A 72089-nucleotide genomic window follows, 5' to 3' on the forward strand; every position below is an offset into this window, starting at 1 on the left:
CATAGGGACAATCAATATTAAATACATTCTGACAATGCAAATGGTGAATCACACAATCACCAGTGTAGTTTCCATGATGACCGATTTTTACATCTCACTCTTGATATCTGAGTAAATACTAATTAGACAGAACAGTCGGCTACTCTTTATGTTCCCTGAAATGATCAGAGATTAGATTTTAAGTGCATCCAAATGTAATATATTGAAGCTTACAAGTCCTTATAGGTGGTGGATGTATTGATTTTTTTCTTGCAGGTTTATTTATCTTATATTCACCTAGCAATCCTGCTACTAACACACTTCCTGTCCTACGGTGACAACACTCACTCACCATTTTATATTCATGTTGCTGCAGCTCTGTCAGCCTAGGACAGGAAGTTTATTAACCACTTTCTCAACCTCACGATGTACCCATACATTGTCTGGTTGAAGGGGTTATACCAGGATGACAAAGGATTTTAATGTAAAAGAGATCCTAGTGGCTAATTAGTTGCTGGATCATGTTTACAGGAGGTGAAAGGGGGTACCTTACCCTCCCGCTGCCTGTCGAGGCTCTCCTGTCCCACCGAGGTCTAGAACGTCCCCAAACATCTCTATTGTCTAAGAAACCTGAAGCTACAGGTATTTTCTGACTTCTGGTTTTGGTTTAATGTAAACAGGCAGTTAGTGCCTGTTGAAAGCATCAGATCAAACCAAGATCGGTTTGATCTGATGCTTTTAAGGGAAAAGGAGAAATCAGGCATCTAATAGACTCCAGATCTCTCATTAAAAAGTACCTGTCACTGCCAATGCTATCACAAGGAAAGTGGTTCATCCCTTGTGATTAGGGATGAGCCGAACACCCCCCGGTTCGGTTCGCACCAGAACTTGCGAACGGCCCCCACGTTCGTTACGAACGTTAGAACCCCATTGAAGTCTATGGGACTCGAACGTTCGAAATGGAAAGTGCTAATTTTAACGGCTAATATGCAAGATACTGTCCTAAAAAGGGTTTGGGGACCTGACTCCTGCCTCAGGGGACATGGGTCAATGCAAAAAAAAGTTTTAAAAACGGCCGTTTTGGCGGGAGCATTGATTTTAATGACGATTAAAGTGAAAAAAAAAAGTGAAATATTACTTTAAATATGGTGCCTGGGGGGTGTCTGTAGTATGCCTGTGAAGTGCCACGTGTTTCCCGTGTTTAGAACAGTCCCTGCACAAAATTATATTTAACGGAAATAACACCATTTAAAACTGCTTGCGGTTTTAATGTTATATCTGGTTCCTGCAATATGGTTGAAAATCATTGAGAAAAATGGCATGGGTAGCCCTCCCTGCCCATTACCAGCCTATTTGGGTCTTGTACGCATATTAAGGGGAACCCTGTACCCATATTAAAAAAAGGAAATGCGTGTGGCCCCCAGGCCCTATATACTCAGAACAGCAGTATACAGGCGGTGCAAACAAGACAGGGACTGTGTAGGTTTGTTGTGTTAAGTTGAATCTGTTTGTAATTTTCAACTGGTACATTTTTAAAGTGTAGCTCCAGTCAAAAAAATGGAAAATTCCTATCAAAATACTTACCGTAATTTTCCTTTCCTGATGGACTCCATGGCAGCAACGTGTGGGTTAAGTCCCGCCTCCACTACCCATAGGACACTACTCCCATAAATCTTTGCTCCCTGCCCCTGGCCGTGTTCGGTAACTAGCCTACTCCAGCCATTTGGGAGGGAACTCCTGCTGCCATGGAGTCCATCAGGAAAGGAAAATTACGGTAAGTATTTTGATAGGAATTTTCCATTTTCCTGACAGACTCCATGGCAGCAACGTGTGGGAAATAACTCGCCAAACACACCCGGGTGGGCAAAAATGCTGAACAAAAGATTTATTTAACACTGTCGGCCGACAGGACTTTCAAACCAAAATCAACAGAGGATAAGGAAGCTGGCTCAACACAATAGTGAGACATGAAAGTATGAATAGAAGACCAGGAGGCCGCTCTGCAGATTACATCAGGTGCAACGTGGCGCGAAGCCGCCCGTGAGGTTGAGAGACTTCTGGTAGAGTGAGCTGTAACCGCCTCAGGAGGAGCCAAGCCCTTCTCTCTATAAGCCCATTGAATTGCCTGAACCACCCAAGCAGCGATGGATCTAACGGAGGCCTTGGCGCCTCTACATTTCCCGTTGAATAGTACGAAGAGGAAGTCAGATTGACGAAAAGAAGCTGTAATATCCAGATATTGTTTTAGAGTAACTCCCAGATCGAGTGGATGTGGATCTTGACTTCCAGCAGAATTGAAGGTAGGAAGAGTGATTTCCTGGTTTTCATGGAAAACAGAGGTCACCTTGGGATTTGTCCCCAACATCGGAATTAGGACCACCCTATCTGGAAAGAAGGTGAGAAAAGGTTCCTTTGTACCTAGAGACTGAATTTCGGAGATTCTCTTCGCCGAAGTTATGGCCACCAGAAAAGAGGTTTTAAGGGTTAATTCTCTGATTGAGAGCGTTCTGTCAAGTTGAGAGAAGAAATCTAGAACCAATGCAAGGTCCCATTTGGGGAATCTAGGCTTCCTTTGTGGCCTAAGCCTGACTGCTCCTTTGAAGAATTGTTGGACCAAGGGATGATTGGCCCATGCGACTCCAGAAAAAGCTGAAATTGCTGAAACCTGGACCCGGAGAGAACTAACCGAAAGGGAGATATCCAATCCTGATTGCAAGAAGCTTAAGACGTCCCGGACTGTCAGGGTATTACAGGAACTGGACCTTGAAGACAAGTGATCTGCAAACTTCGCCCAAATTCTCTCATATACCCGGTTAGTACTGCTTCTTCGAGCACTAAGAAGAGTGGGAATGACTTCTTCAGGACAGCCTAAAGCCTTCAACCGTCCCCTTTCAAAAACCAAGCCTTTAGGCGCAGGTGATCCGGGCAAGGATGTAATCTCGACCCTTGAGACAGAAGGTCTGGCCTGGATGGTAAAGGAATTGGATCCCTGACACTGAGGAGCATCAGAAGCGGAAACCAGGGTCTGTTGGGCCAATAGGGAATTATGGCTATCACTTCTGCTGTCTCTGACCTGAGTCTCCTCAGGAACTGATGAATAATAGGAGTTGGGGGAAAGGCATAGGCCTTGTGGAACCACCATTTCTCTGTCAAGGCATCCACCCCGTAGGCTTGAGGATCCCTGTACCTTGAATAATACTTCTCTAGTTTTTTGTTGCAAGGGGAGGCAAACAGGTCGACTTCTGGGGAGAGCCCCATTGTCAGGATCCAGTTGAACACTTCCTCGTGGAAAGACCACTCGTTGTTGTCCAGAAGTATCCGGGAAAGAAAGTCTGCCTGAACGTTCTGAATCCCTGGGACATAAGATGCTGTCAGATCCTTCAGGTTCCTCTGAGCCCAGGTCATGATCGGTTCCACCTCCTGGAGAAGGGATAGACTTTGGGTACCCCCTTGCCTTCTTATGTACGCCACTGCTGTGGTATTGTCTAGCCTGAGTGAGACCGAGGCTCCTGAAATCAGATGCCGAAAGGCTAGCAGAGCTTGAAAGGCTGCCCTTAACTCCAGGATGTTCGACACCGTCCCTCTGGAGGGGAGAATCCAGGTGCCCTGAGCCACTTCCGCCAGACAGTGGACGCCCCAACCCCTGTTGCTGGCATCTGTTGTTATGGTGACCCATGAGATGGGGAGAATGGAATGGCAGTTGCAGAGATTTTCCCGTTGGAGCCACCACAGAAGGGAATTCCTCATGGATAAGGTGATCCGAATCAGCTGGGTTTTGCTGCCTGACCATTGATGAAGGAAACCCTTCTGAAAGGGCCTCATCCTCCACTGTGACCACCTCACCATCGGGATTGTCGCTACCATAGTGCCTATAATTTTCAGGCACTGGAGAGCCTGGAGATGAGAGGCAGAGAGGGCTGGACGGATTCTGTCCCTGACCACTGACAACTTCTCTTCTGGTAATGAGATGGTGCCTCTGACAGTGTTGAATAGGGCCCCTAAGAACACCAGCCGCTGAGATGGGACCAGCTGGCTCTTCTCCAAGTTCAAGATCCACCCGAATTCCTGTAGGGTGGAGATGACCTGCTCTCTGTGTACCAGAAGTTGATCCTTGTCTTGAGCCAACAACAGAAGGTCGTCTAGGTAGTGATGTAGACGAATCCCTTTGGTTCTCAGAAGAGCTACCACTGCCAACAATACTTTTGAAAATACACAAGGAGAAGTTGATAGCCCGAAGGGAAGGCAAGTAAATTGAAAATGGCTTTCGCCCACGGAGAAGCGGAGATACTGCTGGTAATTTACTGCAACTGGGACATGAAAATAGGCGTCCTTGAGGTCTATGGAGACCATCCAATCCCCTGCTTGGACAGATTGTTGAATTGTGGATAAAGACTCCATCTTGAATTTTTCTTTTTTGATAAAACTGTTCAAGTGGGTTAGATCTATGACCGGCCTCCAGGCCCCGCTCTTTTTCCGGACCATAAACAAAGGAGAGTAGATTCCCATGCCTCGCTGAATGACTGGAACATGGATAATGGCGCCTTGAGCCAACAAAGATTCCACGTAGGCTAGAAGAATTAGCCTTTTTTCGTCTGAGGCCGGGAGAGAGGTGGGGACCCATCTGAGTCTGGGAGATTCATTGAAGGTCCAAACATGACCTGAGGAGATGGTCTTGACGGTCCAGAAGTCTTGGATCGAGGCCGCCCAGACATGGCGAAAGTGGAAAAGACGAGCCCCCACCTGCCCTGTCTGAGCGGGCCCAACCTCAAAAGGATTTAGTTGGTTCCCTCTCTCCCTTCAAATCACTTTTTGTAGATTTTTTGAAAGAGGATTGTCTTGATTTCCAGGACCTGGAAAATTCACGGCCTGGTCTGTAACTGCGAGCTTCCCTGGCTCGTTCCTGGTACTGTCTCTTTGGAAAAGACCTTCTCTGGGCTTGCAAACGCCGGTCCTGGGGGAGGAACCCCGACTTCCCACCAGTGGCTCGGGTAATAGCCTCATCCAACTTATTGCCGAAAAGGGAGGACCCTTCAAAGGGGATGCGGCACCATACTTGTTTAGAGGCTGGGTCTGCCAGCCAGGGGCGGAGCCAAAGAGCCCGTTTAGCCGTAACAGAAGAAAGCATCACCCGAGCCACCAGGCGTATAATGTCGATAGAGGCCTCCCCAAGAAAGGCGGAGGCCAGCCTAAGCTCTTGGATAGGGGAGCTCTTAGCTGTATCTTCAGAGATATTTCTAAGTGTCTCATCTACACTATCTGTCCATATCTCCATTGCTTTGGACATAGCGGCCAGAGCTAGCGCTGGCTTACAGGCCATTCCTGCTGTGAGATACACTCTCTTCAAATCAGCATCAATTCGTCTGTCCAGAACGTCCTTAAAAGACACGGTATCCTCTAAGGGAAGAGTGACATGTTTCACCAACCTCATGACTGCTGCGTCTACTAATGGCGCTGACTCCAAATGCTTCACCTCTTCTTCATTGAAAGGATAGAGTTTCGAAACCTTTGATAGCATGGAATTTTTCTTCTCCACCTTGCCCCATTCATCTGTGATAATCTCACCTAGCTCAGAGATAAAAGGAAAATTAATCCGTTCCTTCTTTAATTGCTTAAAGAATTTTCTTTGTTTGGAAGGAGCAGCCACAGAATCTTCCCAGTTCAGTGTCTCTCTAACAGCTCTGACCAGAGGAGGCAGTAGAGCGAAATCAAAGCCCACACAGGGATCACTTTTATCAGAGTCACTGTCAGATATGGCAGCTGAGGGGTGGCTATGCGCAGAGGATTCCCAAGTATCCTGCAACTGAGTCTCCCTTCCTGGAGAAAGTGGCGGCTCTGCCGGAGGAACATAGGACTGGCCCTCAATATTTCTGAGGGACTCCTTAACAACTTTTTCCACCAGGGTTTTAAGTTGTTGATCCGCGTCACCCCTTTCATTGGAAGCCTTGGCGTAGCAAGGGTCGCATAAAGATTTTCCTGCCGGTACAAGAGCTCTACACCCCCAACAGGCACTAGCTGAGTGACTAGATTGAGTCCTCGAGGAGTGCGATCTTTCTTCACTACGGTGTCCTGATCTTGAGGAGGAACCATAATGTTTAGATTTGGAAGAGGAGTGCCGGTGATGCGACTTGGAGGAGTCGCTCCCTCTATGAGAGCTGCGATGCTGTTCTGACCTGGAAGGGCTGAAAAAGGAACAAGACAAGAAACCACAAGAGACAAGACATCAGGACAGAGCTAACAGATAAATACCCCTCCCCCACCAGACCTTCAGGTGATCATTAGAAATACCTTTTATGAGAGGGCTGGCCACAAGCAGGCGGTAAGGAATCCATGTCCTCAGCGATATCCATACGCGCTGAAAAGATGACAAGGGATCAGTGCAAGGGACAGGGAAGGGATAGCCTCCCTATCCCAGAATGCCACTTACCAGTGGATGCAACACAGAGGCAGGGGGAAGTCACCGCAACAGCCCGCAAGCATTCCCAAAGCTTGCAGACAAATTCCACATTTAAATAGCCCGCCCCTGTGATGTCACCGCCGTGCCTGTGCGCATGCGCGAAATAGCGGCAATTTGCCGCTATCGCGCATGTGCGAAACCAAGCCTCGATCTCAACCGCGTTCGCGCATGCGCAGTACGGCCGAAAACGCAAACCCAGAAGTAGAACGGCGGCTGGAACGCGGAAGAACCAGCCGCCATGCCTGCGCACACAAACAAACAGAAACAAACGAAGACAGATAATAAGATACAAAAACTGCTGCCATAAAGAACTTTTAGAACCTCTCACCACTCCCACCACGATCGATCACTCGGCCGAAGATAAGGTAAGATGACACCGGACTTTCCAGGGGGCAAAACAGGTCACCTGCTAATAGCTGGCTATCCGACCAATGCGCAGCCTGCCTGCCAGTGGCCAGGACATGGGCTTCTTCACAGCGCCTCTTCCACTGCCCACTCCATACCCTGCTAATAGCTAGGGCTTAGCGGAGTAATGCGACTTTCCAGACCCAGAGTCGCAGACCGGCCGACCTCGATCGTGGGGATGATAAATCTTCAGGTAGGAAGACCACTTCTGGGTCCTTCGGAGGAGGACAAAAAAAGAACACGGCCAGGGGCAGGGAGCAAAGATTTATGGGAGTAGTGTCCTATGGGTAGTGGAGGCGGGACTTAACCCACACGTTGCTGCCATGGAGTCTGTCAGGAAAACTATTTTTAAGCTTTTGGGAAAACATAGGGAAGGGTTATCACCCCTGTATAATTTGTTTTGCCATCCGTCTTTTTTCATCTCACTTGCTGCTGTCTCCTTGCGTTTGCAAGTAGGAGATGTTTGTAAGTTGGATGTTTGAAAGTAGGGGCCTGCCCTATATTATAGCGGTATGTACTGGGTACAGAGCACGCAGACAGCACGCACTATCTCCTAACACTACTGACTGCAAGCTCTATTATTAACCACTTGACCACTGGGCACATAAACACCCTTAATAACCAGACCAATTTTCAGCTTTTGGTGCTCTCACATTTTGAATGACAATTACTCAGTCATGCAACACTGGACCTATATGAAATGTTTGTCCTTTTTTTCACACAAATAGAGCTTTCTTTTGGTGGTATTTAATCACCTCTCAGTTTTTTTTATTTTTTGTGCTATAAAAGAAAAAAGACCGGAAATTCTGCGAAAAAATGAATTTTTCTTTGTTTCTGTTATAAAATTTAGCAGATTAGTAATTTTTTCTTCATAAATTTTTTTTTTACTGGTTACATGTTTTGAGTTGCAGAGGAGGTCTAGGACTAGAATTATTGCTCTCGCTCTAACGTTCTCAGCGATACCTCACATGTGTGGTTTGAACACCGTTTTCATATGTGGGCGGGGCTTACGCATGCGTTCGCTTCTGCATGCGAGCACATGGGGACATGGGCGCTTTAATTTTTTTTTTTTTTTTATTGTTCATTTTACTTTATTTATTTTAGTTTGACATTTTTTTCCCCAAAAATATATTTTTGATCACTTTTATTCCTATTACAAGGAATGTAAACATCCCTTGTAATAGGAATATGGGGTGACAGGTCCTCTTTACAGTGAAATCTGGGGGTCAATATGACCCCACATCTCACCTCTAGGCTGGGAAGCCTGAAATAAAAAATAAAAAAAAGATTCTGGCTTTGATCGTATTGGCGAGTTGGTAGAAGCATCGGAGGGCGGTGAGGGGTGGGGGGCGTCTATGACTAGGTATTTCAGGGTATCACCGAGTATGGCTGGGTATCTCCGAGTATGGCTGGGTATGGCAATTTATGGCAGGGTATTGCAGAGTATTGGCGGGGTATTGGCGGGGTACTACAGAGTAATAGCAGGGTACTGCAGAGTATTGGGGAGTACTACAGAGTAATGGCAGGGTACTGCAGAGTAAAGGCAGGGTACTGCAGAGTAACGGGGGGTACTGCAGAGTAATGGCAGGGTACTGCAGAGTATGCACTGGTATTGCAGAGTATTGGCGGGGTATTGGCGGGGTACTACAGAGTAATAGCAGGATACTGCAGAGTATTGGGGAGTACTACAGAGTAATGGCAGGGTACTGCAGAGTAATGGCAGGGTACTGCAGAGTAATGGCAGGGTACTGCACTGCAGAGTAATGGCGGGGTACTGCAGAGTAATGGCAGGGTACTGCACTGCAGAGTAATGGCGGGGTACTGCAGAGTAATGGCGGGTACTGCAGAGTATTGGGGGGTACTGCAGAGTAATGACAGGGTACTGCAGAGTAATGGGGGTTACTGCAGAGTAATGGGGGGTACTGCAGAGTAAAGGCAGGGTACTGCAGAGTAATGGGGGGTACTGCAGAGTAATGGCAGGGTACTGCAGAGTATGCACTGGTATTGCAGAGTATTGGCAGGGAATTGAGGGGTTAAATTCGGTGAGCAGCGATGTGGGCACTGCAGATGCAGCCCACATTGCTGCTGACACCGATCTCTTTCCCCTCCGCTGTACCGATCGGTACAGAGAGGGGAGGGAGGAACCGGCGTCATAACATGACGCCGGTTTGTTTACAAGTGATCACTCCGTCATTTGACGGAGCGATCACGTGGTAAACGGCCGCGACGAGCGGTCGTTTACCGTGATCCGTGATGCGCCGGGTCCTGTGGACCCGGCGGTCACGGATGCTCTCGAGTGCGCGCCCCAGGGGGCGCACGAGAGCAGAATTCTGGGAGGCCGTTAATTAACGGCCTCTCAGAGTTAAACAACCGCCCTGAAGCCGTTAATCGGCAATGGGCGGTTGTTAAGTGGTTAAAGATAGATCACTAGCTAGCTATATAGGTGAGGTGAATATAGTGTAGTGGTGTATACTGCGGTCAGGGCACACACAATAACCCCTACACAAGAGCAAGATAGGAAATCAGCCAAAAACGATTGGTGTGTAACTGTGTTGAAGGTACACAGAACACCCACTGCTTCAGATGCCAACACACTACACGAGGCCGCCTCAAAGGCGGCCTTATATAGTGTGGGGCGTGCACTACACAGCCTGAGCTATGATTGGCCACAGGCAGGATGCCTGTGGCCAATCATGGCTCTCCTCGCTGCTGGCGCTGCGATTGGCCAAGCATGCGGGGTCACAGTGCATGCTTGGCCAATCATGAGCCAGCAATGCACTGCGCCATCGCAGTGCATTGTGGTCCGCGCGCGCCATACGAATTTTGACGCGAACGGACCAAGAGTTCGGATTTCGCCGAACGCCCGAACAGCCAATGTTCGAGTCGAACGTACGTTCAACTCGAACACGAAGCTCATCCCTACTTGTGATAGCAATAAAGTTGATCAAAAGAGACAGTGTAACAACAACAAAAACATTTTACAGCACCCCCACAACCCTGTGCTACCTGTGCTCATGTGCAAAGGCAAACACAAGCTTTGATTCCGCACACACATACCTAAATGCTGATTGCACCATGCATGTGAGGTATCACCCTGAACGTTAGAGAGAGAGCAATAATTCTAGGACCAGAGCCCCTGTGTAAATCTAAAGTGGTAATCTGCAAAGACTTTTAAAGGTTTTGCGTATGGAAATGTTAATGACTCGTAGTTTGTCGCCATTCCACAGACGTGTGCAATTTTAATTGTTTGGTATCTATTTACTCGGTGTAAAATAATTTTTTATAGTTTACCAAAAAATGAGTTTTTTATTGTGCTTGTGTGCACTAAGATTCATTGTGTATTTTTTACAAAAAACTTGCATTTGAAAAACTGCCACACAAATACTACATGACCAAAAAATTTGCAACACCCATCATTTTATTTTTATTCTCTAGGGCCTCTGCTTAAATATATATATATTTAGATGGAAACCCTAAAACCTGGCATGGGACTGGTTTGCTGGTGGTGAGCCACTGTGTTGTTTTCAATAAATCATAATTATGTCCTTTTTGTGTTTGTTTTTGCTGATGAATGCAGTTTTGTTTATTTGATTTTCAAAACAATAAAGACTGTTTTAATTTTACAAGTGGTTGACTTGTGATCCTTGTCTACTTGTTATACAATATGTAAAAATATTTTACCTACAACATTGTACAACTGATATTAAGTCTGATTATGCATGAAAAGTCAAATTATGGACAGTGTAATTTCTACTATATGCCTGGTAATTGATATTTATATATTTATTGTCAGTTCATATTTATTACAAATAGAATCCAAATGCAAAAAGTGAAGATTTTCTATGTTATGAAGAATATCTAGAAATGTTAATTTTGCCTAAGCACTATCCCTGTAAATTTGCCTTTTGTCTAAAATTCCTCATGAAAAATAGCAGTGTACTTCTTGGCATGTAAAGTTATTTAGAATCTCCAGTGCCTACAGCCTTATAGATGTATATCTGCAGTGTGAAATCTAGAGCACCGCTATCTCCGACTGATTCAGGTTCAGGAGATTTAGAGTCAGAATTGGTGATGTCACTACTGTGCTGCTCACTGTACTCCTTGCTGTAGGCTCAAGCAGGAGAAGGCAATGCTCTGCTTCTACCAAGATGAGTGCCTCTGTACAAACACACATGTGGGAAAATTAAACTGCAGGGATAGCACATGCCATATTTGTGACTAGTCTTTTATCCTCTGCCTGCATTTTTCTGGGTGAAGCTTCTAGAGTATCTCTTTAACTTCAAAGGAAGAAAATGTATAGAATGTTTCCAACATGGTAGAAAGCAAGGGAATATCTAAGGCTGTAGGGGAGCAGTATCCTAATATATACATGTTATACTTATTTAAGTTGTCTGACTTTAAATAGCTGGAAACCATTTGCATATAGAGGCCATGGCTGCTCTCTGAAAAAAAAGATGGGACATAATGAGATAGTAAGAGGATTTTTGTGAAATCCAAGTATCCTAAATTAGTATCTCAGTTTTTCTGTCTTGTCAAAACAGAATCAGACAAAACTTTTGCTTAGAAAACTTATTAGAGCTCAAAATGAAAGGATTAGAACAGGATCAAAATCCTGATATGACCAGACGTTGTACTATATCCAGTTAAATTCACATCTGGTTAAAGCTTAGAACATAAAATATTCATCTGAGTTTTGTTCACACGCTATCATACTGCGATACAGTATAAGCCCCACTCTGAAAACCCAGTGCAAAAGTGTATGCTCACATTGTAGCACAATGTCAAGAGACAACTCAATGATAAATGATGTCAGTGTTCGAATTTCCACTAAACGTTTGTAAATCCATTACCATGACAGATGTACAGTATCGGCGTTGATCTTCTGCATTTGCTGCAACAAACATTGGCTAATTGAAGTGAATCTCTTGCACACTTGCCTTGTATTGTTTTTTCAATTTGACTACTTTTGACATTTTACCTTTCACTTTCACACCTTTCCCTCATTGATTGAAAACGTTCACTGATCATGTGACTGGTATTCCAAGGGATTAGCATCTCTATCTGCCACATCTCTGTCCACATTACTTGCCTTTGAACCCAATTAGCACAAAATGAAATCAAAAACCAAATAATGTTTAATGACATTACATCACTCTGGAGGACCCATGCTGTGCGTATATTTTTGCAGTGCCAGGAATGTGTCATTTATTAGTAGGGAGGGATTGTTGGGTGCAGATCAGCAGATTGGCATGCAGCAAAGCATCCTGAATAGGGATGAGCTGGATGCTTGGGTCGAACATAAGTTTGACTCGAACATCGGGTGTTCGCCGTTCGCAGAACAGTGGACATTATGGGGCGTTCACGGGAAATTCAAGTGCCGCGGATCGCCCCATTCGCAATATCGCAGTGCATTGGTGCATTGCTGTATGATGATTGGCCTGACCTGACCTGCATACTTTGGCCAATCAGAACATACTCTGCTGAGAGAGCCACAATTGGCCAAAGGCAGGGTGCCTTTGGCCAATCATGGCTCAGGGGGACTAAGTCCACGCCCCACACTATATAGGGCTGCTTACAGAGCAACCGTATGTAATGTTGTTGGCGTGGACAGAGAGATATCTTGAGTTAGATTAAGCAGGCAGGTTATTTAGTTAGTGGCAGTGTATTTGAAAACTGACTGCTGGGAAATTGAGTGTTCTGCCTATCACAGACGAAGAGGAGGCGCGGCTTTTGAATACTGGAATGGCCGCCGTATGTTTTTATGACACGCTGATCGGTGGCTGCAGATGGGCACACGGAGGCATGCACAGGACACAAAGGATGAAGATTAGCACAGGTAGGCTGCAATGGACACAGGGAGGTATACACAGGACACAGTGAGGTAGGCAGATCTGCACAGGACACAGGGAGGCATACACAGGACACAGTGAGGTAGGCAGATCTGCACAGGACACAGGGAGGCATACACAGGACACAGTGAGGTAGGCAGATCTGCACAGGACACAGGGAGGTATACACAGGACACAGTGAGGTAGGCAGATCTGCACAGGACACAGGGAGGCATGCAATAGACACAGTGAGACATGAAGCTGCAGATGGGCATTGTTGACCCTCTTTGCCACTTACAGTAGCTGCTGCATTTCCCACCCCCGGCTTATACTCGAGTCAATAAGTTTTCCCAGTTTTTTGTGGTAAATTAGGGGCCTCGGCTTATATTCGGATCGATCTATACTCGAGTATATACGGTATATATATATATATATATATATATATATATATATATCGTGCATCAAGTGTAGCCTATATGTACAGTGCATTCTGTGGTGTACTGTTTCTAATACTCTTCAGTGGTGTACACATTATCTAATACAATGTAGTGTGGTGTTGTAAATCAAAAAATACATCATGTCCGGAAGGCCACCAAGGAGAGACAGAAGCTCACAGGCCACTAAAAGAGGGCAAGCAGCCTCTGTGTCAACAGTGGTGGTCGTAGACATGGCGCATCCTCTGCAGGTGGCCGCGGGACACATTTGTCCTTTTATTCTACTGCTGACGGTGTTATTAAGTCACAACATGCAGAAGAGTTGGTGGAGTGGATAACAAAGCCATGCTCATCCTCCTCATTCTCTGTCACCCAGGCTCAGAGTAGTTTTGCCTTCCAACATAGCTGCCAAAGTGGCCTATTCCACCGGCTCCTTGTCCACAGTGACTCCTCCCATAGACCCACCATCATGCATGGAGCAGTCCCCAGAATTATTCAACCACAGTGTCGGGTAACTGCTGCTGGAGGATGCACAGCGTTTTGAAGGCTCCAATGTTAGTTCCCAGGTTGAGGAAGGGAGTAACATGAGCCTAGAGAGAGGGGATGCCCAAGAAGCACAAGAAACTGTCAGTCATGTTCCCCCATCTACAGCATACTGCCAAGTTTGTTTTAGTGACAAGGAGGGAGGGGATGATGACTGACTGACACTGACTGTACTTAGGTGCCTGAGAGAAGAGAGTAGGAGTGGGCACAACTCCAACGGGCAGGAAATCCTCTATGGGGCAGCTTAAGGGCAGCCACCCTATTGCATCACACCGTAAAGCTCCGCAGGTGCAGGGCGCTGCTGACTCCCTGCATATTTTTGACAAGTGTGCAGCAGATATCATCATTGCTGTTTGCAACCTAGGTCCAAAACGGATCAAGCGTGGCCAGAATAAGCAGCGACTTGAGCACCACATGTTTGACCAGACATATGACGACCTGCCATGCAGTCCATTGGAAACAGCACTTGAACGACCAATATCAAAGAAAAAGGCTGACTTCTCCTTGCTCCTCATCTGGGATCTCCAACCCTACTATACCTCCAGTCCTCTCAAAAACCTGAACTGAGAGCAATGAAGGTATAGCAATAGGTGTCCCAAGTACTTGCAGCCAATCTGCTAGCAGTACACCACCACTTGATTTTAGCAGGCAAATTTCCTTAACCCAGTTGCTGAACCGTAAAAAGATATTCGGTCCCAGCCATCCACATGCTCAGCGTCTAAATGCTAGCTTGGCCAAATTTCTAGCACTGCAACTGCTGCCTTTTCAGCAGTTCCTCTTTAGTGAATTTGTGGAATGTGCTGTACCTCAGTGGCAGCCCCCAAAATGGCATTTAACAGAAGGCCATTCCAGCTCTCTACCGCCATGTAGAAGGCAATGTTTTGGCCTTGTTAGACAGGGCAGTAAGCAGTAAGGTTCATATTATCGCTGACTCATGGTCCAGCAGGCATGGGCAGGGACATTACCTTTCCTTCATGGTGCACTGGGTAAATCTGCTGGCAGCTGGATGCAGGACAGGGTCCAGTGTTGATGGAGCTTGTTCCACCGCCACACCTCCAAAATGCTAGTGGTGATTCTGCCACTGCTCTCTCCTCCACCCCCTCTTCTTCTTCTTCCTCTATGGCCTTTTCTACAAATTTGTCCTCTGAACCAGCGTTGCTCCATAAGCGTTCAAGGGGCTGCGCAAGCAGTCAGGCTAAAAGGTGCCATGCGGTGCTTAAGTTGGTCTACCTAGGGGACAGAACCCACACTGAGGATGAGATGCTGTCAGCTCTGCAGGGACGGGCTCAGGGGTGGTTGACGCCATGTCAGTCTCAGCCAGGAATGGTTGTATGTGACAATGGCACCAACCTTCTCTCTGTCCTCTGACAGGGACACTTGACCCATGTTCCATGTTTGCCACACGTCCTGAATTTGATGGTGCAGTGGTTCTTGAGCAGGTACCCAGGTTTACAGGATCTCCTGAGGAAGGCCAGAAAAGTCTGTGGTCATTTCCACCGGTCATACAATGCCAGTGCTCGGCTGGCTGACATTCAAAGGGAATGCAACCTGCCCACCAACTGCCTCATTTGGGACATGCCCACCAGAGTAGAGTATATAGGGCAAGCTGTATAGTATACATACTACTGTTCAGAGTATATAGTCCCTGGGGGGCCTGGGGGACTCCCACGCCATTTAAAAAAAAATTGAGTGCAGGGGTTCTCCTTAATATCCATACCAGACCTAAAGGGCCTGGTATGGATTTTGGGGGGGGCATCCACACCATTTTTTTGGTACTTTTGGTATTTTTATCTATATTGCCAGGATCCAACAATACATTACAGCCGCAAGCAGTTTTGAAAGAAATTTTTTTCCTTTAGAAATGTCATTTTGCTGTTATATGGGAACAGATGCGCTATTTTACAGGCATACTAAGGACACTCCTCAGGCGCAATATTTAAAGGAATATTTCATTTTTATTGTTTCACTTTAATCATTATTAAAATCCCTGCTCCCGATAAAACTGATGTTTTTAAAACTTTTTTTTGCATTGATATATGTCTCCTGGGGCAGGACCCGGGTCCCCAAACACTTTTCATGGCAATAACTTGCATATAAGCCTTTAAAATTAGCACTTTTGATTTTTCTGATTTTTGTCCCATAGACTTTAACAGTGTTCGCGTATTCGCACAATTTTTTTGCCTGTTTGCATGTTCTGCTGCAAACCGAACAGCTCATCCCTAATTCTGAATAGTGTGGCTTATATAGTTTCTTTTGCAGAACATCGCGATTGTTCCTAGGTTACAATGAAGTAAGTTATTACTGTTTTTATTATATTTGTTTGTTTTTTCATAAAAGACATTGTGAAAGTGTCTGTGTTCTAAATTGAATACCTTCTTGTAACAAGTAATAGGATTTTTTTTTTTAGCTTTTAATACCTTCCCGAGGTGTTTTATAAATATAAGAGCCCCCCCCCCCGTTATTTTAAAGGAAAGGAGTCTTCCAATTTCTGATAAGTATCCCCTGCAAACCCACATTCTTTTCTTTTTCGGGCTACAGGATGAACATGATATGAAGATGAGGTCTTTATTTCTTATACATGGGAACTAGTTGCCTTTCAAGGATGGTCCCTCCAGTGTTGACAGGCAGGTGTCTGTGTTCTACAGGAAGAACACTGTAAACCAGTTGCCCTCCCATTTCTGGCCACCCAGTTTGCATGCATGGATAAGTGTCTGATTTCATTTGTAAGGGGAAAATCATGTAGTATTTTGGATTTTACTAGCACAAGTACATTGTAGTGTTTAGTAAAGATACATGTCGTTTTAAGGTATCTCCAAAGCATACTATTTAAATGATTTATGTTACTTCAGCTATGGACCTTGAAGCTGCATGAAAAGGCTTTCTCCTTGATGAATATTCTAAGTTGGAAATGTGTTGTCTATAAATATTTATCCCTATGGCACTGCTCAGCTCACACTGCCCCTTTGAGTCAATAGCCTGCTTTACAAAAGGTTCCATTCCCGCTGCACGCTCCAAAATGTGAATTGTGTGTAACCCTATGGGCACCAATATGGAGGCACACCTCCAAGGCTTTTGAAAGACTGTGGGGACACAGTATAGATTGTCTTTTATGCTGAAGCTCCAACACTAGGAATTTTCTGACTATCTACCTGGGCATTAACTTTAAAGTACCTATTGCGGAATGTGTCACCTTTCTCTTGTGGTTCTGATAAGTGTAACAAACTACCTCCCTTCTCCATTTACTCCCCATATCCGTGGTCGAACTTACAGCCCAAGGGTGGCGCTCTGTGACCTACCTGTCCATCTGTGTCTCCATACCATCAGTTTTTCTGGCTGTGTTGGAGGGAAATGCATGTACAGCAATAATAATGCATGTGTTATAACCATATTTTTTCACTGTATACACATAGGAAAGGACCTCTATCGGTAGAGGGACATCTATCATAGGGGTAGCTTAGTTGGAACATAATTGGTATGATTAGTGACTCTACCACACTTTGCATAAAATAACAATACAAAACATTATGATAGTGCAACTATGAATAATACAATTATACAGTATAATACATTGTGATATAACAATATACCAAGACCTTTTATGATAAAAAAAAATCCAATTCTACATGATACTATTCAAAAAAAAAGAAGGTTGAATAAAGCCAATTCCATAATAATGAAATGAGAACAGTTTTTAAAAATTAACAAAAAAGAATCCACCACCGTTTAGGAATTCTTGCAGAAGAACTGTCAGCATTCGCACATATTTTCACTGTCCACTTACTTTATTACTATGACCCCCTGCATTACCACCAAGGTCATAAAATGTAGCATTTCCCTTTAAGGGTCAAACTGGATGGCGGCGGTTAAAAGTCCTCACTCTTCCAACTCTCCTGCATTCAGTTCCCTGCCTCAAGGTTCAAGGATGTAAATGTAGACATGAAAATAGAAAAGATCTGATCTAGTGCTCTCTGCTTTAAATATTTATTTTAAAAGTAAAGGAATGCACTGAAAATCTCAGGCACTTTGCCAGTCCCAGGCACAAATAGCATATCAGTTAACAGACAAGTCTAAATAGCCATGCACTGATTCAAGTATTCTACTCCTATACATGTTGGGTCCAAGGGGTGTGGACATCAATAGCGCGTGGCCATCTCTGGCCGTCTGCTAACCGATATATGCTATTTGTGGCTGGCACTGCCAAAGTGCCTGAAATTGTAAGTGCATTCCTTTACTTTTAAAGTGCAGGTAATAGCAATCAGTGAGGGCAGCCATAAAAAAACACCTCCAGCTTTGATGTCATAACCTGACACATGACAAAACGAGTAAACCAAAAATGATGTCACATGCACATAGAACACAGAAATTGTGTTTTTTACTGTGTTTTTAAGGGGCTGTGTCATTTTTTATTCATTGTGAGTATATTTAAATAAAACTCTTTTGATTTTATCATCTTACTGCACAATGGGGATTCTTTAGTCCACTCAGTGGGCGGCACAGTGGTGTAGTGGTTAGCACTCTCACCTAGCAGTAAGAAGGGTTGCTGGTTCAAATCCCAACCACGACACTACCTGCCTGGAGTTTGCATGTTCTCCCTGTGCCTGCATGGGCTTTCTCCAGGTACTCCAGCTTCCTCCCACAATCCAAAGACATGCAGGTAGGCTAATTGGCTTCTGTCCAAAATTGGCCCTAGTATATGAATGGGGACCTTGGATTGTGGGCTCCTTGAGGGTAGGGACTGATGTGAGTGTGCAATGTACAGGGGCAATTGTAGACACTCACTCAGGTTGAACTGGATGGACTGGTGTCTTTATTCAACCTTACTAACAATGAAACTATGATATTGAATCAGAGAGAATTGGATTTAAGAGACTATGATTGGGCTACTGCTATACAGTGCCTTGAAAATTTATTCATACCCCTTGACATGTTCCACATTTTGGAGTGGAGTGTGTAATGGAAGGAAAATGATAAATGGTTTTCCAATTATTTTTACAAATAAATATCTTAAAAGCGTGGCATGCGTTTGTATTCAGCCCTGAGCCAATACTTTGTAGAACCACCTTTTGTTGCAATTACAGCTGCAAGTCTTTTTGGGGATGTCTCTACCAGCTTTGCACATCTACATGTGAAATTTTTGCCCATTCTTCTTTGCAAAATAGCTCAAGCTCTGTCAGATTAGATGGAGAGCGTATGTGAACAGCAATTTTCAAATATTGCCACAGATTTCTCAATTAGATTTAGTTCTGGACTTTGACTGAGCCATTCTAACACATGCATATGCTTTAATCTAAACCATTCCATTGTAGCTCTGGCTGTATGTTTAGGGTCGTTGTCCTGCTCAAAGGTAAACCTCCGCCCCAGTCTCAAGTCTTTTGCAGACTCTTGTACACACGGTCGGATATTCCGACGGAAAATGTCCGATCGGACCATGTTGTCGGGTAATCCAACTGTGTGTGGGCTCCAGTGGACTGTTTCAGTCGGAATATCCAACTGACAAAGTTTTGAGCTGGGCTATAAAATTTTCCAACAACATGATCTGATCGGACTTCGTCTGATCATTTGTAGAGAATTCCAATCGGACAAAGTGCCATGCATGCTCAGATCAAATTCCTAGACCAAAGCTATTGGCTACTAGCCTGAATGTTGTAACGTCGTAACGTCCTAACCTACCGTCAAAACAAAATAACATTATCACGTTACGAACGATTGGATTTTCTGACAACTTTGTCCGACAGTGTGTATGCAACACCAGTTTCAGACAAAATCCGTCGGACAAAATCCAACTGATTTTGTTGTCGGAATGTCCGACCGTGTGTACAAGGGCTAACAGTTTTTCTGTTGCCCCATATTTAGCTCCATCCATCTTCCCATCAACTCTAATCAGCTTCCCTGTCCCTGCTGAAGAAAAGCACCCCCACAACATGATGCTGCCACCACCATGTTTCACAGTGGGGATGGTGTGTTCAAGGTGATGTGCAGTGTTAGTTTTCCGCCATACATAGCGTTTTGCTCTTAGGCCAAAAAGTTAAATTTTGGTCTAATCTGACCAGAGCACCTTCTTCCACATTTGCTGTGTCCCCCACATGGCTTCTCGCAAACTACAAATGGGAATTCTAATGGCTTTATTTCAACAATGGTTTTCTTCTTGCCACTCTTCAATAAAGGCCAGATTTGTGTAGTGCATGACTAGGGATGAGCCGAACACCCCCCAGTTCAGTTCGCATCAGAACTTTCGAACGGACCGCAAATTCGTACGAACGTTAGAACCCCATTGAAGTCTATGGGACTCAAACGTTTGAAATAAAAAGTGTCTCATTTTAATGGCTAATATGCTATATACTGTCCTAAAAAGGGTTTGGGGACCTGGCTCCTGCCCCAGGGGACATGGGTCAATGCCTAAAATGTTTTTAAAAATGGCCGTTTTGGTCGGGAGCACTGATTTTAATGACGATTAAAGTGAAAAAAAAAGTAAAATATTCCTTTAAATATCGTGCCTGGGGGGTTTCTATAGTATGCCTGTGAAGTGCCACGTGTTTCCCATGTTTAGAACAGTCCCTGCACAAAATGACATTTAACGGAAAAAAAGTAATTTCAAACTGCTTGCGTTTTTAATGTAATATCTGGTTCCGGCAATATGGATGAAAATCAATGAGAAAAATAGCATGGGTATCCCCCCCTGCCCATTACCAGCCCCTTTGGGTCTTGTACGGATTTTAAGGGGAACCCCGTACCCATATTAAAAAAAGGAAAGACGTGGGGCCCCCATGCCCTATATGTTCAGAACAGCAGTATACAGGCGGTGCAAACAAGACAGGTGTAGATTTGTTGTGTTAAGTAGAATCTGTGTGTAATTCTGACCTGGTACATTTTTAAAGTGTAGCTCTAGTCAAAAAATCTATTTTTAAGCTTTTTGGAGAACACAGGGAAGGGTTATCACCCCTGTATAATGTTTTTTGCCGTCCGTCTTTTTTCATCTGACTTCCTGTTGTCTCCTTCCGTTTGCAAGTAGGAGACGTTTGTATGTTGGATGTTTGAAAGTAGGCACCTGCCCTATATGCTCTGCAGAAATGGCGGAACAGGGTGTTGGTGTTGCCACAACATTGTAAGCCCTCAAAGTGACTCTTGGTGGGTGCTGGAGTGCCCTGCTGTGAATGATTATATCAAGAATGGTAATTACATGCCATTGTTGAACAGTGGTAGAAAAATTGGGCCTTTGGTGGTTGTGGTGCTGGTGCCACAACACTATAAGTCCGCACAGTTACTCTCGGTGGGCACAGGAACGGGCCCTGCTGTGAAATATTATATCAAGAACTGTAAATACATGCCCCTGTTAAACAGGGGCTGAAAAATTGGGCCTTAGGCACTGGTGCTGGTGCCACGACACTGCAACCTCTCCCATATACTCTATTTGTAGTGCAGGAATGAGCCCGGCTGCAAAGCATTGCATCAAAAATTGTAATTAAATGCCCCTGTTAAACAGGGGCTGAAAAATTGTCTGGTGGCACTGGTGCTGGTATAGGTGGATATAATGGTGTATAGTGCGGTCAGGGCACGCAGACAACACGCACAATCTCTTACATCTGACTGCAAGCTCTATTACAGAAGAGCAATATAGCTAGCTATATAGGTGGATATAATGGTGTATAGTGCGGTCAGGGCACGCAGACAACACTCACAATCTCCTACAACTGACGGCAAGCTCTATTACAGAAGAGCAACATAGCTAGCTATATAGGTGGATATAATGGTGTATAGTGCGGTCAGGGCATGCAGACAACACGCACAATCTCCTACAACTGACTGCAAGCTCTATTACAGAAGAGCAATATAACTAGCTATATAGGTGGATATAATGGTGTATACTGCGGTCAGGGCACGCAGACAGCACCCACAAACTCATGCAGATGGCTAAAAGCTCAATTACAGAAGAGCAACAACGCAAAATCGGCTGATAACAAACGTTGTATACTGTGTTGAAGGACACAGAGAACACCCACTAACTCTTACAGACGCCAACACACTACACAAGGCTGCCGCGCTGGCAGCCTTATATAGTGTGGGGCGTGTACTACACAGCCTGAGCTATGATTGGCCACAGGCATCCTGCCTGTGGCCAATCATGGCTCTCCTCGCTGCCAGCGCTGTGATTGGCCAAGCATGCGGGATCACAGTGCATGCTTGGCCAACCATGAGCCAGCAATGCACTGCGATGGCGCAGTACATTGTGGGCCATGAGCGCCACACGAATTTGGTGCGAAGGGCCCATAACGTTCGGTATTTGCCAAATGTGCGAACAGCCGATGTTCGAGTCAAACGTATGTTCGACTCAAACACAAAGCTCATCCCTATGCATGACTAATAGTTGTCCTGTGGAAAGGTTCTTCCACCTGAGCTGTTGATCTCTGCAGCTCCTCCAGAGTTACCATGGACCTCTTGGCTGCTTCTATGATTAATGCTCCCTTTTACCAGCCTGTCAGTTTAGGTAGGTTTGCAGTGCCATACTCTTTCCATTTTTGGATGATGGATTTAACAGTGCTCTGTGAAACGTTCAAAGCTTGGAATATTTTTTATAATCTACATCCCTGACCTGTCTGGTGTGTTCTTTGGCCTTCATGATGCTGTTTGTTCACTAAGGTTCTCTAACAAACCTCTGAAGGCTTCACAAAACAGCTGTACTTGTACTAAAATTACATTACACACAGCTGCACTTTTTACTAAATACGTGACTTCTGAAGGCAATTGGTTCTAGGTTTTAGAGGTATCAGATTAAAGGAGGCTGAATACAAATGCACGCCACACTTTTCAGATATTCATTTGTAAATCAAATTGAAAACCATTTATCATTTTCCTTCCACTTCACAATTATGTACCACTTTGTGTTGGTCTCACAAAAAAAAACAATAAAATACATTTAGGTTTTTGGTTGTAACATGACAAAATGTGAAACATTTCAAGTGGTATGAATACTTTTTCAAGGCACTGTATATATATGTTTCTGGTAAGCCTTTGTCCACTTAGAGCATGGGTGATCTTGTCTCTTAAAGGGATGGTATACAGAAATGTCCAGCAAGATCTCTCAGTGGTGATTGGTATTTAAGATATATAAGAGATTTCACTTGTGTTAAATAGTGCATACAACTGGGAATTTTTTTTTGTTGTTGTTTTTGGGTCCTTTTTTTGTAATATTGGTCCCTAGCACAATTGCTATGGGGACACATGATGAAGAGGAGGAGATGCCAGGAGTGCCGCCAGGGGACCCGAGAAGAGGAGGATCTGGGCCACTCTGTGAAATACCATTGCACAGAGCAGGTGAGTATAACATTTGATATTTTAGTTAAAAACTTTTTTTGACTTTAGTAACACAAGTTTTAGTGTAAGTGATTAAAACCCCTCCAGAAGTTATACATAGTGGTTCTTAGCACCAGAATCCTTGCAATCAGTGTCAAATTCATGGCATTGAAAGCACATGCATTTGAATAAAAATGTCATATTATCTGATTAATATTTTAGAATTCTCCCCTAAATGACTCTTGCCTGAATAGGATTACCGAGTATTCATGTATCTTAAAGCATCTAAAACTGTAATTGCCAATGGTACATATGATTTTCTTTTACTTTACATTGAAAAAAGTAACTATGTAAAACCATTCACAGTTTAATGATACTGAAAAATGCTGTATTAGTGTAGTTTGTGATTATAAAGATATATATATTTTAAAAGGTAAAAAAAAAAAAAAATCATTTTTCTACTATGGAACTAGAAAAATTTAGATTAAAATGACCTTTAGAAGATGCTGTAATGAAACAGTCTATTCATGCTTCTGGGCAGAAGGACTTTAAAGCATAAATTCAATTTATATAGATATAGTATTTTTTGGCGGCATACATTTCCCCCCCTAAATCATATTTAAGTGCATATTTGGGACATTTTGTTATGTAACCCCAGTAGCCCTGATTATAAGCTCTGTTATGACAAGTCCATTGTGTTATTATTTGAGATGGCTCTAGGCCTTATGACCCTAAGGAAGCTGAGTAGACAAAAGGAGACTCATTTGATGTAGTTTCATTTTTATTCAATGAACAATTATCTTGGCAGAGACAGGACAAAAGACATTCTACCTACTATATTTCAAAGAAAAGTTTACTATGGCATCTTTTTATAACTAACATCATGAGCTTTATAATAAATGACTCACCAGATACTGCTGTTTTAGAAAATGATCTTGATGACATTTAGCAATGTTACTGCAAATTGCCTGTTCATTCTTCTATCATTTACAAAATATGAACTTTGTCATGTCAGATAGGGTTGTTAGGTAAAGTCCTCTTTGTAAAGGAAAAAAAAAAAAAACTCGAGTGACATTCATTATTATATCACCTAGTATATGAGGAAAAATAATTTGAACATTTTTATTATTATTATTATCATACACGATAATACAGCACTTTACAATGTAGAGGGGGACAGCACAATTACAGTACAGTTCAATACAGAAAGGACAGGAGGGCCGACACATAGAGCCACTGTTTCGGGTCCTCACTGGATAGATTGATAGCAGCAGAAGCCATTAGCTCCGGATGCTTTCAATCACATCCATTGACATGGGAGCCGGTGGTGGGGCCCAGTCCTGCTGTCTGTGTCAATATACGTAGCAGCAGAATTCGGGAGCATGCCCACGCAAGTGCCCCCATGGAAAGTGGCTCTCCATGGGGGCATTTGAGAAGAGGAGGAGCCAGGAGTGCCACACGGGGACCCCAGAAAAGGAGGATCTGTGTCATTCTGTGCAAAACCCTTGCAAAAAAAAAAAAACTAAGCTTTAAAATCACTTTAAGGTAAAAAAAAACCTTCTGTACCACAGACCCCTCCCCAGCCCCCTTTTACTTACTTGAGCCCAATCTTGATCAAGCACTGTGCCTGAGAACAGTGGCTCTTTCTGCTCTCTACCTACCTCCCTCCTTACAGGACAGATAACAGCGGGAGCCATTGGCTCCTGCTTCTGTCAATAAAATCCTGTAATGAGAGAGCAGGGAGTAGAGCTGAACTGAGCTGTCCCTGTCTATAGACATAAGTAGCGTGGCTTGGAATCGAGCCTGCATGAGTGCCCCCATAGGAAACGGTTTCCTATGGGGCCGCTCGCCGAAGAAGTGGAACAAGGTGTGCTGATGGAGGACTCCTGAAATGGAGGATCATGGCTGCTCTGTAGAAAACAATTACTCATAGCAGGTAGGTATGACATGTTTATTATTAAAAAAATAAGGTTTTTCACTCATTTTATTGTTTGTAAAAATGTAACACTGTTCTTTCAACATATTTTGTCTTTCTGTAAAAACTGCTTGTAGCACTTCTTTACAAACTGCAAGATCTTGGAGTATGTGTATTCTAGTCAATGAAGGCAAGATGAGAAACTAGAGCTGTCATTTTTTTCCCATAGGACATATATATATATATATATATATATATATATATATATATATATATAGGTGTTGGACATCATGGTTTCAAGTTTTGTCTTGTTTTTTCCTTTATTTTTAAATATTTTGGGAGCCTTATATTTTAGGTTGAAGAGTTTGTGCTCACTCAAATGTGGTACATCTCATCAGCAACTGAACAGCTGTAACAGTTGTACTTGAGGTAGAAGGGTAGTGTATATAGTATAGTTTGGACCAATGTCTTCTTAAAAAAATTTCTAAAAATTTCCCAGGTTGAATATCCATTTCAGGTTGACAGAGTAAACAACCCTAATTCTTCACAGGCTTAGTAAATGGACCAGTTACTACAGTCCATTTTCCACTTTAGAATAGTTATTTTGTTAATTTAACAAAAAATATTATGGTTGCTCTGTGGTTTTCTCTGTAAACACAATCATTTTTGACGAATGAAAGAGCCTCTTAACATTGACAGTGAATTGGACCAAAGGAATCTCCAATAAACTCATAGTCTAGCTACTACAATGTTTGTTTAATATGATATTTACGAATATTTCATTTTGGAGCTAAACTCTCTAGAGTACACAAATGGACAACTGTTTAGACTACCGGTAATTTTTCATGGAAAGGAAGTTTAGCACTGTGTATTAGGGATGAGCCGAACACCCCCTGTTCGGTTCACATCCAGAACATGCGAACCGGCAAAAAATTAGTTTGAACATGCGAACACCATTCAAGTCTATGGGACACGTACATGAATAATCAAAAGTGCTCATTTTAAAGGCTTATATGCATGGTATTGTCATAAAAATGTTTTGGGGACCTGGGTCCTGCCCCAGGGGACATGTATCAATGCAGAAAAAAGTTTTAAAAATGGCAGTTTTTTCTGGAGCAGTGATTTTAATAATGCTTAAAGTGAAACAATAGAAGTGTAATATTCCTTTAAATTTCGTACCTGGGGGGTGTCTATAGTATGCATGTAAAGGGGCGCATGCTTGCTATGTTTAGAACAGTCTGACAGCAAAATTACATTTCTAAAGGAAAAAAAAGTAATTTAAAACTACTCGCTGGTATAATGACTTGTTGGTGCGACAATACACATAAAAGTTAATTGTTAAAAACGGCATGGGATTTCCCCCCAAAATTTTTAAAAAATGGTGTGGGGTCCCCCCAAAAATCCATACTAGGCCCTTATCTGAGCACGCAACCTGGCAGGCTCCAGGAAAAGAGGGGGATGAGAGAACGCCCCCTCCTGAACCATACCAAGCCACATGCCCTCAACATTGGGAGGTTGCCCCCCAAAGCACCTTGTCCCCATGTTGATGGGGAGAAGGGCCTCATCCCCACAACCCTTGCCTGGTGGCTGTGGGGGTCTGCGGGCGGGAGGCTTATCAGAATCTAGAAGCCCCCTTTAACAAGGGTGCCCCCAGATCCCGGCCCCCCTCTGAGTGAATACAAATGTACCCCTAACATTTCACAAAAAAAATGTCAAAAAGGTTAAAAAACACAAGAGACGTTTTTTGACAAGTCCTTTATTAATTTCTTCTTCTTTGCGATTCTTCTTCTATCATCTTTCTTCTGGTCTTCATTTGGTGTTGTTCTTCTTCCTCCAACTTCTTCTTCTCCATCTTCTTCTTCATCTTCTTCGTCCTCCACTCTTCTCATCCCGCATCTTGCTCTGGGTTCTTCTCAGTGTGAATAAAAGTCTAACTTGTCCAGTAGACAATGCACAGATGCTTAAGAATCCAACAGATGAGGCGCATGCGCGGTGTCTCCTAAGATGGCGGCGTAAGCCTGGACCTCCGCACACCGCCGGCCACACAGCGACGATAGCCACGGACTTCGGCTTCCAGGCTCCCCACGATTAGCGGGAGCAGGCAGGGGAAACCTCAGAGACACGCACATGCCGGGAGGTCAAGCCAGACGAGCCCTGGAACCCCAATTTGACTCAGCAGCCGGCCGGGAGTTTTCCAAGGTGGTGGCCACAACACAGCCATGAGACCAGGAGGAATCCTTCATCACAGGCAGGCAAGTGCTGAAACCAGCCACATTGCCATATACCCCACCGATGACGGTCCCAGTCCCAGCAGGGGAAACCCCTCTCTAGCATATACAGCATCACTAATAGAGCGCGCTAAAGGGCCCTATGGAATGTCCTCTTACACAGCCTCACCTAATCAGTCTGATCCCACTACAACCGAGGCTGTGCAGGCTCTTGATGTGACTTTCAATGTTTCAGAACTTTTCACCAGAATCTCTGAGATGCTTGACAAAGGTTTATCAAAAAATGCAGACAGGATCACAGACAGGATCACAGGAGAGATCAGAGCGGATTTTCAGAACCTAGGCTCCAGAATTGAACATATTGAGCATAAATTGGACATTACAATTTCTAGGGCAAAACAAAACACAGATCACTTGCACTTTGTACAAGAGCAGCTGGAAGCAGCCCAGACCCAGATTGACGATCTCGAGAATCGCTTGAGGAGGGACAATTTTAGTATAAGAGGGATCCCGAAACAGTCGCAGATGTCCCGTTGGCTGTGCAGGAAGTCATTAAACAACTGATCCCTTCTGTCCCACCTCACAAACTGGAATTGGACAGAGCCCATAGATCTCTAGGGCCTCCAAGGAAAGATGGAACCCCAAGAGACATTGTGGTCAAACCACACTATTAGTCCATCAAAGAGGAGGTAATGAAACGCTCTCGTCAAGAGGAACTCATACAGTTTCAGGAAAAAGAAATACAGATATTTGCTGACATCTCCCCGTTCACCATTCAGAAACGGAGGTCCCTGAAACCCCTTCTGGCTGTTCTGACCAAAAAAGGACATTAAATACTGCTGGGCATTCCCATTTGCCCTCAAATTCTCTTACAAGGGCAAACAGCATGCATTCCATAATTTTTCCAAAAGGCGAACTTCTAGATCTCAAGCTCATCAATCTGGGCACGGACATGGATATACGAATCACTATCAACAGGGTCTGCCAAATGACCTACACCTCAGAGCCCTACATCACCTTTATGGGGAAAAGCTAACCACAAAAGATTCAAAGACAACCTCCCCCCATGATATTGCCTCTTTTTAACCTCTGCAAGGAGTACTCTTTTCCCACAACCACTACATTAAGATGGAGGTTTCTTTCAAGAATTTTTCTGCAACTGGACTGAACATTGTCCCTTATATTCAGTTCCTTGCTGATACGCAATTATGGGCCAGCACGCCCCACTTTTGCACTGGCAGTGCGAACTCTTCCCCCAAGTAATTTTCTCTTCTCTCCCGGTCTGGCCCCCCAAGTTGGACATATTAGTCTACATTATCTTATGGGGAGATTGGTGGCCGTTTCCAAATTTTTTTAGGTTTCACAGTATTGTTTCTACACTGTATAGGGCCGGTGGTGTTGCATTGCGCCCAGACAGGAATTTTCCATTTCTGGGTGCTGGGTTTTTAGCCCTTCATTTGGGCTATACAAACATTGTTTGTTCTGATTGAGGGAAGGAAGACCTACTCCTTCCCTTAATCCGGGCCTGTTATAGGCTCTTCACATTTTCAGATAAATGTCTGCTCTTCTTTTTCTCCTTTTTTCCCTGACTAACCTCTTTTCTTTTCCAGTCTACCCACTGATGTATTCCTCCTGCAAGGTGCCTTTGTTGATTCCACAAGCCAGTCGGGTGGCTCATCCTCCCCTATTCTCTTAACAGGATCTGGTAAGTGACAGTGGATTAAGTGACATCTGTTACCTTACGCTTCATGGTTAATGACAATATCACCCTACATCCGTTACGGATAATCTCACACAATACCCAGGGACTTAATTCCCCTATTAAGAGATGAAAGGCCTTTCAGGTCTACTGCTCTAGACACATAGATGTACTATTATTACAGGAGACTCATTTTCCGGTGCGGTATACCCCCTCTTTCCTGCATGCCCATTTTCCTTTGTTTTTCTTGGCTAATGCGTAAGATAGGATGAAAGGGGTAGCAATCCTGTTTTCCAAACAATGCAAATTTTTGGTACAATCGGAACATAGAGACCCGGAGGTTAGATTCCTTCTAGTTAAAGGTACTATTGATAATCTTCTATATTCATTTGTTTCCTACTATGCCCCTAATAAAGTTCAGACGAGGTTCTTTCAGAAAATGCTCCACAACCTTGGCCCATTGTTAGAAGGTAGTCACGGGGGGAGACTCTAATATGGCATTCGACTCTGGTATCGACAAGTCCAAACCTAATCACTCGCAATTGATTAGGCCCAATAAACTTAGCATTCAAATAGCACGTTTGGTTTTTCAATCTCAATTAGCAGACATCTGGAGGGAATTAAATCCATCTACACAGGACTTCACCCACTTTTCAAACATTATTCACACATTGATGATATCTTATTATCCACCCGTCATATCCAGCCACTGGTTCCAAAATTTTAGATGTGACTTGGTCAGATCACTCTATGGTCCTCCTTAGGCTGTGCAGGGATGTTCCCAGACACCAATCTTCTCATTGGTCTCTGAACCAATCTATACTGAATGACCCGATTAGGGTTATCGAAATACAGGGAGCCCTGCAGGAATATTTCCGACTGAATGATGTTGGTGATGTTTCAGCAGAGACTCTCTGGGCAGCACACAAGGTGACAATCCGGGGTAAGCTGATTCAAATCGCAGTCCAACAGAAAAAAGACAGGATGGGCAACACCTAAAAAATGGAGAGAAAATTCTGCGATGTGCGCATGCAACATAAAAAAGATCTTAATAGCGTCTCCGGACATACCTTAGATGCAGCCCGAGCGGCCCTGAACCTGGCCCTTTCCACGAAGGCTGAGAAATCCATCAGATGGACGGGGACTAAATTTTACCAGAAACGGGACAAGATAGGACCCTTGCTCGCATCCAAATTATCCCCGAGATTTTTCTCCAATTCACTCTCCAAGATTAGACAGGCAGATGGTTCTCTCTCCCTTAAACCACAGAGCATTATGAAAGCTTTCCAAGACTTCATAATATTTATATTTTATTTTATAAAGCAGATAAACACGCAAACACTACACGCTTAGAGGAATTTCTAACAGACCTGAATCTACCAAAGCTTTCTGTAGATCACAGGGCAGAGATGGAGGCTCCCGTCACGGTCACGGAGGTGACAGAGATTATTAAGAATCTGAAAGGGAGAACGCACTAGGGCCAGATGGGTTTTCCACCCCCTACTATAAAACGTTTACTGACACCTTGACCCCATACCTCACTAGATTCTTTAACTCAATGACTAAAGGTACCCCTATCGGAAACCAACTTAACACAACCTATATCTCAGTAATTCCAAAACCAGGTAAAGATGCGAGTTTAACAGGGAACAATAGGCCCATTTCATTGATCAATAATGACTTGAACTATATATTATAGGGTCTGGAGGGCTTATGTTTCCTGGTGTGAATCCAAGGGTTGGAACCCTTGGAGATATATCATAGGCAGAATTTATGCCTTTCTACAATTAGGGGTATAGATGAAGTTGGCCTTGAGTACTATTAAAAGCCAAGTCTCAGCTTTATTGGTCTTTTTTCAAAGACCGCTTGCTATCCATTATTTAGTCCGGGGTTTTATGCAAGGGGTGATGTGGCTTAATCCGCCAGTCAAACTTCCTTTTAACTCTTGGGACTTGAACTTAGTTTTGTCTGTGTTACAAAAACAGTAATTTAGACCGATATAACATATTCCATTAGTCCTTCTAACAAGGAAGTTGGTATTTTTAGGTGCTATAACCTCAGCAAGGAGGGTTTCGGAATTGGCTACTCTTTCTTGTAAAGAGCCATATTTGATTATTCATTGGGACAGAGTGGTGTTCAGGGCTGTCTTTAGGGCAGGGCAAAAGGGGCAGCTGCCCTGGGCCCTGTCATTGTTGTGGGGCCCAAAGCAGCTGCCTCATACTTGCCAACTATCCCAGTTTACATTCCCTTGAGGTTTTAGTCATGTTGTTGTGTACAGACGACTCACCTGCAGACCCTGTGTTTATATGTAAATAACCAGTATTCATATGTAAATAGCAGTGACATGCATATGTAAATAGCTGAGGCCAATGGCATTGATATGTAAATAAGGCAGCATTCATATGTATATCATGCCCCCTGCAGTGAGGAGATGATGTGCTGTAACCTACAACAACCAGTGAGCAGTATTACTGTACAGTAATCTCTAGCAGCCAATCAACAAGCCGAAATCATGTGCTGCAACCTCTAGCAACTAATCAGTGAGCCTTAAAGCGGTTCTGCACCTTAAAAAAAAAATTAAAAGCCAGCAGCTACAAATATTGCAGCTGCTGACTTTTAATAAATTGACACTTACCTGTCCCAGGGTCCAGCGATGTCGGCGGCAGATGACGAGCGATCGCTCATCTCTCTGCTGCCCCGCCGCCATCCTCTGTCAGGGAATCGGGAAGTGAAGCATTGCGGCTTCACTGCCCGGTTCCCTACTGCACATGCGCGAGTCACGCTGCCCATCTCTGCTGGTCCCCGCTGTGTCCTGGGAACTGTGTGTTTCCCAGAACACAACTGGGGAGAGGGGGGGCATCTGTGGCGGTCTACAGCGGTCTGTCCCAGAAGTGGGTGCAGATACCTGGATTATCCAGGTAACTGCACCCCCCTCCCCCCTGAAAGGTGCCGATTGTGGCACCGGAGGGGGGGAGGGATCAGATGAGCGGAACTTCTACTTTAGGGTGGAGAACCGCTTTAAGGAGTGCTGTAACCTCTAGCAACCAGTCAGTAAGCAGTAATGATATGCTGTAACCTCTGGCAACCAATCGCAATCGCTGCCTGATCTGATACAGTAAACTGATTTTAAGTCTAGCTGCTATTTATTGTGTGTCTCAGAGAAGGTGGAGAGCGAAATTGCATGGGGGAAGGGGGGCCCTAAGCTAATTTTTGCCCAGGGCCCAATCAATATTAAAGACAGCCCTGGTGGTATTACACCCTCATCCAGACTTTTTGCCAAAAGTGGTTTCAGGTTTTCAACTGAACCAAGATATTGTCCTGCCATCATTTTTTCCCCAAAATCATGTTCCAGGGAGAAAAAGTCACTACATTGTCTTGATGTGGTGAAAGCAGTGAAAATATATTTAAAGACAACTGCTCAGATTCGTAAGACTGATGTCTTATTTATTCTGCCAGAGGGTCCTAAGAAAAGACAGACAGCGTCAAAATCCACTGTCGCTAAGTGGATTCAGCAAGTTACAATTCAAACTTATAATTTAAAGGGTAAGATTCCCCCTTTTCAAGTTAAGGCGCACACTACCAGGGAGGTTAGTGCTTTTTGAGCAGTGCATCACCAGGCCTCCATGGCTCAGATCTGTAAGGCCGCAACTTGGTCTTCAGTACATACATTCACCAAGTTTTATCAAGTGGATGTAAGGAGATATGAGGATATCGCCTTTGGGCGCAGTGTACTGCAGGCAGCAGTATAGGTCCGCAAGTCTGGGGGTACCCTCCGGGTTGTGTCTCCCTCTCCTCGAGTAGCATTGATATGGGACATCCCATTAAGTTATTATTTAAGGCTCTGTATCCCATGATGTACGATAAAGAAAGTAGGATTACAGCTTACCTGTAAAATCCTTTTCTTGGAGTACATCATGGGACACAGCGGTCCCTCCCCTCTTTTATGGGGTTTAAATATATTGCTTTGCTACAAAAACCGATGTGCTCCTAGAAGGAGGAGGGATTATATAGGGAGCGAACTTTCTGGATTGGGTATACCAGTGTCCATCACCTGAAAGTGCCTATATACCCATTAAGTTATTACTTAAGGCTCTGTGTCCCATGATGTACTCCAAGAAAAGGATTTTACAGGTAAGCTGTTATAAAAATACTATTTTTCTCTTGTCCATAAAAAGTTTCAGTGGGTGGCTAGAGAGTATTAATTGGAGATATTTGTAAAATTGATGTCTGGGTAGATTAACTTATGTTTGAATGTCCATGAAAGATTTCAACACATTGTTATTACATACTTGGGAAATTTTACAAATACCAGCAGGTTTCCATAATTGAAAACCTTGTAGATTGCATATCTCTATGAGATTATTATTTTTTCCATAACGGGGTTTCCACAAGAAATTCCGACACCTCAACGATGTGCTTTTTAAATGGGGTGTATGTTGGGGTGATGGCAGTGCTTTATATTTAAAAAAAGTTTTATTTGCTTTATACAATTTTTATTTATTTATCTTTATTGCCATCTCAAAATGTTAACAAGCCCCCTGTGTGATAGCATAGACAGGTGACCGGTATTCTTTTTCGAGACATTGGGGGGTCTATTAGCCCCCAATGTCTCCCCTGCCCTCCAATTCAGCTATTCCAGCACAGATCATAGTGAAATAGCTGCATCCTTGGCTACACTAGCCAAGGAATGCAATCTGTGACCCCAGAAGTGATGTAATACAAGTCACTTCTGGGGTCATTAGTCGGAGGAGGGATCAAGAAATGTATGTTCCCCGAGTTCCTCATGCTTACACTGGGTAATTTGTTTCCCATGGTCACAGACTCCCCAGCAGAATGGGTGAACCCAGGAACCACCATAGGTGTCACTGGCACCTTCAGCTATGCCGGCAGGAAGAACGCCCCCCTTTGAGAGTCCAGTGAAAATGATCCGGCGGCTCTAGGTCAGATTCATTGGAGGTTCAGTGAACTCCTAAAAAAAAATTGAAATTGTGAAAGTTAATAACAACCCCATGGAAATCAATGAGAGGCAAAACTTTAAATCATTTCAGGCCATTTTCAAAGATGATAGAACATGGATTGTCAAGCAAAGTGCATGGGGAGTGGGCTACTGCCATATTGTTCATGTACCATTGCAAATTTTCTTTTTTAAATACCATTCAGCAAGAAGCAGCTATTTTAAAAAGGCTTAAAGGGCAACATTAAAATACACAATGCCATTAAATAATATGCTTAGGGAGCTCTTAAACCTTCATGTGAATTGGTTCAGCCTGTATGATGTACTAAAGCAAAAGTTACATTTGCAAAGAAATTTAAATTGCCACTAAATTACATTTTATGGCCCCTTCATTGTGCTTGTAAGCAAAAATGGGTTCTACTCTAAAATCTATACCAGCCCCTATGGGTCTGGTGTTGATTTTAAGGGGGTAACCATAATCCCACACCAGACCCTTATCTGAGTCTGCAGCCTAGTTTGCCAGGAAAGAGTAGTGAGTCTTCAGCACCTCCTCTGAATCATACCAGTCCATATGCCTGCAAATCGCATGGAATCTGGAAACCTCCTTTAAATGAAAGGGGCTTCGATATATCCACCCCCATGTGAATATGGGGTACATAGAACCTTTAGCAGGAATTGGACAAACTTCTATCCATGTATGGCCAGCTTTAGTCTGTCACAGGTAATACCACTTAACATTTGGTAGGTTGCATGGCACATTTGTGCTAGAAGATATTTTTGATCAGTGCTACAAATTTGTCTCACTCTTAAGTGTTAGTGTACATATACAAAAATTAGTGCAACGTTATTTTGTGATAATCAACAATTCATATATAAAAATAAAAAAATCTGTTATTGGTCCATGCATAAATTGAACTGAAAAACCTGCTCACCTCAAACAAACTCAAAACAGGCTCATTTGTAAGATCCACATGGCAATAATCACAAGCTCGGCAGACCCTCCTCAGTTATCCTCAGACTTGGGATAGATAAACCCTCCGATTCCAAATGTGCTCATATGTCATCAAACATAAATCACATGGAACAGAAAGGCAAAAACATAGTGCTCTTCATTACTTAAAGATTTATTAAAACACCCCAGCATTCATCAGCCTGCTCACCACTACACACTAAGATGGCGGCGGTGTGACGTCACCGACTCGGCTCCTAACCCTTTTCCTCCCTCCTCCTAGAGAAGCCCATAATATCGCACTGCCGACTTCTTAGTGTGTATTGATTAGCAGGCTGATGACTAAACTAACAAAGCCAATTGTTATTTATCCCTGTGAATGTTTTGTAGCTGCTGCTTTTTTTTTTTGTAAATCCTTAAGAAATGGAAAACACTATGTGTTCTCCACTGTATTCTTCTGACAGGGACAGCCCCCCTTGCCTGCTTGAGAGGGCAAAATAGCTCCACGGCAGGAATTCCCCCATCAACGCTGACTGTGAAGTCTTCACTGACTGTATAGAAAATTGTTTCATCTATAGCTTTCCTTAGATGTAACATTCTATAGGCAGCTAGGGCAGTTTCTCAACTCCAGTCCTCAAGGCGCCCCAATAGGTTATGTTTTCAGGATTTCCCTCAGATTAAATGGCTGTGGTAATTACCAAGGCAGTGAAACTAATCAAATCACCTAGCAAAATAATGGAAAGTCTGAAAACATGACCTGTTGGGGCTCCTAGAGGACTGGAGTTGAAAAACACTGATCTAGGGTATATTGCTGATTTTATTCATAATAAAAACAGACCTCTCATTAGGCAGCAGGGGGTAGCCATGTGCATGCATGGGTGCATAGTTTACGGATTAGCTTTAGATTTCAAGTCCTTAGTTAACACATTATTGTGTGTTTTTTATGCTTGTTGTCTAATAAGAAATGGTGAGAACAGTAATTGGTATTTTAAGAGTGCGTGAGATTCATTCAGCGGTGATCAATAAAGTACAATTAAAAGGCAAAACAATGCAATCACAGTTATCCAAGCTTATCTCATACACAGAGAAAAGATGTTGTGCTAAGTGCAAAAAAAAGGTCAAAGCGCAATGCAATAAAAAAGACATTAATATAATTAACCAACTTCACAATATAGGAACTTACCGCACAACTTGATGTATACTTTTTCAAGTTACTTGGCCAAAAGCTTTAAATGGATGCCTCTTTCGAAGAGTAAAACCAATTCAACATCCTATCTCTTATCAGTTCTTTTAATTTTTTTATTTCATTAAATTAGTTTGTACTTGTACCTACTTATGGCTCTGTCGAGATTTGTTCATGCATTAGGCTGTAAAACCAAACTTACAGATGTAAAATAACAGCCATTCATAAAGAAACAACAAACCCTCTGAAAGTTATTATTTATTTTTTTGTTACACAAAACACATGCATACACTGTTAATTGCAAAGCTTCTGACTGTTACAGATGTGGATCATGACAATATGTTTATCTTTACAGGTACAGGAATAACAGTGGGGAAGCAGAGCAACATTTCCAGCCTACTTGACTTGTCAGCTGACCATAGACTGTGGTGTCTCAAGGGTATCAGTTACAATTGCTAATACTGAAATAATATAATATTTTCTCTTCTTTTAAGTAAAAGTCTGAGCACATTTTATTTATTTGTGGTACCTATATAGCACTTACAATGTATGCAGCATTATCTATACTGCAATGTACTGTCAAAAGTATGGGGACACCAGCATTTACACACACATGAACTTTAATGGCATCCCAGTCTTAGTCAGTAGGGTTCAATATTGAGTTAGCCCACCCTTTGCAGCTATAACATCTTCAACTCTTCTGGGAGGGCTGTCCACAAGCTCATTTGTGAGGTCAGTCACTGATGTTGGACGAGAAGGCCTAGCTTGCAGTACCCATTCTAAATTATCCCAAAGGTGTTCTATTGGGTTGAGGTCAGGACTCTGAGCAGGCCCATCAACTACCTCCACCCCAAACTCACTCATCCATGTCTTTATGGACCTTGCTGAATACAGGTTCTGCTTAATTTTATTAACTCAAGCCCAAAAAGGAAAATAAAGCATATGGCTCTTTCAACTGGATGCACTAATTACATTTTCATTTAACCTTACAGATATCCCATCAAGGGAGCATACCCTTTTTACCACAGTGGATATATTGGAAATGTGATCGGAATAACTATCTTTTCAAGAGATTTTGAAAGAGTAGAAGCCACTATATAATTTGATGGGGTTGCTTTACTAAAGTCAAACAGTCTGTTCAATTTGCAGGGGAATTTTCCCTTAGCTTAGTAAATGAGGCAAAGCTCTGCTGACCTCCATCATCAAATAATCTTCAAGAAAAAAAAAAACTCTATATATATATATATATTTCTTTTTTCCTTTGCATGGGATTGAGAAATGTTTTGCAAAGGGAGTTTTCACCACATCCAATAAGCTAATGGAAAATGTGTTGCATAGTGAACAGCCTATTTGCTTTTAGTAAATTAACACCAATATGTCAGGAATAAAGTTCAAAGTGATGCCACAGAAATATTTCAGCTTTCATTTTCTTTTACAACCTCTTTACAAGCTCTAGCTAGGTACAACTTATCACAATGTTGGTGAAGGGCTTTTTTACTTGGGCATTGTTATCAAACGCTGCTTTTTGCATTCAAATGCAGTACTTCTCAAACGGATTTGTTTGAGTCCAAATTGCAGCAAAAGTTTGTGTTTGACCGGCTTTGCCTGCATTGCAAATCAACAGGACATACCCTATTCAATGAAATATGAAGCAAGTCAATCGCATCTTCATATCTGTCATCCACCCAGCACCTTTGAAGTTGATTGGAGTCTGTTAACCTATGTTTTATGGACTGCACCTTTCAAACACATATCAAATGCCACAAAACAATGCAGATCTAATAGGAATTCAGTGGAAACATGAGTACTCACAGAATGCAAACTCCAAGTCAAATCAAAATGTAACTTTTGCCTTAGATTACTCCATGTGTATCAAGAAATCATTGGATATCATTGCTATTGTAGTTGACCTTTGCAAGTAAGCTTTCTCCCTCTGTATTGAAGGCTGTTGATCTAGGAAGCCACAAAGTCTTTTGTAAACAATATATGTCAGTAATGTCAGTAAACAAAGACCTCTAGAATTCCTATATTTGTCCAAACTGCTGACCGCAGGTCTCTGGCAAGCTTGTTAGTTCACTGTTTTGTCTAAAGAGCCAATGCTAAATAATAAACATACCATAGTTGAAAAAGTAATTTAGTGCACACACTTATTAAAACTAAAATAATAATAAAAAATAAATGTGACTGCTTTGTAACCAGTTCAAGAATGTGTATAAAGCTAATAATGGCAAATTTGTATATACTGTACAGTAAGTAATAATTCAAAAATGAACCTTGTAGTAGACTGATTTTTCTTTCAGTGTACAGACTTTCGGTTCTTTAAATTAGCACCGCATAAGTACTCCGAGCGACTCATTGTAATGAATTGTTTCTTTTTTATGATATATAACATTTACAATATTAAATATTTGCGCTTCATTGTAATTCTTTAAAATGCTAAGTTTTGCTTTGGTTAGATATTAAACAACAATACAACCAAAGGCATTAGTGTTGCTTAACAAATATAAAGTTATGATGATGATTTTAATAATTATATTGGTGATGACAACAATGATAAGTAGGCAATAGGCATGAGTTGATTGGTCTGGTGAAATCCAGGTTTATGGTGGACCAGGATGGCAGTCCGACGGAAAATGTCCGATCGGACCGTGTTGTCGGATAATCCGACTGTGTGTGGGCTCCATCGGACTGTTTCCGACGGACAAAGTTTTAGAGCTGGGCTATAAAACTTTCCGACAACATGATCCGATCGGACTTTGTCCGATTGTGTGTAGAGAATTCCGATCAAAGTGCCACGCATGCTCAGATCTAATTCCTAGACCAAAGCTATTGGCTACTAGCCTGAACGTAGTCCCGTCATAACGAAATAACGTCATGTTACGTACAATTGGATTTTCCGTCAACTTTGTCCGACCGTGTGTATGCAACACAAATTTTGGACAAAATACGTCAGACAAAATCCGACGGATTTTGTTGTCAGAATGTCCGACCGTGTGTACAAGGGCATAGTTTACTGTGGACCAGCATGATGCATGGGTAGAAGATATTATTGACTAATTCCAATTAGTATTTTCATTTTTCATCATTTCTTTTGTAAAAAATAGTGCATTTCTCCTTATACAATTCCAAGTCAACACAACCACATTCACCAAGCTAAAGGAAATCAACCACTGTATTTGATCCATATGCCCTTCATAATCAAACAAAGACATCACTGCAAGGTTTTCTAGCACATTTATTAATTTAATTATGGAAGACAATGTGAAAAATAGAGCTTTTCCACCTCAACTACATGGGCTATTATATAGGCATGAGATGCTCTGAAATGTATTTTTTTGGCCAATTCTGGGGTTTATTTTTTGACCATTTCATGAATAGAGAATGTGTTTTATTTTTTAATAAAATGTATCTTTAATTATTTTTAATAGATGATTGTGTTTTTAAATCTACAACCATTAAAGTCCAAGAAACACCTATAACTAGCAATATGGGCAATGGCAGCCCATGCACTGTGGGTGCATGGGCGTTGCCCCTCTCATCCATGCTCCCCACCCCTTTTAGGATGCCGGACGCATGAATTCCAATGGCGGGGCAGGAGGGGGTGGTACTTTTTGAAGCACCTGATTAGAGCCAGAGTCCAGAGTCCAAAACAAAAATAAATGTGTCCAATAATCGATGTTGAGATATAACTGTGATGGTTAGTGAAAACATAATCCAAACCAGCATGTATATGAGTGCTGATAAAAGTGCTGATAAAATTGCCTTGTAACGACAGCGCACCACCACCACCACCACCACATAAAAATATATGCGCTTACCAGAGGCAAGCTATAAGGGAGCCTGTGGCTAATGCGCAGCCAGGCCCCTTTCCTCAAGGAAGCTGAAGTACACAAAAAGGAAAACTGCATAGTGCAGACTGAACCACAGTGGATTTTAATGTAAAAAAACGTAACACACTTACATTTATGATGATAAAAACAGACATAAAAAAAAAATAACGGCCGGCAGCAAGCAAACGCCTGTCACTGAGATGCGCGATGACGTCAGTAGGTCCACCTCCCTATGTGCGTTTCATCATCAAAAGTCGTTGACCCGGGCATCTGGCAATGCACTGTAATCTGAGTGATGCATCTAAATAACAAATGACCGGAACCAAGCCTCGATATAAACTGTAAATGGCAGGAACCGGTAATCTAAAACAGAAGTCTAAAAATGTAACCAAGCCTCGATGTGAAACTTAGGAGACAGAAACCCGGAAGACTAAAAAAAGCAACTACAAACAAAAAACTTTATTGACATTAATCAAGAAGAAGAAGAAAAAAAAAGGGGGGGGCAGAGAGCAACATACTCCAACCAATCGTCAGGAGACAAAGATTGGAAATTAAATTTAATTGTAAAAACCATAAATATAGTGATAAACACTAGGGGACTAATATTTTTTTTTTATTATAAAAGATATATAAAAAATATATATTAAAAAAACATATAAAAGGTATGACTGATTACATCCCATTATTAAAAGAGACAATAACCAACAGTTAATTTGGCAAATAAATCAAGAGAAAAAACAAAAGTATGCTACCCAAGGGTCACATCGAGTGTACAATATAACTATATATACAAAGTTATAAACATGCATATAGTATATTAAGATATCACCAAAATGAAAAAAATCCAAAACATCAAGAATTATCTATAAACGCATTGACGTCAATATCAACGTTAAGCCCAAATGGAGTGTAACATTTTAGTCTGTGTACCCATGCCATTTCAAGTCTACTAATATCATGCACCAATGAACTGCCTCGCCAATGAGGGCAAAACTTGTCGATGCCCAGAAATAAGGTTTTAGCTGGATTTCTATCGTGGGCCAGAGAATAATGTTTGGAAACTGAATGCTTCTGAAACCCATTTTTAATATAGGTAATGTGCTCATTAAGGCGCACAGAGAGGGGGCGTTTAGTCCTGCCCACATACTGTAGGCCACAAGGACATTGGAGCAGGTAAACCACCCCCTCTGTGCTGCAAGTAATGAACGATCTAATTTCGTATTCAATAGAGGTGCTAGTTAAAAAAAATTTTTGTGTCCTTCTATGATTACAACCATTTAAGGAGCACACCCTACATCTCCCACATTTATAATAACCAGTAAGGTCTTGAAAAAAGCGCCTCTTGATGGCTGTAGGGTCCAAAATGTTAGGTGCCACTCTGGCTTGTAAGGCAGGTGCCCCCTTGTAAATGACCTGAGGCTTATCGGGTAAAACTGATCTTAAAATCTGGTCATTGCCCAATAAATGCCAGTGTTCGTTGATCAGTCTTTTGACATTCATATGTTGGATAGAATAAATAGTTATGAAAGGTACTGATGGTATCCTGTCTGTATGGGGGGGGGGGCTTTTGTTTCAATAAAGAGCTTATTTCAATGGTATTAACCTCTTCAAGAGTATATACCAGAAATTCACATGAATACCCCTTCTCTTCAAACTGCGTAATTAGTCACCCTGCTTGTAACAGAAAATCATTATGGTTTGAACAATTACGCTTGTTGAATAAATTGGCATTTTGGCACTGACTGGAGCCATGACGTGTGGTGACAACTGTCAATAGGAATAAATGAGTTCCTATCGGTACTCTTGAAGAAAGTTTGGGTGTTAAATACTCCATTTTTGATTGTGATGGTGAGATCCAAGAAATTAATCTCGGACTGTCTGGCCTCAAAACTGAGAGCAATGCTATTATTGAGACGCTCAATGAAGAGGTCCAAATCTGACCAACTACCATCCCACAGGAGGAGGATATCATCAATGTACCGCCCCCAGAACATAAGCTGGGGGCTCCGGTCAACATAGACGACATCTTCCTCCCATAAGGCCATGAATAGTTTGGCCAGGCTAGGGGCATACTTAGCCCCCATAGCCACGCCCCTATCCTGGCAGCAAAACTGACCATTAAACCAGAAGTAATTGTGCGTTGCTGCAAACAAAGGTAATTCCAAAATTAAACAAATTTGTTCATCATAGGGACCCGAACCTCTCCTCAAATAATATTTCACAGCAAACAAACCCAGGTTATGCGGTATTATAGTATAAAGAGAGGCTACATCAGCTGTCACCATCCACATGCTGGTTTGGGGGTATGCTCTGCTAGAAGGTTAATAACATGACGGGAGTCTTTAATATGCAAAGGCATATTGGATACCAAAGGCTGTAAAAATAAATAAATATACCTGCCCACCCAGGAAGTGAGGGAATCAATCCCACTCACTATTGGGCATCCCGGGGGGCAGGTAAGATTTTTATGTATATTGGGTAAATAGTACACAATGGGTGTACGTGGTGCACTTGGAATTAGATATTGTTTTTTTTTCTTGTTAAGCATACCCTCATATAACCCTCTCTGTAAAATAAGTTTTAATTTGTTAAGGTAGTGAACCTTGGGATCAGAAGGTAACAAAGTATATGTATCAGTATCTCCCAAGATCCTGTACATCTCCGACATATAGTATTTACGGTCCAACTCCACAATACCCTCCCTTGTCAGCTAGTCTGATAACCAACTCCAGCCAACATATCCTTATTACTTCTAACCTTTTTGACAGGCAGTTTATCAAGATCCCTCTGGACCCAAACCCTAAACACTTTCAATGAAGGAGCCAGAACACCTGGTGGGTTAAATAAGGGCGCATTTGAATGCCCTGAATGACGGTATTCTGAAGATGTCAACCGATTAGTCTTAATTGGGTTAGAACTAATGTATCTCTTGATGTTTAACTTACGGACAAACTTATGCACGTCCATGTAGGTCTGCATTTGATAGGCACAGTGGCTGTGTTTGGGCACAATGGCTGCATATGATGGGCACACGTGGCTGCATATGATTGACACAAGTGGCTGCATTTAAGGGGCATAAGTGGCTGCATTTGATGGGCACAAGTGGCTGCATATAATGGGAACAAGTGGCTGCATATGATGGGTAAAAGTGGCTGCATTTGATGGGCACAGTGGCTGTGTTTGGGCACAATGGCTCCATATGATGGGCACACATGGCTGCATATGATGGGCACAGTGGCTGAGTTTGATGGGCACAATGGCTGCAATTGATGGGGACAGTGGTTGCATTTGATGGGCCCAATGGCTGCATTTGATGGGCACAGTGAGGCTGTAATTGGTGGGGGGTTCAGTATTTTTCAGTTTTTTTGCGCCACCTCAAAAATTGTGAGCACCAGCCACCACTGAATATGGGTCTGCACATCATTATTATCTGCGCTTTTTTGTAACCAATAATGAAAGGTTTTTAGGGTACTTAAACCCCTTTACAGGGTATCAATCTGCTGGTACAATAATTGTAAATGTACAGAGTAAGCACATCACATAAGAAGAATGCTTTTGCAGTAAAGGTGTATTCAGTTGTTGTGAGTAAAGCACGTGGACCAAATAGTCGTCATCCACAAGTCATCAAAGAGTTGAACAGTTATTTCTAAGCCATTGTTTTTAATTTTTAGACACGTTTTAATGACTGGTGTAGTACCACTGGATTTGCATGAGGCCAATGTGCTTTTTGTATTTAAGGTTCAGTGTTGGAACCTTTACTTTTTAACCTATTTATAATTACATAAAGCAGTGTTTCGCAAACCTTTTTACAGTCAAGGAACCCTTTAAAAGTATGCACAATCTCGAGGCACCCCATTCTAAAATGTAAACAAACTAAACTAATAGTTTTACATAATGCAGCAACCTCCACACATGTAGGACACCCAACGTTAGAAGTGATCTATTCTTCCAAGGCAAACACCTCTGCACACTGGTACTGACTAGTGTTCCAATGTTTCTCTTCTCCATCAATTTCTCTCCCTCACTCAGCTAATGTGACCCCAGTACTGATGGAGAGGGGCAATGGAGGGGAAACAAGAATGCTGTTTCAATTGTCCAACATCCTCCTTATAAACCTATGATGCCATTGATTGTTAAGACGCCAGCGGCCAGCTGTTCATTAAATAAAAAAAAGAAAAGAAAAGAACCAAGCAACACATCTGAGGCCAAAAACTATATCTACCCACATTTTTAAGTCATAAAGTTGGAAAAAATTAAGTTTTCCATGAAACGTCTTAAACTGAGGATGTCGATCATGTAGTTATGCTGTTAGTTCTTCCATTCTTATAAGATTATTCAACTCAGACAACCATTCTGTTATGAAATGTGCTAGTTGGGATCTCCAGTGCCTTTCTATAACTACCCTAACAGCCATTAAGAAAAAGCTGAAAATTCCATATATTGCAAAAATAAAGATTTCAAAGAACTGGAACAAAATTGGGTGGAGGGTATATAGGGATAGTTTGTAAAACATAAATAATTTGCGGTAAATTATACATTTTTAATAGTGCCATCTCCCCAAATCAGGAATGCTTCAGCGTTCACCAGTCATTATGTTTACAGTTTAAAAAAGACAGAGGAATTGTATATTTTAAATCATAAAGATCATTATGCTTAGATGGAATTTGATTGGAATTTGTATTCCTAAATACTTGATTGCTTTACAATTTCCATAAAAAAGGAAAGGGAGTCACGTAAACTGATAATGGTGGAATCTGATATAGAGAAATGTAATGCCGCGTACACACGAGGAGACTTTTCGACGGACTAGGTGCGACGGTCTTTCCGACTGACTTTTGGCAGAGTTCCGACGGACTTTCCGAATGAACGGACTTGGCCACACACAATCTCACCAACGGATTTGAACGTGATGACGCATGACTGGACTAGAATAAGGAAGTTCATAGCCAGTAGCCAATAGCTGCCCTAGCATCGGTTTTCATCCGTCGGACTAGCATACACACGAGCGGATTTCTCGATAGGAACTGGGTCCGGTGGAGTTCTGGCGAAAAAATTTGAAACATGTTCTATTCCTAAAGTCCGTCAGATTTTTGGACAGCAAAGGTCCGATGGAGCTCACACATGGTCGAATTGTCAGACGGATTCGCTCTGTCTGACCTTTGCTGTCGAAAAGTCCGGTCATGTGTATGTGGCATTAGACCTCGGTCTTATGCATGTTTAATTATAATTATGCATGTGATTGCGAGTGCGCTGTGCGTGCACATCATTGGCAGTGTTTTCCCAGGAACACTGCTCTTCACCGATGCTGGTAAACAACCATTGGCCGGCTGTTTACCCACGTGATCGGCTGTGATCATTCTCACACTGATTGTGTGTGAGGAGGAGATTGGGGTAACATCTCGTTACCGCTTACAGTGTACACACCAATCACACTGATTGCCCCCCAATAAAGAGAACCCTTCACCACCCATCATAGTACCTGTCACTCACAGTCCATCAGAGTACCTGTCACAGTCCATCAGAGTACCCGAGTACCTGTCACAGCCCATCAGAGTACCTCAGTACCTGTCACAGTCCATCAGAGTACCCGAGTACCTGTCACAGCCCATCAGAGTACCTGAGTACCTGTCACAGTCCATCCGAATACCCGAGTACCTGTCACAGCCCATCAAAGTACCCAAATACCTATCACAGCCCATCAGAATACCCGAGTACCTGTCACAGCCCATCAAAGTACCCGAGTACCTATCACAGCCCATCAGAATACCCGAGTACCTGTCACAGCCCATCAGAGTACCCGAGTACCTGTCACAGTCCATTAGAGTACCCGAGTACCTGTCACAGCCCATCAAAGTACCTGAGTGCCTGTCACAGCCCATCAGAGTACCCGAGTACCTGTCACAGCCCATCAGAGTACCCGAGTACCTGACACAGTCCATCTGAGTACCCGAGTACCTGACACAGTTCATCTGAGTACCTGTCACAGTTCATCTGAGTACCTGTCACAGTTCATCTGAGTACCCGAGTACCTGTCACAGTCCATATGAGTACCTGAGTACCTGTCACAGCCCATCAGAGTACCTCAGTACCTGTCACAGTCCATCAGAGTACCCGAGTACCTGTCACAGCCCATCAGAGTACCCGAGTACCTGTCACAGTCCATCCGAGTACATGTCACAGCCCATCAAAGTACCGAGTACCTATCACAGCCCATCAGAATACCTGAGTACCTGTCACAGCCCATCAGAGTACCCGAGTACCTGTCACAGTCCATTAGAGTACCCGAGTACCTGTCACAGCCCATCAAAGTACCTGAGTGCCTGTCACAGCCCATCAGAGTACCCGAGTACCTGTCACAGCCCATCAGAGTACCCAAGTACCTGACACAGTCCATCTGAGTACCCGAGTACCTGACACAGTTCATCTGAGTACCTGTCACAGTTCATCTGAGTACCTGTCACAGTTCATCTGAGTACCCGAGTACCTGTCACAGTCCATATGAGTACCTGAGTACCTGTCACAGCCCATCAGAGTACCTCAGTACCTGTCACAGTCCATCAGAGTACCCGAGTACCTGTCACAGCCCATCAGAGTACCCGAGTACCTGTCACAGTCCATCCGAGTACCCGAGTACATGTCACAGCCCATCAAAGTACCGAGTACCTATCACAGCCCATCAGAATACCCGAGTACCTGTCACAGCCCCTCAGAGTACCCGAGTACCTGTCACAGTCCATTAGAGTACCCGAGTACCTGTCACAGTCCATCCGAGTACACAAGTACCTGTCACATCCCATCAAAGTACCCGAGTGCCTGTCACAGCCCATAAGAGTACCCGAGTACCTGTCACAGCCCATCAGAGTACCCGAGTACCTGACACAGTCCATCTGAGTACCCGAGTACCTGACACAGTTCATCTGAGTACCTGTCACAGTTCATCTGAGTACCTGTCACAGTTCATCTGAGTACCTGAGTACCTATCACCGCCCTTCAGAATACCCAAATACCAGTCACCAGGCCATCAGAGAACCTGCCACCAGGCCATTACAGTACCTGAGTACCTGTCACCAGGCCATCAGAGTACCCAAGTACCTGTCACCAGGCCATCAGAGTACTCGAGTACTTGTCACCAGGCCATCAGAGTACTCAAGTACCTGTCACCAGCCCATCACAGTACCAGAGTACCTATCTGCAGTCCATCAAAGTATCCGAGTACCTATTTGCAGCCCATGCGCCATAGAATATACGTTGGAGTGTTTGCTTTCCAAAATGGGGTTATTTTGTGGGTAATTCCACTGTCCTGGTGCTCCAGGACCTTCAAAAGTGTGATAGGTAGGAATGAAATGAGATGTGTCATTTATGCTCCTAGAACACCTGAAGGTACTACTTCAATGTTCAGCCTCTCTATGTGACCAGGCTGTGTAAAAGTCCTACACATGTGGTATTGCCACACTCAGGAGGAGTAGCAGAATGTGTTTTGGGGTGTAATTTTTGCTATATACATGCTATGTGTTAGAAATATCTTATAAATTGACAACTTTGTGTAAAAAAAAAATGCGTTTTCATTTTTTTCCACATTTTCCAAAAACTTCTGTAAAAAAATGAACCGTTCAAAAGACTCATTATGCCTCACAGATTATACGTTGGGGTGTTTTATTTCCAAAATGGGGTCATTTTATGGGAAATTCCATTGTCCTGGTACTCCAGGGCCTTCAAACGTGTAATAGGTGGCTGTGAAATGAGATGTGTCATTTTGTCATTTTTGTTTGAAGAACGCCTGAAGGTACTACTTCAATGTTGGTGCTCTGTATGTGGCCATGCTGTGTAAAAGTCTCACACCTCTGGTATCGCCATACTCAAGAAGAGTAGCAGAATGTATTTTGGGGTGTAATTTGTTGTATGCATATGCTGTGTGTGAGCAATAACCTGATAATATGACAATTTTGTAAAAAAAAAATAATAATAAAAAAAAATCTTAATTGTGCAAAGAATTGTGGGAAAAAAATGACAACTTAAAAAAACTCACCATGCTACTTACTTAATACCTTGCAATGTCTACTTTCTAAAAAGGGGTAATTTGGGGGTATTTGTACTTTCCTGACTTGCTAGTGTCTCAAGAAATGAGATACTGAAGGTCTGATCAGATGTGATCAATTTTCAGTGATTGGCACCATCGTTTGTAGACTCTATAACTTTCACAAAGACCAAATAATATACACTAATGTGGGTTATTTTTACCAAAGCTATGTAGCAGTATAAATTTTGGCCAAAATGTATGGAAAAAAATTACTAATTAGCAAAATTTTATGACAGAAACAAAGAAAAAAGCATTATTTTCACAAAATTTACGTATTTTTTTATTTATAGCACAAAAAATAAAAAAACCACTAGTGATTAAATACCACTAAAAGAAAGCTCTATTTGTGTGGGGAAAAAGGACGCAAGGACAGTATAGTGTTGCATGACTGAGTAATTGTCATTCAATCTGTGAGAGTGCTGAAAGCTGAAAATTGGTCTGGTCAGGAAGGGGGTGTAAGTGCACTGTATTGAGGTGATTAATCTCATGTCGTCCTATTATAAGCCTTTGAATAGAATTGTTGGACCTGATGTCATTTGCCAAGTGCTCCATTGTCAAAACATAAGAGATTTTTTTTCCCCTAGTATAAGCAATAAAGTGATTGTCTTAGTTATATTGTCCTTAGTCCTTCTGGTCTAATTAAATAAGGGAAGGTATATAAAACCAAAGTCTAAGTGCAATAACTTTTGCATATATGTTTAAATCTAAATTGATAAGGGAAATGGGTCTGTAACTACTGCAATATGCTGGATGTTTCTTAACTTTTGCAATAACAGTTATGTTGGCTACTTGAGAGTGCAGTGGAAAAGGACACATCTCTGAAATTGAATCAAATGCACCTTCCATAACTGGAGACAGTTATACTGAAAATTTAAAATAAAAGTGAAGTAAAGAACCAGGCCTTTTCCTGGACAGAAAAGTTTTAATTACAGAGCTTATTTCAATGGCCTTAAAGGGCTTCAAACGTTCCTCATTAGTATCAACTGATAAAATTAGAAGAGCAATGGACTGAATATAATGTGATAATAAAGTTATAGATGAACAACTTGAGGTCTCTGTAGAGCTGAAATATTGTATAAGGATGACTACTATAAGATGAAAGCTCTGGCTATGGGCTTTAGAAGTATATACCAAGCCCAGAGAAGGACATGATACTTTGGAGACATATGTTCAGGACTGTTGAAGCCTAATCAATCAAACTAAGAACAAATAATTCTTGTTGCCAAATTTGTGCATATATGATGGCAATTCTCTATGCCGCATGTATGATTTCATCTACTCAGTTCTTTACACTTAAATAAAAGTGGCTGTAGCGTAGAAGGCTCAGAGGCCTATTTATGGGTTGGCTCTAGAGCATGAATTTTATGGAGTAAGTTTTCTCGCATATGAATAGTTTGAAAATCGCGTATAGCTGCCACAATGTCTGTTTGTATTGCCAAGTCTCCTTTAAGCATCTCATTCAGGTACCAGAAAGCAATCTGCCTAATTGTATTCGGAAGCCGAAATGAGGTACAAACTGGAAAATGGTCTGACCAGATATATGAAAACTTTTAGTTGCTGTAGGAAACCAGATCAAGGTATGATAGGATGCGAAAATATAATCAATATGACTATAAGAAGAGAGAGCTGCTGAATAAAATGTGTAATCCTTGGATGGATTCAAGGTAGGCTAGATATCTACAAGTTGCAGGCCCTGTAGGCTATAAGTTATAATGTGGAGATCCAGAAAAGGTGCCTTTCTTCCAGATAAAGTTAAAATTGCCTCCTAGTATAATAGATGGGGAAGGTTTTGGATAAGAGGCCAGATGTGTAAACTTATGTAGTGGGCTAAGTGTACATGGCTAAGACCACAGATAATATGAAGCCCTGAAAAACAAATTTAGACAGTACATGTGACATATAATGCCAATGGTCGCTATCGAATGCCTTCTCTGTGAATAGGGATAAAAGCAGAGAAGGAGTTCGGGTTGATTCAGCAAAGTGTATAATAGTCAGTATTCTTCTAGTTGCAGCGGAAGGCTAACTTTTCACAAAACCCATGTGGTCATGATGGATTAAGTTTAGAAGAAAAATGTCTGTTACCAAAATAAATAAAAATATCTCTACGCTAGTCTGATATGGAACTGCTGCAACTCAAATCTTGGAAGGGATAAAGTAATAGAAATGGCTAATAATGCACTGTTCCTTTAAATAGTGAACTGATGTGATAATGAACAAAATAAAGTGAAAAAAAACAAGATATCTACCTTAGTGTTCAAACAAAACGTATGTGAGTGTGTGTGAATAATATGATACCAACTGAATGATGCAAATAACAGATGTCATAACAAATGCATTATTAAAAATGTCAACGTGCAAAAAATTGCAAGAAATTCCAGTGTTTAAATTAGGTTAAATTGAAAAAGTTAAAGTCCATAAGAAAATCCATACACTCAATAAAGGGTGTGACAGGTGAAAATTGTATTTACATGGCTACCAGTGTTCAAGAAAAATGACAAACTGTTCCATCCACAAGAAAAGAGTGTAGCCTCTTACCAGATCTGACGGTTCCCTATTACAGAGATCAAGGAAGCTTATGCCAGGATGATCACAGGTGTGAAGATTTTTCAAACAGTATGTCTTTTTGTCTTGATACACTTGCAGGGATGAGCAGATCTGATGGATCCCTATTATGCCAGGATGATCACAGGTGTTAAGATATGAAACAGAGTGTCTTGATGTCTTGATACACTTGCAGAGATGAGCAGATCTGATGGTTCCCTATTACAGAGATCAAGGAAGCGTATGCCGGGATGTGGAGATTTCCAAACAGCGTCTTGATAAACTTGCACGGATGAGCTCCATGTGTTCAAAGATCATATATGAAAAGGGAGAAGCCTCACAGCGTAAATAAGCCAATTTTATTTAAAAAATATATAGATGACCTTACATACAGTTTAAAAAAGTCCAGCATGAATGATATCTCTAGTGGTGGTGTCAGTCTGCCACCACCACTTCACACCTGTGATTATCCTGGCATAAGCTTCCTTGATCTCTGTAATAGTAATCCTTCAGATCTGGTAAGAGGATACTCTCTTTTCTTGTGGATGGAACACTTTGCCATTTTTCTCGAACACTGGTAGCTATGGAGTTACATACCATTTTCACTTGTTACCACACCCTTTATTAAGTGCATGTATTTTCTTATGGACTTACGGGTTTTACCTATGGCCATTTCATCCTTCTTTTTTTGAGCCTACTTTGCATCCAATCAATCTTTTGCAACACCAGCTGTCGCCAGTGGAGGTTTGCGTGTGGATACAGATGGGCTGGGGGATCCCCTCATAGACATGATGATTGGTTCGCTTCTAGATACCAATGGAGGAAAAGACCCTGACTGGGTGTGAGCTATAGGCATTCATTTTCTTACGTTTGGTAAGAGCACACTTCGTACGGTGGTGGGATTTGTTCAGCCAAAGTGACTCCGTTTGTGGATGTCTTCACTTGGTGTTACCAATATTGCACAGATACTGGATATTGTGTGGTTAACTTTTGGACACTAATACAATTCATTGATCTCATTTGATAACTCTTTTTGATAGAAAGTGTTTATTTTGGATTCTTTGGGATCACAATATTTTTTATGTTTATATTATTCACTAGTTATTTTTATGTTATATTTTTCACACACGCACATACTTCATATTTGAACACTTAGGTAGATATCTTGTTTTTTAACTTTATTTTGTTCATGATCACATCAGTTCACTATTTAAAGGAACAGCGCACCATTAGCTATGTCTGTTAGCCGTCTTGCTAATACCTTGGCGTACACCTTAACATCGGTGTTCAAAAGTGAGATTAGCCTAAAGTTGACCGGGGATACAGGTTCTTTTCCAGTATTAGGTAGTGTTACTACGTAAGTCTTCAGCATCTCCGGGAGAAATTAGGAGTATGAGCTGCCTTTGTAAATACTTTCATCAGGTGTGGAGATACTAGTGTGCTGAAAGTTATGTAGTATTCATTAGGGAAGCCAAAAGGACCAGGTGTTTTCCCATTAGGAAGGGAATGCAATAACTTTCTCTATCTCTGCAGACGTAAAACGTTGAAAGTGCGCATCTGAAAGCATGGTAAGTTCTTTAAAAAATCAGCAATAGCTTCAGTGGTGGGTTGTGGGGTTTATGGATTGTTTTTGAGGTTTTATAGTGTGTTATAGTAGTCAGCAAATTGATTGTCAATTTCCTGGGGGTTAATCACTTTATGTTTAAGTGCAGGATGGATCAAATTTTAAATTCTGGTTTTATCTTGCATTGCTTTAATTCTGTTGGCTAAGATTTTGCCTGCTCTGTTTGCATTCCCCCAGACCCTACACTGGTTCTGCTCACTTTGGAGACCATGTCATTATGCAAGGATGCTTTAAGTGAAATAAGCATGTCTTTCAGCATAGTATCGTAGATGTTCTGTGGTGAAAAATTGTTGATAGGATTCGGTATTGTGGAAGCATTAGTGACTTGTGAGGCCTGTGTAGGGGCAGCTGTGAAGTGCTATTCCACTGGAGATTAAGTCCCTGTTCCTGGCCGAGGCCTGTTTGCTCATCCATGTGGAGCAAGTGCTGCCGCCATTTTGCTGTAGCCCTCGGAGAACCGAGAGAAAGAAACCAGACAGCTTGTAGGGCTGTGTAGGTGGCTCTTTTCTTTGCCGTGGCATGTGCTGGGTCTCCTGGGTCTGATGGAGGTGGATGGGACCAAGTGTGCTGATTAAGGGTGCCAATGTTCATGGATTTCCCAGTTGGCCTGGCAGAGCTTCTGGGTTAAGCAGCCATCACGGAGCTTGGTCGCCACAACCCCCCCCCCCCCCCCCCAAGCTGCACTTTCTAAAGCTATAAAAATACTTTCTTGCATTAAAAGAGAAATGTTCCCCTCTACAAATCATTCATAAAACCTCATCAGGAATTTACAGTTCAGTTGTGACCATCTGTTCAGAAAAAGGATATTGGATAACTGAGGAAATTGCAGAGAAGGGCAAACAAACTGACAAGAGGCATGGCATAGATCAGCTATGGGGAAAGATTAGCTGAATTGAATTTATTCTATCTTGAGAAGAAGTGATAATATAGGTGGTCAATATAGGGAACTCGGTGTAGAGTTATACACTTCCAGGTCATTATAGAGGACAAGGGAGCATGCTTTATATCAGGAAGAAAAGAGATTTAATCTGCAAATTTGGGAAGGTTTTTTTCACAGTAAGAGGTGTGAAAATGTGGAATAGACACCCTCAAGAACTAGTTCTGGCCAGTTCAGTAGATTGTTTTAAAAAAGATCTGTGTGTGTCATCCTACATGCACAAAGTATAACTTGATATTATCAATTATAATAGTAATAACATCATGGGTAGTTGATTAAAAAAATATCTGACTGCTTCCTGGGAGATCAAGAAGGAATCTTTTTTCCTTCGCTGGAGTGGTTGAACTAGATTGATTTCTGTCTTTTTTTTTACCTGACTATTTAACCATGTGACTTCACGATATCACCAAAAGTATTGAGATGCCAGCCTTTACACACACATGAACTTCAATGGCATCCAGTCTTATTTCGTAGGGTTCAATATTGAGTTGCTCCACAGTTGGCAGTTATAACGGCTTCAACTCTTCTGGGAAGGCTGCCCACAAGGTTTAGGAGTCTGTCAATGGGAATGTTTGATCATTATTCCAGAAGCGCATTTGTGAGGTTTTGGCACTGATGTGAACAAAAAGGCCTGGCTTGCAGTCTCTGCTCTATTTCATCCTAGAGGTGATTGGATTGAGGTCAGGACTCTGTTCAGGGCCATAGACACAGTCCTAAACCTTGTGGACAGCCTTCCCAGAAGAGTTGAAGCTGCAAAGGGTGGGCCAACTCAATATTGAACCCTATGGACTAAGACTGGGATGCCTTTAAAGTTCATGTGCGTGTAAAGGAAGATGTCCCAATACTTTTGGTAATATAGTGTATGTAACTATATTATATGTACAAATATCTAATTATGTCATGTCAAACCAAGGATAATACAGCAAAGGTATTTGCTTTAATATATTTCATATAGCATCTGATGTTCAGAAATACATGCAGGAATTCGGTACCCAGAACCCACAGCAGAAGGTTCCTACACGCCCAAAATGTTTGGTTCTTCTTCTGCCTCTCTCCTTTAACCAGAGTCTGGCTCTGCTTTTCTTCTCATTATTCTATTCCAGGCCCCTAATTACTGTATGCCCACTTTACCTATGTACATACATTCATTATTTTTGGTTTTAGATTGAAATTAACAGTGGAGCAAATCCATTTTTTGCATTATGCTTGTTGTGATATGACATACTTGGATAATTCTACCTATTGTATAATTGTGCTCATATGCTGAATACAGCAAAAGCCTTTTTTTATGTGGTGTTCTTACTCTGTATATTTAACATTATTCAATAAATCCCTATACATGTTCACTAGGAGGCAGGTAACTTGCAAACCCCCAACAAGCTGCACAATAAATTTTGGAGGCACCTGGTTCTTTTAACCTTGTGGTTTGTATTTTTCTTCTCTTAAAGGATTTTCCAGTTTCTGAAAAGCATACATGTTGGTATCTGTATACCGCCTGTTTGCTTTTCACTGCTATATACTGTATTTATTGGCGTACAACACTCACTTTTTCACCCTGAAAATTGGGTGCAAATAGTATGTGCGTGTTATACGCCGATATTGCAATTTGGGCTGCCTAGGAGGAAACGGGGAGGGGATGAGACCAGAGCCGTCAGATTATCTACAGCGAGAATCACCTGACTCAGTGGCCTCTCCAATAGGAAGTCCTGTCTCCTGGGCCGGCATTGGACCAATGTTCTGTCTATCATAGAACTTTGTATTAAAGAGACTGCTGAGTAAACCGGAGATTTGCACTGTATGTAATCTGACAGCACTCGTCCCGCCCCATCTCTGTCCCCTTCAAGGCAGCAGTAATCTGAGGTGAGGCTGCAGATGGGCACTGATCAGGCTGCATTCATGGCAAAGGTGAGGCTGCATATGGGCATTGATCAAGCTGCAATGATGGGCAATTGTGAGGCTGCAGATGGGAATTGATCAAGCTGCATTGATGGGCAATTGTGACGCTGTATATGGGCATTGATCAGGGTACAGATGGGCAATGGTGAGGCTGCATTGATGGGCACTGACCCTTATTTTGCTTCAAAGTTCTTCATTTAAAAAAAAATTATTCCTTGGGAAGTATTGGGAACAAATCTTTCAAGTTATGTCTGAAATTACCAACAGTCATTCCTCCAAATCCCTCACTGGCTCTATTATCCATTGATCTTGATCGATATCCTATCCAGTTTAGAAATGTGTTTACACATATTTTGCTGTCAGCCAGGATCAGTATAACGAGGAACTGGAAAAATCCTGATCCTCCTTCCATAAAAGAAGTGATAGAATCAACTCAAACTCATTATATTTATGAATCAATTCTAGCTCTTCGGCCTCACAAAAAAGAACGTACTCATAAAATATGGCAGCCATGGTTAAAATGGGCTAGTCCCCAAAACATTGCACGAGTTCTTTGTTCCTAGATAACTTGAATTAAAAAATTACTTACCCCGCTCTGATATTTTAATCTTTGTTTTGTATCTATTAAATGACAGGTTACTATTACTGTCCCGAACACAGTTTAGCACCCATAGGGGTGTTTGGGAATATATTTGATTCATCATCTTTGAATTACTTAAATTGGCAGTATATAAATATATGAAGATAATATTGATATTACTTTTGTGTATTGTCTCCACATTGGATGTATTAATAACCTCCCGATTGTTATCTTTATTATCCTGATTATAATTGAGATAATTAATATGGTTTTCTTTATATTATATTTTTTATTATTTTTGGATACTATTATCTATGTATCTAACTACTGTAACTGATCTGTTATTTAGTCATAATTTCTGTCATTTGTCTTGATAAAAATGTAAACTTTAATAAAAACTATTCCCTCCTAAAATGAAGGTGCGTGTTATACGCCTGTGCGTGTTATATGCCAATAAATACGGTAAATGCCCCCAAGTGTAAGCATTTTCCATTTCTCTCTATTAAAGCGGAGGTCCACCCTAAAGTGGACCTTCCGCTCATCGGAACCCTCCCCCCCTCCGGCGCCACAATTGGCACCTTTCAGGGGGGAGGGGGTGCAGGTACTTGTACAGTACAGGTATCTGCACCCACTTCTGGGATAGCTCTCTGCGGAAAGGGGCGTAGATTATGCCCCTTTCCGAAAGTCCCCCGCTGCCTGCTGGGAAACACACAGATCCCAGAGGCAGCAGGTCCATCCTTATTGCGCAGCGCGACTCGCGCATGCGCAGTAGGGAACCGGGAAATGAAGCCGAAAGGCTCCACTTCCTGATTCCCATACCCAAGATGGCGGCGGCAGCACCCGAGAGATGATCGAGAGATCGGCTTCGGGTGCCGACATCGCGGGCGCGCTGGACAGGTAAGTGTCACTATTTTAAAAGTCAGCAGCTGCAGTATTTGTAGCTGCTGGCTTTAAAAAAAAAAAAAAACGCGGACTCCCGCTTTAAACCACACTAAAGTAGAATATCAATAAGTTGTGGAGATTTATAGTGGCATGTTCCACTGTTAGGGAGTTTACTATATTGCATGTGAATATGGTGAACAGACATCATATTTGATAAGAGTCCTGCTGGTGTATAATAGGTCTTAATAAAGTGTTTATTTATCTAGATATAAAATTTTGATTGCATTTTTTGTGTTAATATGTAATATATAGTGCTTTTGTATATATTGTCTTTATTTTGCCTAGGACTACAAAATACATTTTGAAAACATAATTTTCAACAGATAAACATTAACTAATGCAAATATTTCAAATTTGCAATATTCATGTTTTGTAAATATTTAATTTTGACATTTAGAGTCTAAAGGTGGAGCTCTATGCTCCTTTTCACAAGCTTACCACTATCATTAGCTGTTTTGCGGACAAAAAATGCTTGTTTACAGACTTCAACAGCTAAAGCTCAAATTTACACATACATCTTTCTATCTTCAGAAAATCAATAAAGCTCTGTGATGGGTACACTATTAATACATTATCAAGATAAAAACAAACATGCTCATGTGACCCTAACCAATATACTTTCCAATTAACTCTGGCATAAAACATAAAAGCTTAAAATAAGATTGCATAATGCTCTTTGCATATGTAAATTAATTCATATTTCAAACAGAATAAGCCCTTAGTCCTCATTTTGCTCTAAATGCAACCATTTTCGCCAGATTTAAAATTGAATAAATTTAAGTCAATACTAATAAATACTTGGATTCATTATCACCATTGATTTTGCAATATGAAAAGCAGATTCTTTTTTTGCCTCTTATATTCACTCTTTATTTAATCATGTAGTGCCAAATTGTGGGAAATAATTTTTTTTTAAAAGTACATTATATACATAAATCCTTGTGCTGCAAGCTCAGTTGGAATGCAAAATATTAAGTAATTTGAGCAGGTTATAACCCGTGTAAAGCTGACACATAGTTCCACAAAGCATTCACTGTACAAGAAAGGAAAGCGGGCTTTAGACAGGTAGGATGGCCTAAAAGTGCTAGAACATATCTAACGACAAAAATAACCCACAGTCATATGATTAATTGGTCAAATGTGCAATCTCGTGAAAAAAACAGAAGCCAATAAATATGTGAAGAAATCTAAGGTATATTATATGCAAGTCAGATAAGGCAGGTTTTGAATGTTCTGTCTGTAAAGAATGCATACATTTCTGTGCATGCTATGTCAGAACCTATTACACAAAATATGGCCTTACAATGAATACCTGATGATTAACCAATTACTGTATAAAATATAAATGGACTAATAGCTGGGCAGAATTTCTGCATCTTGTGTCTACACTAAAGGTGCCCAAATTTAAATATGGATTACAAGCGGATAACACCAGTTAAGGCTTCTGGGGGGAAAAAAAGCAATTAGACTTATTGAATAACTTTTTTATTGGTAATGGTCCCCCCTATTAAGCTGGCACAAAAGTATTTCCAGTGCTCCTTCTTGAAACTTCCCTACTGGCTATACAAGAATGGTCACGTGATGCGATCATCTGTGTTTAAGGACCTGGCAAAAGCAAAAACTCTTTTTTTGGTTACAAAATTAAGCCTCCAAGCAAGCTGCTATGCTGTTCAGTCTCTTTAGGTAATTTACAGTTCTCTTGAAATCCTTTATCACATACTAAATGTTTATTTGTAAAACAAATATTATATATAGATAGCGAAAACTATAAATACAGTTTTAACAAATTAGGATTAAACTAAAATAAAATTGACCACAAAATAAAAATAAAAAAATCTCCCTTTAAGTATGTGTTTTACCTTTTAAAATGGTTGTATACCCTTTTTTGTTTATTGTTTCTATAATAGGGCTTACCTGTAGGTAAAATGAATATCTCTTAAACCTGTACGGTTTAGGAGATATTCGCTTTGCATGCAGCCACTGACGTCAGATGCCAGAAAGAAGACTCCCCCGCGCATGTGTGGGAGTGATGTAATAGTTACTCTGGCCACTCACAGCGCCAGAGCTGCAAACCCTGAAGACACACAGAGGGGAAAATGTCAGCTCCCTCGGTAGTGATTGGGATCAGATACCGATGCCTTGCTCTAAGGTAAGTATTTCATATTGAGCTAGTATGCGGTGTATACTAACTCATTGTGCCTTTGCCTTACAGTTTTTTTTCTTTTTGTTGTGCGGGTATACAACCACTTTAAATTAACATTAGACTCTCTAAAAAAATGAATCAGATTCAACGTTTTAGACCATGTTCACACCTGTGTGTTTTATGTGCATTTTTGGTGCGGTAGATTAAAAATAAAAAAATATTGCTTGCTTGAACTGCTGTTTTGAATAGTCAACCCGGAGATGTACATCCTGTGGGTTTATTGCTGTACATGTGCATTACTGTTGGGTTTATGTGATGTCTTCTTATATGCATACTATTCCTTTTATCATTACGATGGATTGCCTTTGTAATCTTCATTCTTGTTACACTGTTTAACCCTGCCGTACCTGTGTTACCTTCTTATTTACCTGTTGTATCGTGGACTAAAGCCAATAAATATGTATTTAATTTTGATAATATCAGACACAGAAGGAAATTTGTTCCGCACTATGGACAATGGGATAAAATATTGTTGTTAAGCTGCTGCCCCCAATAAAACAACAACCATGGTGGAGTCAGCAATGAATAATAAGAAGGAAATGGGTGTGGCACTGCTTAATTTCGGCCTCAACTTAACACGTCTCAACTAGTGCAGAGGGCAAACGTTATATTGTGCACATTAGCGATAATAAAAAAGGAAACAAATGTATAAGAAAAAATGCAAATAAATTATAGCAAACCCTATGGTAAATGTGTGTTGTTGATTCCTTCATTATAAAACATAAACACTGTAAACATTGAACTAGCACCATAGCAAATACATAATGTGCAATAAAGTGACTGTTGTGTGCTTGCAATATTCTATTAACATCTGTGAAGAAAGTAAATTGTGCTATGATACAATATACAATAATACAATAAAGAAACGTGTTAAAAAAAACAAAAAACAAAAAAACTGGTCCATATTTCAATAGCAATTGAATTCACAGTCCTATGATGTATTGGTGGTTTTCACACGTGTTCCCCCTTCTCCACCTCACTCACCAAAATTTCTCCCCTTACTAGGTAGGGGTAAACCATCATTCACAGCACTAGGTGGCTGTACATATTATGATAATGTATACAGCCACATAGTGTTGTGAATGCTGGTTTACCCCTAGTAAGGGGAGAATTTTTGGTAAATGAGGTGGAGAAGGGAGAACACGTGTGAAAACCACTAATACATCATAGGACTGTGAATTCAAATGAAATATGTACTGCTTTTTTTGCTTTTTTAGCACATGTTGCTTTATTGAAATGTATATTGTATCAGAGCACAAGTCACTATCTTCACTGATGTTAATGAAATATTGCAAGCACAACACAGCCACTTTATTGCACATTATGTGTTTGCTATGGTGCTAGTTCAATATTTATTACATACTGAAGAAATCAATATAACACATTTACCATAGGTTTGGGTACAGTTTATTTACATTTTTTCTTATATATTTGTTTCCCTTTTTTATTATTGCTAATGTGCACAATAAAATGTTTGCCCTCAGCACAACTAGTTGAGGTCTATTTAAAGGAACACACACCACCCAAAATTATGCAGCGCTACACCCATTTCCTTCTTATTATTCAATTTTGATAATATACCCACGCTATGAACATGTGCTCAATTCTCTGTGTATTTGTGAAAAAATCAGTTAAAAATGAAATGAATGTGAATATGAAGCTGCCAATATGGCCTTATGGATCAGAATTAAAACTAAACCAAGCACTGCTTCTATGCTGTACATTCAGATACCTGTGTTCTTTCTAACAAGGCAGTGGGGGTTATTTACAAAAGGCACCTCTATTTGCACTACAAGTGCACTGTAAATCTGAGAGTTAGATCTGAAATGAGGGGAAGCTCTGATGATTTTATCATCCAATCAATGTGCAAGCTAAAATGCTGTTTTTAAAACAGCATGTCCCCCTCAGATCTACAGCAACTGCACTTCCAAATGCATTTTTAGTGCAAAGTGGATTTGCCTTTCGTAAATAACCCCCAATATGCAATTACTTCAGTAATTAACTCATATATATCTGTGCACAAACACTAAAAATTTGTTTAATATTGAATGAAAATTTATTGATTAAAAAAAAATCCTGCTTACTGCATCTTTGAAGTGTTTTCACAAAAACACATGTCATATAGAGGTTTATGATAGCATACCTAAAATGCATTTAAAATTGACTAAAAGGCAACACTCCTAAAAACGCAGCACAAAGATATGAGCCCTTATTTTGTTTGGTTGTTCCATGCTTCTCATAGTACAATAAACTATTGAGAGCAGTCATTTAGACAGCATCAGATTTTTCATATATGGCTGTGTGATTGATGCTTTCACCTCTGCAGGACTTAGTGAGGGACAAGTATTCTGTGGTTCTTTATTTTTTAATTTTATTTTGACAAACGATAAAGAAAACACAGAATCCGAAAAATGAAAGATCCGACATAAATAAATGCTTTATTTTCGTTTTCGTTTTGACACAGTTCGATACAGATAGGAGATTCGATGTGAGTCTAACAATAACAATCTGTGTCTATTGAACTTGTATCATAACAGTCCATTCATTCACACAGGGGCAACACGACTTCCAGCACGACTTTGGGAGGCAACTTGGACACGACTTGAGTGTGAATCACAGCGCGACTTACAACACAACTTTAATGTAAAAAGAAAACGGCATGGGTTCCCCTTCAAGAGCATAATAAGGGGAACCCCGCACCAAAAAAAAATGGCATGGGGGGGGTCCCCCTGAAAATCCATACCAGGCCCTTCAGGTCTGGCATGGATTTTAAAGAGAACCCCGTGCCAAAAAAATGACGTGGGGGTCCCCCTCAAAATCCATTCCAGGCCCTTCAGGTCTGGCATGGATTTTATGGGGAACCCCGTGCCAAAATGGCCACATGCCCTCAACATTGGGAGGGTACTTTGGTGTACAGGATGCTTGCCCACAATGAGTGTGGCCCAGGCTGAAGTGACTGAACTATTCTCATTATGTGCAGTGCGTTGTTTAGTCCATAATGTTTAGTGTAGACATGGCACACCCTAATCACCTTGTGCACATTAGCATTATCACTTTCAGGGCCACTGATAAGGCAGTACAGTCAGCCCTCCTGTACCAGGTTCCATCAGGTCAAAGTGGTGGCCCAGGCACCTGCCAAGTAGGAGGGCTTATTGTACTGTCTTATTACAGACAACGATCATCTCCTGCCTCCCCCTGCAGGGCTACCTGCTTTTCCTCCTTTTCCTTCCTCTGGCAGCACTGTTGGATCAGTTCTAGCATCTGTGGCCCCATCCCCCTGCTGTCTGGGTACCCTGCGTGCCCCCTTCCCCCACAGCATTGCCAGATTCCCTTCCTCTCCTCTCCTCTCCTGCTGGCAGCATGTTCAGACACACAGGGGGATGGATGTTTCAGGTTTGAAATCAGGGGAAGGTGGCGATAAATACTGTATGTCCTTCATTCCCCTTCTTTCCTGAATAATCACAGTGATTGCTCTTGTGTAGGGATGGGTGAACGGTTCAGCCTGAGCATAAGTTCGGGCAGAACTTTGGTTTTTAGTATGTTCGGCAAACAACGAAGAATATGAGGTGTTCGCTGCAAATTCAAAAAGCTGTGGAACCCCGTTAAAGTCTATGGAACACTAACATGAAAAATCCAAAGTACTCAATTTAAAGGCTTATATGCAAGTTATTGTCATAAAAAGTGTTTGGGAACCCAGGTCCTGCCTCAGGGGACATGTATCAATGCAAAAAAAAAGTTTTAAAAATGTCTGTTTTTTCAGGAGCAGTGATTTTATGACTGCTTAAAGAGAAACAATAAAAATGAAATATTTCTTTAAATATTGTGCCTGGGGGGTGTCTATAGTATAGTAAGTGGCACAGTTTTCCCATGTTTAGAACAGTACCACAGCAAAATTACATTTCTAAAGGAAAAAAAGTAATTTAAAACTGATCGCAGCTGTAATTAATTATTGTCAGGCAATATAGATAAAACTCATTGAAAAAAAACAGCATGGGTTTCCCCCCCCCAATCCGTTATCAAGCCCTTTGGGTCTAGTATGAATATTAAGGGGAACCCCGAACCAAAAAAAATAATTGTGTGGGGTCCCCCCAAAATCCCTACCAGGCCCTTCAGGTCTGGTATGGATATTAACGGGAACTCTGTGCCAAATTAAAAATAAATTACATAAGGGTCACCCCAAAATCCATACCAGACCCTTATCTGACCTAGCAGGCCGCAGGAAAAGAGGGGGGACAAGAGCACTTTGTCCCCATGTTGATGGCAGGTGGCACCTGTGAGGTGACAGGTCTGAAAAGTCACTGAGATAACAGAGCAGTCAACACAAGCCGTGATCAGAACCAGGTTTAAAGCAGAGCAGACAAAGTCAGGTGAAAGCCAGGTCAAACACGAGAAGCAGACAGAGGGTATCTGTGAGAGGGGCTGGGGTCAGGGACTGGAGATAGGCAGACAGGCCAGGAACAAGCCGGGTCAGAAACTGGGGGGATCACAGGAGCAAGGAATCACAAAAACACAGGTAACAAGCTGAGATCAGTCAGCACCTTCAAGCACTGAAGCACTTCCTTATAAAGGCCCATGTCATGTGCTGCTGGAGATGCTGGGTCCTAGAGCCCTTCTCCTGTTGTTTGTGCCCTGACAGATGCTGGGTCCTAAAGCCCTTCTCCTGCTGTCAGTGCCCTGACACCCTGTATGCTGATATCACTACCCTTACAAAAAAGTTCGCATCTGAAGTATTTTCCCTTGGAGAAAGGGTAAATCTCGTTGAGAATACAGTTAGCGACATTACTACCACAGTAAACAACTTGGTAGACGCTAACGATGATGGGCTAGAGGAAAGGCAAAGGTTAAGGGCAAGAAGGGATGACTTGGAGGACCACTCCAGGTGCAATAACCTAAAATTGCGAGGAGTACATGAATCAGTACAAATCCAGGATTTAAAGCAATACACTTCAGATCTGTCCCATGTGCTTCTCCCTGATCTCTGTCCCATAGCAGCGACAGTTGACCTAATCCACCGAATCCAAAAACCATTGTACTTTTACACCACCAATGAAAAAATTCTACAAAAATCCAGAACCCTGGGTATACTCCCTGAACCATATGAAAACATATAGAACAGTCGCCCCCTCTGTGGCACAAGTCTAACCACAAGTTCAACCCCAGGTTCTAATGATCCCCTTTAAAACAGTACAGTATACTCAGCTACGTACAGTACTTCCCCCCCCCCCTCAAATGCTAATTTGGTTGCAGCACTAAATCTGTTTGGGGAGAAGGTGCTTTGGGGTGGGGGGGCAGAGCCCCACCCCATGTTGAGGGTATGTGACCTGGTATAATTCAGGAGGGGTGGGGATGCTCGCTCATCACTCGCTTTCCTGGCCTGGCAGGCTGCATGCTTGGATAAAGGCCTGGTATGAATTTTGGGGAGGATCCCACTTGATTTTGTTTTAAATTTTGGCAAAGATTTGCCCAATCAGGGCTCAGAATTAGGGATGAGCCAAACACCCCCAGTTTGGTTTGGTTCACCAGAACATACGAACAGGCAAAAAATTTGGCAGAACACTATTAAAGTCTATGGGACACGAACATGCATAATCAAAAGTGCTCAATTTAAAGGCTTATATGCAAGTTATTGTCATAAAAAGTGTTTGGGGACCTGGGTCCTGCCCCAGGGGACATGTATCAATGCATTATTTTTTTTTTAAATGTCAGTTTTTTCAGGAGAAGGGATTTTTTAATGCTTAAAGGGAATCAAGAAAAATTAAATATTCCTTTAAATATAGTGCCTAGGGTGTGTCTATGGTATGCCTGTAAAGTGGCATATTTTTCCCGTGTTTAGAACAGTACCACAGCAAAATTACATTTCTAAAAGGAAAATTGTCATTTAAAACTGATCGCGGCTGTAATGAATGGTCGGGTCTCAGCAATATAGATAAAACTCTTTGAAAAAAAGAGCATGTGTGCTCGGATAAGGGTCTGGTATGGATTTTGAGGTGGACCCCTATGCCATTTTTTTTATTTGGCACAGGGTTCCCCTTAATTTTCATATCAGACCCGAAGGGACTGGTATGGATTTTAGGGGGACCCCCACGCGATTTTTAAAAAATGTTGGTTTGGGGTACCCCTTAATATTCATAATACCAGACCCAAAGTAATGGACTGAGGGGATCTCATGCTCCTTTTTTCAATGATTTTTATCCATATCGCCGAGACCCGACAATTAATTACAGCCGCGATCAGTTTTAAACGACAATTTTTCCTTTAGAAATGTCATTTTGCTGTGGTACTGTTCTAAACATGGGGAGAAATGTACAACTTTACAAGCATACTATAGACACCCCCAGGCATGATATTTAAAGGAATATTAAATTTTTGTTGTTTCCCTTTAAGCATTTAAAAAAATCACTGCTCCTGAAAAAACTTCAGTTTTTAAAAAAAAAATTTGCATTGATAAATGTCCCCTGGGGCAGAACCCAGGTCCCCAAAAGTATTTTATGACAATAACTTGCATATACCGTATATACTCGAGTATAGGTCGATCCGAATATAAGCTGAGGCCCCTAATTTACCACAAAAAAATGGGAAAACGTATTGACTCGTGTATAAGCCGAGGGTGAGACATGCCTGTCCATCCCTGTGTGTCCATCCCTGTGTGTCCATCCCTGTGTGTCCGTCCATCCCTGTGTGTCCGTCCATCCCTGTGTGTCCATCCCTGTGTGTCCATCCCTGTGTGTCCGTCCATCCCTGTGTGTCCATCCATCCCTGTGTGTCTGTCCATCCCTGTGTGTCCAGCCTACCTGTGTCCTGTGCCTCTTTGTCCTTCTGCAGCCTGTGTCCTTCTGCAGCGATCTGCATGTAAAAACATGCCAGAATCGCCGCACCTCTTCTCGTCTGTGACAGATGGCGGCCATTCCACTGTTCAAAAGCCGCGCCTCCGTCTGTGATAGGCGGAACACTCAATTTCCCAGCAGTCAGTGTTCCGCCTATCACGGACATCCTCTCATCCTCATCCGTAGTATGAGGATGAGCGGATGTCCGTGATAGGCGGACCACTGACTGCTGGGAAATTGAGTGTTCCGCCTATCACAGACAGGGAGGCGCGGCTTTTGAATAGTGGAATGGCCGCCGTCTGTCTGCACGACACGCTGATCGGGTAGACAGATGGCGGTGACTCGAGTATAAGCCGAGGGGGGCACTTTCAGCCTAAAAAAAGGGGCTGAAAATCTCGGCTTATACTCGAATATATACGGTAAGCTTTTAAAATGAGCACTTTTGATCTTCCATGTTAGTGTCCCATAGACTTTAACGGTGTTCCAACGGCTTTCGAATTTGCCCCAAACACCGCATATTATCCGGTGTTCACAGAACATCTGAACAACCAAAGTTTGGCCCGGATTTATGCTCGGACCGAACCGTTCGCCCATCCCTACTCAGAATGTGTGGTGCAGCATGCAGTGCATTGCAGGGAGTTTGGCAGGGCAAACACCCACCGCATGCCCTACATATTCCAGTGTTCATTGAATGAGTGAACAGGCAATGTTTGTGTCAAACGTTTGCTTGACCTAAGCCCTTCGCCCAACTCTACTAATAATACCTAACTTAAACCTCCATTTATGGCTCGAGTAAACTCCCCTTTTCTTAGATGACCTATTCATAAAAGAGCAGCTCAAACCATTCTCCCAACTGAGTTCTAAATTAAATCTACCTCCAGGAACCCAAATATAATATATACAAATTCAGTAAAAAGGAGGAGGATGGAGCGCTGGTGGGAGCTGCTAGTGAAAAGTCATAAGATGGTTGATAAAAAATGGGGATGAGAAAAGGCTGGGGTTTTTTTTTCGTGTGGCAATTCAGAACAGTTTTTACAGTTCAGACTTATGTTAATAAGTTGTGGTAAATGTTGTGAGTGGCAGCCGGCTCCAGAGAGCAGAAGAGACTCTGTAACATAGGAGAAAATAGAGGTAGAGCAGCGCTGCTCTCAGAGTAGTATGTCTATTAAAACATGGCTTTATTTATAATTTAAAGGATGTGCACTCACATTTGAGTAGATAAAAACAGGCATAATAGATCTCTGTGGCCGTCCTCAGCTATCATCCGGTGTGTCTTGCTGGGCTGTACTAGGGGATCGCTTCTGGAGGCGTCCGTTGCTCCGGGATGTTTGTGTCCTACAATGAGCACGTCAGCAGGTGGAGAATGTCAGCAGGTGGAGAACGTGAGCCACTTGGGGGGCGTAGCTACAGCGCTCGCGTTCGGAGCATGTGTGCTCCTTCATCAGGCATTGGATGCAGCCATTGCTGGCCGTGTTTATATATGGAGTGAAGTGGAAGAGGGGAGTGGAAGGGGCGGTGTCAGGGGAAGGTAACTTTTGGCCAACCAGCGTTGAAGTCCAAATATAGGCCAGGTTGAATGATCGTTATTGGGAACAAAAACATTAGTCATCTTGTGAAACAAAACAAAACAATATGGAAGGGGAGGGGGGGGGGAGAGGAAGAGTATATAAGTTCGGCATGGGATGGAGAGAAATTTTTTTTTTAGGTAAAAATGGTAAAAATAGTAAAAATGACATAATAAAAATAAAAATAAAAATGAAAAGTGAAGTGAGTGAAAAAATTCAAAATAAAGTAAGGAAAAAAAAGTAAAGGAAAGGAAAATAAAAATGAAAATAAAAATAAAGGATAATAAAAAATAAAGGATAATAAAAATAAAAATAAGATAAAAATAAAGAAAAAATATATACAAATTGCCCATTGTGTACAATATAACCCTCAACACCTCACTCGATTAAAAAAAAAATCAAAAGTATCTCGACATTCTACAATTTACTCCAAGAAATATTGATCTTGCAGCACTCCCATCCGTTTCACCAATGGGAACTAGACATAGACCAGAAATACTCTACTCAACCATGTGATGTATTGATAGGTAGTGATGACTCTGTATAAATATAAATATGACTTTGTAAGACTGTACTCTAAAAAGTTTGTGCACTTTCTATGTAAACTTGTTCCAATAAAAACCTTTTTGATTTAAAAAAAAAAAAAAGAAATACTCTACTCACCACTGGAGAATAGCCCTTCTTTTTTTTTTTTTACAACACAAAGGTGCTTTGTTGGAATTTCACACGGTAATATACAGGATATAAATTGACATAATACAAAGCTTAATGTATCTTACAGTAGGTAACGTAGATACAAATAAACACATATACTAGGAAAGAGTATAGATACTAATGACAGTGGAGCCTAAAGAATAGTGTAACCAGTAAATAAAACAACTCCGGGGGAGCAGAGGAGGTGAGGCTGCAAAAGAAGGGGAAGAATCGGGAGAGGGAAGGGGGGTGGGGGGACCGATGTGGAAAGAGAGAGAAGGGGGGACTAAAGAGCTCAGATATTCAACATATTATAGCCCTTCTTAAAAAATACACACGCGCAACGTATAAACAAAGAAACACTTTTATTAAAAAATCTGTATAAAAAATTGTGGCCGGCCAGCTGGCTAGAGTACACATGCCCATGCTTACAAACAACGGATGACGTGTTTTGTCACAGGTATGATGTCGTCATGGGGCACGTGTGGGGCACGTGTGGGGCGCGCGTGTATTTTTTAATAAAATACCCTCTGGGTTTTACCTATGATTGCTCCATCTTTCCTTCTTTTTTTGAGCAAACATACATCCAACCTTTGTTATACCACCTGTCATCAGTGGAGGATCACAGGAATATTGCTGAGGCTGGGAGATTCCTGCAGAAGAGGTGCCGATTAGATCATTGGACGACCAGATCGTCTGGTGAAAACCTTCTGATGAAAAGGCCACGGCTGGGCAATAGCCACATGTGTTTAAACTCTTAGCTTTTGTACACACGGCCAGACATTCTGACAACCAAATCCGTTGGATTTTGTCCGACAGATTTTGTCCAACAGATTTTGTCCAACGTTCAGGCTAGTAGTCATTAGCTTTGGTCTAGGAATTTGATCTGAGCATACGTGGCACTTTGTCTTCGGAGTAGGCTACACATGGAGACCACACACAGTCGGATTATCCGACAAAACGGTCCGATAGGACACATCCCATCGGAATCTCTGACCGTGTGTACAAGGGCTGACAGTTGGTAAGCGTGTATTTCACTCGGTGGTAGGATTCATTCAGCACAAGTCACCATGTTGTGGAAATTATCACAAGCTGTCACCTGAATATCCACGGATTGTGGACTTATTTATGATTTTTTTTCACAGGACATTTTTTATTCATAGGAATTTGTTTATGAGCTATATATTTGGAATATATATGTGATTGTTTTTTGTTTACAGCACCTACATCCATTTATTTTATCAATTTATTTATTCACTTAATTAATTAATTAATACATTTAATCAATTATTTTATCCACATAATTAATTAATTAATTCATTAATATATTTTTAGGAGAGCAACCTTTTTTGATTTTGAATTTTACTGTGAGACTTGAACATAACTCAACGCAGGTATCTTACTCCCTTAAACGAACCAACTTCGTCAAACACTTATCTTCTGAATGTTGGAGGAACAGCTCACTTCCATATTGTGTGGGACTTTACAATTTTGGCTACCTACTGGTCAGATGCATTCTTCCTGATTGAACAGATTATAAACAATCACCCTGATCTGGCACTCCTAAATCTAGCTATTGACACCGTACCTTGGTATTATTATAAAGTAGTAACCCATATCCTCCCAGCTTCTATGCAGAATATTATCACACTCTGGAAGAAGCCCAGCTCATTGTTAGTGCTAGATGTAATTAAACAGGTGCAAGACCATTTTACATATGGAACACTATTAGCAGTCGACAGATGTACCTTCCTTAAAAATAGTGAAGCTTGGGAACCCTGGTCATTATACTACTTTCAATATTGATTACAAATTCGTGTTTCTCTTCTGTTCTTTTCTTACCTGTCACTGCTTAGTTTGACTCCTTGCTACTCTGCACCCATACTTCTCTTAGGCCCAAATGATTAGTACAGAGGACAACTGTACCTCCGGGTGGTCTTCCCACACAATTTGAATGTCAGAGTGCCATAAGGGAGAATGGTACTGGCTTTACAATCAATCAGGATGCCTGGCAGGATGTGACCACACACCAAGCTCCCTGATTGGTTGGAGTGCCAGTATCATGGGACTTCTGCAAATAGAGGTTTGAATCCCAGATCCTTTACCCCCATTTTCCCTTCCAATCTGTATTTACAAGTTGTTCCAACCTGTATTTACAGTAAGTTCATGCAGATGCAGTGCCGATATTATCACTGCAACAGCTGGCTTTTTTTTACCCGCCTGGCCTTTAGATTGTCACAAATTAGGTTTATTCAGTAAACAGGTGATAATGGACAATTGTCAAGGTATTTGCAAAATACAGATCAATTGTGTAAAAAAATGCTCCAGTTCATCTATTTTTCCTGCTAGGTTATTTGGGCTTAAAGCAAATCTCTGATTTGTGTTCATAATTTCCTATTTGGTGAATTAATTAATATTATAATCATAGGCTACAAATTGGGTTGCACAAAATAAAATAAAAATAAAAAAAATTGTTATCAATAAAGCAGCACTAGGTTCTGCAGTATTCAGCAATCCCTAGGTAAGGGGGGTGTAGGGACACTAGAAAAAAAACAAACAAAAAAAAAAATGCGTATTATGCATGCACAATGAGTGTGTATTTAATTAAAAATAATAAAATATTTTAAAATGGTAAAATGTTTGTTTACATGTATTTAAAAGAATGTGTGTATCTGTATATATATATATATATATATATATATATATATATATATGTGTATTTAATCATGCAGGCCCTTGCTCTACATGGTTTTGGGAAATCTGAAGAAAAAAATCAGCAGAAAATCTGACAGTGTGTATGGGGCTTGAGTGTTAGCTTTGAAGGGTCTGTCGGGGGGGTAGGGCGCATATAAAGGTTAATTTTTTTAAAGTAGTGTCATCTTTTGTTTATATAGTTACATAGTTAGTCAATGTAAAAAGACACAAGTTCAGTTCAACCAATAGAAAAATAAATAAGTAAAAAATCTTTATACAGAACCATAAATCCATTTCATGTAATAAATCATTTTATTACTCACATTCATATGTGAATTATATTTTAAATTGCAGATAAAGATATTGTAAATAGCGTTAACTTACTGTAAATATATACACCTACTGAATTAAATCAGTGCATATGATTTTCTAAAGTCACAAGTATCTTTGTCATAAAATCATGGTTGGAAACATCTGATTTATTATTTACAGCTTTTCTAAAGCAATCAAAATCAAGTAGCTGTGTTTGGTGCATTTTTGCAGGTGGCAAAGACGTTCATGTGTTTAGGAATTTAACATTTCTAATCTCAAAGGTTACATCTAGAATATATGAAATGTGCATTTCCTCTAAGTCTATTTTTAACTTTTTGCTATTTCTAACTTTACCTTTAAATTTGAATACATATTTATATATAAAATTGATCTTATCATATACTTGAGTTTTAACCAAGTATCTAAATAAAGTAACTGCTGCGTGAATCAGCCAAACAATATAACTGCACAGAGCAATATCATTTGTGTGATCACCAAGGAGCAACTATAAAAACTTTACCTATCTCACACATATATACTAACACTATAGAAGCTCATAAGGGCTTCTGGCTACCTAAATAGGAACAACTAGACAGTGAAAAGCACCTTTTCAAGCAACCTACACAACCATTTATTTAATGAATTTTGTTTGGACATAGGCATAAAATATATAGGGTTATGTACTGAAGATTTTTTTCCCTTTTGTTACACCTGACCACTGTACACAACCAATCACAATCACAATCACAATAGAAACTAAAAAACAAGAGTTCACATTTAAATGGTATTTAACTGCTTGTCCTCCTGAAGGTTTACCCCCCTTCATGACCAGGCCATTTTTTTGGAATACAGCACCTCATTACTTTAACTGACAATTGCACATTCAACGCTTTACCCAAATAAAATTGTTATTTTTTTACCCACAAATAGAGTTTTCTTTTGTTGGTATTTGATCACCTCTGTGGTTTTCCTTTCTTGCACTATAAACACAATTTGGAAAAAAAACAATGTTTTTTTGGTATTTGATCACCTCTGTGTTTTTAATTTTTTTGCACTTTAAACAAAATTTTGAAAAATAAACATTTATTTTTTTACGTTTTGCTTTAAAACACATCCAATAAAAAAAAAAATTAAAATCGAATTTCTTCATCAATTTAGGCCAATATGTATTCTACTACATGTTTTGGGTAAAAAAAAAAAAATCTCAATAAGCATTTATTGATTGGTTTGTGCAACAGTTATAGCGTCTACAAACTATGGGATTTGTATTTTTTTTGCGTTTTGTTTTTTGTTACTAGCAATGGTGGTGATCAGTGGCTTATAGGGTGACTTTGACATTGCGGTGGACAAATTGGACACAATCACAATCACAATCACAATAGAAACTAAAAAACAAGAGTTCACATTTAAATGGTATTTAACTGCTTGTCCTCCTGAAGGTTTACCCCCCTTCATGACCAGGCCATTTTTTTGGAATACAGCACCTCATTACTTTAACTGACAATTGCACAT

Source organism: Lithobates pipiens, unplaced genomic scaffold, assembly GCF_037356315.1.
Source record: "Lithobates pipiens isolate NorthernLeopardFrog02 unplaced genomic scaffold, aLitPip1_a1.2 Scaffold_8, whole genome shotgun sequence".
NCBI classification, from domain to species: Eukaryota; Metazoa; Chordata; class Amphibia; order Anura; family Ranidae; genus Lithobates; species Lithobates pipiens.